Here is a 69,105-nt window from a genome sequence, read left to right as displayed (position 1 = left end):
TTAAATTTAAATTTGATTTCTTTCAAAAAAAAAATTAAATTTGATTTCACGTGATATGGTTTGGACTGGTTTTTACTTATTAATTTTTGTTTTATTCAGAGATATTTACGGAGAAATAAAATTTAGTAAATATATCGATGATCCATTCTTTTCTGAAAGGGATTATCCATGCTAGAGAAAATATTGAAGTGAATTATATTTAATGAAGAGTTTAGTTATTATGCACCAATAGTTAAAAATATTTTATACAATTATCCAATTATAATTCATTAATTTTATGCACGTGTAAAACTTTTTATACTGTCAATTCGTATAAATTAAATTCATGAATATATTACTATGGATTTTAGTTGAGTTTGTTTATACTATAAGTTATGTGTGTGATGAGCAATGATTTAAAATTTTGGTTTGTAGCCAATTATGTCGATGGCAATAGTCGATGTCATGTTGGCTCCTTCACCTTCACGTATTTATTTGACTAAATCTGTGTACGATTTGATCTTGTCCCTAGATGTTTTGCATCTTTTGCACAATTGTAGAATCCCTCATTTGGGGGCTGGGATCCTCTCCAGTGAAATCCTCTCAAGTTTTCTCCAGTGGACATTTGTGACGGTTTTGGACTGCCACAAAATGTTTACGGCTGCCAAAATTGACCAAATTCTAGCTGGATAGGTTCTTCACTACAGTATCTTTATGATTGGGTTTGCTAAGCCTTACAGGTGGTGGAACCGCAAAGGATCCCACACTGGCCTTTCTTTTTCAATATTGTTTTATGTAGTATTTGGAGGATACAAAATGAAATTGTGTTCCAGCAAAGCTAAGTGGGATGTTGCCATGTTGGGAAGGTCTGAGTGAGATGTTGGGAAGGTCTTACGGTATGCTAAGTTCATGGATAGCATTGATCCTATGGGAAGCTTGATGTTGGGTTGAGTAGCACTAAGAGTGTGTGCCCTACTGCTTAGAGTTGCTCGGATCCTACCTAGCTCAAACATAACATAGATTGTTTAGTTTGGGCCAAGCAAGATCCGAGCAACTCCAAGCAGTAGGGCACACGCCCTTAGTGCTACTCAACGCATTGAAAAACATTTATCTCACTGGCAGCCACTACAAGAGCAGAATGTCACACTCCTCATGCAGCTTTTCTATAACGAAGGTGATGAGCAAAGAGAAGAGGATCACTTCACCCACTTTTGAACTACTTGACTACCTTGCCTCCTTGTCGCACAGTCATCCTATTCCTCTCTGCTTAAGTGGTATTGCAGACGAGATTTCCACCAACAGGAAGAGGAGCCTCAATCACAAATTCAGAATTACGATACTTTAAATATGGACCTACAATGTTGAAGCAGAACCTATTCAGTAAGGTATTCAGCAATCAATCAAAACCTTTGAAATAAATATCAATATATCTAACTAACGTTACAACTGAATATTTGATGTATAAATTTATAACGAGTCAAGAAAGAAAAATTGAGCTAAAATTTCTATCTTAAAAACTTTATTTTACAAAAGAAAAGGTTTAATGAATGGATTCTACGTTTTATTTTGTTACACGGAAGATTTAGTAAAAGGAAAAAAGATATATGTAAACTTGAGCACTATCAACAAGGTGTCAGAGATTCAATCACTTCATAATTCATATCCTCTGGCGGGAAGAGCTTTGGGGCTTCCTATCTGCAGCAGCACTAAGCAGTGACTCCCGTCGATTCGTGGCACACGCTATATATTCTTCCAGAGGAGGAAGCTTCGCTTGTTCGCCATCTTTAGATATTTGCCCTCGAATAATCTGGTCCAACCATGAATAAATAATAACCTAGGATGCCAGAATAATATAACAGACAGGTAATGAAAAGAAGAAAAAAAACATTAAAAAAACCAACCTTTGAAGCCCAGGATCGTTCTGCTTGCAGACAAACATCTCTAATATCTCTTCCAGACATACTGAAACAAATAAGAAAGTGAAGAAACGTTCAACACGAACTAAACGAAAGAATAATTTAGACATGGCTGTACCTTATTTGTAGCATGTTGAGGTTAGGAAAAAGGGCCTAGGTCTGGTTAGTAATATTCAATATTAAGATTAAGAGTGTGCGATGGTTGCTAGAGTCAAAATGAGAATGTAAATAAGTCTATACATTTGCCTCATCTTCTACAGGATACTAGCAGACAATTAAGGGAATAAATAGGGGGTAGGAGGAGCAGTAGGCAAGTGTTTTGTGAAAGAATTTGCCTAGAGGCAGAGTCCAGGTCTCTAGAGCACATCCGTGGAAGATCATCTTTTTCTTTATTTTTAAACTTCATACCAGTTTCTGTTTTCATTTCAGTACACGTATTTCATTATTATAGAGTTAGAGATCTAGGATGTCTTCAACAAAAATTCAATTTCTATTTAGTATATCAGATCCAGTTCTATCACAACTCTGGAGGTGAACTAAAAAGTTAGACCAACTTACTCTTCCGTAATGCTTGCAAGATCATTAAGTTCGCCTTTGGACAGGTGCTTTGCAAATTTGGATGCTATTTCTTGACGATTTTGATGATCAGGTAAGCCAAAAGCAATCATAGTATCAAACCGACTACAATAAGAAAGAAGTAACAGTTAGGATAATATTCCTGCAATATTGACTGCATAGACTTCGCAAGCTTTAAGGCATGTATAAAGTTCACCTGATTAATGCTGGATCAAGGTCTTCCTTTCTATTTGTGGCAGCAATAACAACCACTTTCTTATCCTGCTCAAAGCCATCTATCTGCGAGATTTGTTCCATTCGTTAGTCAACTGACAAATTTCATAAAACATTAAACATTAAGCAGCTTCAATATAGTTTAGATGAGCTGTTGACATGGCTTATATAACAAGGATTTATTAAATACTTCTTATAACTTATCAAGCTTATTATTTTATTAAGAAATTATGTGAATGATATATTAAATACTATCATAAATTAATCCAAACAACATCAATAAAAATTTATCCAACTAAATGGAGTTGGATTCTAAATCAATCAACATTTCTGAGCCCTATAAAAAACAAAATCATCACATATTAAGCTAATACAAACAAGTAAATAATCTGGAAGAGTACTTATGATTTATTAGGAACTAACAAGCTGAAACAACTCTATCAGCTCCCACTATAAAATAAAGCTCTTGAAACTCTAATATAATCTTAATAGCTAAAAACATAGAATATTATATAAACATGCCACGCTGTGAATCAAAAAGCAGTAAGCAACAAGATTAACCTGTCGCAACAATACTGACAATATTCTACGTGTAGCTTCATGCATTTCACTATCACGAGCAGCAGCAAAAGAATCAATCTGTATTCCATAAAGAACACAAACAATATTTTAAAAATAAATGGGAAATCAAAAGAGGCCCATGAAAACTCCTCGTCAACATTTTCTGTTTCATTACCTCATCCAGAAATATAATAGCACCATTAGGAAGATCATTTGCCAGCGAAAACACTTTTCCTAGAAGGCGTTCACTTTTACCGTAGAATTCAGACATTACTACCTCAAGTGGCACATATAGCAAAGGAACACCCTGCGAAGTAAAGTCATGTGTTGATTTGAGTTCACTAAGCTGAAGCGCAAAATACAATATTCTACATAATTCGCCCCACATGCTAGAGACAGTCGTCAAGCATGACATGCTAAATTTTACATAATTTACCTCACATAATTTCTACTTTACAGAAGGCATACTAGGAACGCCACATTGAACCAAAAAAAATAATAAGCATTATTATTCAAACTAGCAAGGTGATAGTCACTGTTTACATGACAATCGAGTGGTACTTTATGTGCTTGTGAACTTCAGCTCAAGTGTGTGTTCCCCACCCCACAAAAGAAGGAAGTATGGCAGAAATAGAAAACATTTATGTGTAGCCAAGAGTAAAATACATGATCCAGTTTTACGACAAGAAACAGAAAAACCGTACTTCCTGGTAGATAAGTGACAGCTAAGCAACAAACACATTCATGAACTAGGAGCTTATCTAGTGTGCCAAACAACTTCAGCCTTCAAATCATGAATAAGTCCCTTGAATAAATGTCTCAAGGATACATTTAATTTATTTTTTCTCTTCCTCAGTTAAAAACAGGGCACGATATTCACAAAGCATGCAACATTTAAGCTGGGTACAGCCGTAAAAAACATAAAAGCAGCATACCGCTTGATTAGCAATAACACGAGCACAGGAAGTTTTCCCTGTACCTGAAACCATAAAAATGAGCTGTTCAAACATCATGTACAACTTGAAGAATGAAAAGCTAAATATTGTTCTATCATCACAGCAACTTTCTTCTCACTAAATGGAGATTCTACATTTTAGCAGAAAAACAGTTCAATAGATGCATTTTCATGAAGAAGTGTCAGTCTTCTACCCTATGTCCGTAATCCACTACAAGAAATAATAGGTACACTTCATGTGCAAAAATGTACATAAATAAAATAGATATTTTTATGAAAAGTTCAGTTTTATATAATATAGTCAAGTTAAATTAAAATACAAAATGAATATTTTTTCCTAACTAAGCATGCCCTGAAAATGCTTCAAAACACTATTTATCTGGAAAACATATAAATGAAGCTATAATAAACCTGGTGGGCCTTCAAACAGCACAGCTCGTGGTCTGTTCGATTCGAACTTATGGCGAGTCCCTCGAGCAATATCATCATATACTTCAGGACTGTGCAAAGCCAATAGTATGGTATCTTCTATAATTCTACAACATGAGCAATTAAAGATTAAGTCAATCAAAGCAATTCCGTGCATATTAATAAATGAAATCCATAGAAGAGCACACAACACAACGGATAATACAAAGGTGTTATGAGTGAACACAATACAGAAAGGAAAAGAAAAAAAAAAGTGGAGCAATTCTCTAGATATAGAGAGCACACTAAGCATATATATATATATATATATATATATATATATCTATATATATATATATATAAACAAATTTGTTGAGAACAACTGGAAATTTTCTCTGTTAAAGTACTAGTATCTCATTACAGACAGGGCACCAACAGTGCCCCAGTCAACAAAAAAATTATGTTGTGACCTAACAAGGTTTGCTTGAAATATGACAGACAACAACAGCCTACGACAAATCAAGCTATACAATTTCCACAAGTGATCAATAAATGATGAGATACGTGTCTATTTTACTTTGGTCCACTTGCAACTCAGGTATCAAAACCAAAATGGGAAATCTTCGTAAGAACAAGAACAATTTCCTTTCCAAATGGAATAGAACATTCAGCTAGTCAGAACATACTGAATTTTCAGACTTACATACCTTTTTTGTTGCTCATACCCAGCAATGTTGTCCCATGATATCTCATTCTCACCAGTTGACATGCCTATGGGCTCATTGAGTCCATAAATTCTTACTCCCATGGCCTCAAGACTCGAAACAGATTTATCTGCAGATGGCGCCGATTCAGACTCTTCCCTCGGCTTTCTTTCCAGAGTGTTTCTTTGTCCCAACTTGGTACCAGCTAATTGTAAAACAGAGATGAAAGCATCAAGCTCTTCAGCACTCAAGTTCCCTTCTTTAAGAAATTCAATTTCCTACAACATTGGCAAAAAGGAGACAAATTACCAATGAGTGATGCCCACTTTCTTCCAATGCACAAAAGCACAATAATGTGAAGATCAAATCAAGAAAAATGCCGAAATTAAAGGCTTACAGCTTTATCTGGACCAATAAGAGAATGAAATATAAGCACACATAGATCACTCTCTTGAGCATTTATATCTACCGAAGCCGGATCATTCTCTTCAACTTTTTTTTGCTTTGATGGATGAGTAAGGGTAAGTTGCCACGCGATATTGCTGCTGATAGGTCACAAGAAACATTGTGGATTTTAACTAACAAGTTGAGTACATTCCTATTGGAAATAACAAAACTCTATGTATCATAAGGCATATGCTGGCACACTAACACTCCCTAAATCACAGAAATTGAGAATGAAGTACCTGTCCCAAGCACGCAATACCATATCCGAACCCCCGACATTGCCTTGAGCTTTGAGTCCAAGATGTGAAGTAAGATTTGCAATAAGTTGTGCAACTTCACAACCAGGGGGGATTAGAACCTTAATACTCACCTGTAATTGCAATTTCATAATCAATCAGAATTCAGGAACATGCTGTAGGTGATATTAAATTTGAACTATGACACACATGGAGATAAAACCTAATACATGAAGAAGAAGAATTAGGCAAATGAAAAATGGAGTAACCTTTTGGCCTTTAACAGCAACAGTGAAGCCAGGATAAGAGCCACTACGAATTCCCCTACTTCTGAGCAACTCGTCAATTCGATGACGTTCTTTTCTTGCAGTTTCTTGCACGTCCTCGTTAGCATTATCCGCATATGCAGTTTCCACCAATCCGATTCCGAAAATGCCAGCCAACGCAGCTGGAAGCAACGAATACGGTTCGGCACCATCGCGCAACACTCTGTGACTCGAAACGTCGGAGGAAGCGGACCAAGCAGGTGCAGATTCTGCAGAAAATGAACAAAATCGTTGGTAAGGAAAATTCGCGGGAAGAAAGAGGAAAGTGAGAGAAAGCGAAGCAGGTGAAAGAAGAAGGTACTGTGATAGAGAGAAGGGTGAAGGCGGTGAGAAGTTAGGGTTCGAGGAGAAGTAAATGAACGGAGGCGCAAACGCCACGCTCGCGCCGACCTAGCTAGCCGCTCCATCAGGAAGACGGTCAGAATCCGCCGTGACACCGCGGCACCGCCTAACAATGGGTTTGGTTTTTCCTTTCTCCAACTTCCCTCGCTTGCCTCTTGGACGGGAGTTGGGTTTGGGGCCCCCCCTATGGGGCTCCGCGCCCCACCTCTTTTTTTTTAACTCATAAATGCCCTACGGAACTTAAACTTCCGTATTCTATAAAATAGAATACGGAAGTTAAAATTCCGTATTATAACTCTGACAGTCATCACCTTTTCCACCATTACTCCTCCCTCCACCAACCCCTCCACCATTACTCCTCCGTCACCAACCCCTCACCAGCCCCCTTAACCCCCTCAATGCCTCCAGACCACCCTCTCTCTCACCCTCTCCTACCTCACTTTCATCCTCACTTCCATTCTTCCTACCACCACCACCAACTCCTTCATTGGCAAGCTCTCCACCATTGGATGCAAAAAGATAGCATTTGAGGTAAGTGTTGTTAGTTGTTTGTTGTATGTTGTTAGTTTAAGTAGTTGAAGTTGTTAGATTAAGTAGTTAGATTAAGTAGATTAAGTAGTTAGAATGATGATTTTCTGAATTCTGAGATGTGTTAAAATACGGAATATAAAGTTTCGGAGTCTATACGAAAATTAATATACCGTATTCAATACGAATTATAAATTTCCGTATTAAATACGAATTATAAAGTTCCGTATGCAATATGGATAATAAAGTTCCGTATTCTCTTCCAGGGATGACAGAATCATTTTTATTTCATGAATCCCAATTGATTGAAGTTGGATTGAACAATGCTCAACCTGAAGAGGTGCCACCACCAGCATTTGTACCCCCGTGTATAAGTATAGATGTCTCGCATTTATTTACAACTGATCAGGTATTCTTTGAACAGATTTTTGCATTGTTTTGAAAGTGTAATATATCAATTCTTATTATGTCTTGATCACCCTTGTTTATGCCTTGTTTGTGTGTTGGGTATGCATCATTGAACAGATTTTCCCTACCCGTGATGATCTTATCAATTGGGTTCATGGAATTGCGATTGAAAATGGATATGTTGTGTTGATCACAAAGTCAGATAGCGGTGGGAATGGAAGCAGAAAAGCTTATGTCATGTTGGGGTGCGAGAAGCATGGTAAGTATGTTCCCTACAGAGACCCTGACCTTGTTGAAGGAACGAGAACACAAAAGACAGAATGTCCTTTTAGACTAAAAGGACGACCTATGAAAAATGGCATAGATAGAGATTGGCGGCTAAAGGTGATGGAAGGTACACACAACCATGAACCAGCTAGGTCACTACTTGGCCACAATTTTGTTGGTCGTCTAAATTCCGAAGAGAAGGAGCAAGTGGAAAAAATGTCAAAGAGTTGGGTTCCACCGAGAAAGATGCTGTTGACTTTGAAGGAAAACAATCCTTTAAACTTGACTACCATATCTCAGATTTATGGTGCTTGCAAGAGGTTAAGAAAATCCCTCCGCGGGTCATTGACAGAAATGCAACACTTGTTGAAGAAGTTGGACGGTGACAAGTACGTCCACTTTGAAAGACATGAGCCTGGATCGGAAGTCATTAGGGATGTATTTTGGGCTCATCCAAATGCTATCAAACTGTTCAACACATTTCCATATGTAGTGATTATGGATTGCACATACAAGACAAACAAATATAAAATTCCATTGCTTGAGATTGTTGGACTGACTTCCACAGATAAGACATACTCCATAGCCTTTTGCTACATTGTTAATGAGGGCACAGATGACTACGTTTGGGCACTGGAGTGTATGAAGTCTCTATTAGCTGATCAAGCCATGTTGCCTAAGGTGATTGTTACTGACAGGGATCTTGCCTTATTGAGTGCTGCTAAGCAAAGCCTTCCCAACACCAGCCATTTATTATGCTTGTGGCACATCAACAAGTGTGTTTTGGCAAAGTGCAAACTCTATGTTGGTACAGATGATTTTGCTGAATTGGTTATGGGGAAGTGGGGAGAGGTGGTGGATGCTGCAACAGTTGAAGAATTTGAAGTTCAATGGATGCAATTGTTTAATATGTGCAAGGACAAATACAGCAACTTTACCTCCTATTGTTCTACTACATGGTTGGTCCACAAGGAAAAATTTGCCAAGGCATGGACAAATCATGTGATGCACTTTGGAACAACAACAAGTAACAGGTACAAAAATTATATGAGCTTAATTTATGCCTTGTTATATGTTTTTCATTTGATAGATTGTTTACATTGGAGAGTTAATAAGATATCTGTTTGTTGTTTGCAGGGCTGAGGGTGCACATGCCAGTTTGAAGAAGATGTTGCGGGATTGCAAGGGTGACCTAGCCACTTCTTGGGATGCGTCGCATAGTTTGACATGTAATCGACATACTGAAATATTAGCATCGTTTGAGCGCAGTATTCACAGAATTGATCACATTTTCATGTTCCCATTTTACACAAATATTAGAGGATTTGTGTCAAACAAATGCCTGCAGCTCATCGACGATGAACATATAAGAATGAAGTCCTACGGCGGATGCGATTGCTTGTTGAGAGAGACTCATGGACTACCTTGCGGTTGTGAACTTGCAGGTCACCGGTCAACCACTCTCTTGTCAATTAATTCTATTTGTTATTGAAAGTGACACTTTTGTGAACTTGCAGGTTATGAAAGAATTCCATATGAGTCAATTCATCCATTCTGGAAGAGACTGAGTTGGGAGCATGTACCTGAACCTGTTGCAGATACTATCAGCAACCATATTTGTGGCATGAACCATGGAGATATGCAACCAGAAGTTGAGGCATTGACACATTATTTCAGTTCTTTGGATACTGGAGGGCAGAGTATGGTAAGGAGGAAGCTTCAAGCTATCTATTGTCCTGAAAGCAGTTCACTTTGTACTCCTGAGGTTCAGATAAGGTCCAAGCGCACTCTTAAGGCGAACGAAAGAAAACCACCCAAGGTTAAAGCAATAGGATCCTTGACTCGTGATCCTTCAGGTTTTGAGCATGTTGATAGGGAGATCAAAGAGGCAAAGAAGGCTTCGCAACCACCAAAGAAGAAGAAGCGTGTGAAGAAGTCTGATACAAGCTATTTCATGGGTCATTTTCCATCCTTTTTCCACCCATATATACACACAGTTCATAATGTTGAGGACGATGGTAACTGTGGCTATAGAGCCATTGCTGAATTACTGGGACTACCATCAGGTGAGGAAGGTTGGCCATGTGTTAGGGAAGCGTTGATAGACGAACTTGAACGACACAGAGGATTGTATGATGAAATGTGGTCCAGACATGTGGTTAATGCCTTACATTCTCGACTCACTCTTCCTCCTGGTCATCCGGCTACCGAGGATAAATGGATGCAACTGCCAGAGATGGGATACCTTGTAGCAACCAGGTTCCAAGTGGTTTTCATATCCATCTCTTCTCAGGGTTGTTGGTCATACCTTCCACTAAGAGGAGAAGGTCCACCTCCTGTACATCGTGTTATAGCTGTTGGTCATGTGATAAATCACTTTGTACAGGTATTTTTTTATTGCGTACACTAATATCCAGTTTGTGAATTAATTTGTTGTATTTGTAAGTTATCTAATTTTATTGTTATTCTCTATAATGTAGCTCCATCTAACTCCTGGACATTCTATGCCGCCAATTGCTCTCCAGTGGGAACGGTATGTTGATCCTATATCAGTAAGCTGGTGCGTCCCATATGTTACACGTTTACACAGGTTCACATCAGAATTAGAAGCTTGGTTTGTTACTTTTGGTGTTCCTCTTAGTCACCAAAGCTATGTAGACATCACCACAGACTGACGCCACACTTTGTGTAATATTCATTTGTAAACGCTCTGTAATATTAATCTGATGGGCCTTGCCCTTATGTTGTTCATTGCTGCTTTTAATAATAGTAATTTGATGGTCATTGGTATATTGATGGGCCTTATGTTACTTATCTTGCCTTTCATTATTCACGGTGTAGTTATACAGGTTATTTTTCATTATAAGAGTCTAAACATAATAGGTGGAAATAGAAAGCGTGGTTAATATAAAAAGAGTCCATACAATGTCGTCACATGTCATAATATAAAAGTACACAAAAAAATATATACAAATATACAGTCACTCGCCCCGACCCCTACCGCCACCCCTACCGCCACCCCTCCGACCTCTAGGTCCACGAGCTCTGCCTCCACGAGCGCCCTCTGCAGGTGCACCCTCTCCACGGGCTCTGCCTCCACGGGCTCTGCCTCCACGCGCTCTACCTCCACGACCTCTGCCTCCTGCAGCTCCAGCTCCTCGGACAGCAGCAAAGGCTACTCCCTGGGTACCGATGAATGCGCTGGATCTAATAAGATCCAGCGCCCTCTCAGTGAGGGATCGGGCATGCGTGCCAACTGCAAGAGCATCTGGCACCTCCAGTGACTGCTCCAACAAGTCCACGACCCGACGCACAACCGTCTGCAAAAATAATGTACATAAATGTGAGTGTACAAATAAAATATCATGAACAAAAAATCACAATTGCATGAAAAATAAAATTCAAACTTACCACAGCACTGAACTCCTCCCTCCTATCATCAGGGATGATGAACCGATGGGACACACCGCCATACCACCTCATGTACTCCTCCACAGCCTCTCCCGAATGAGTAACAGGGATCCCCTGAGGGCGCAGGTGCGGCACAAAATCAGCATAGGCAGCATCTGCGGTCTCAGCAAGGGACCCAGTCGTCTGGATCTCGGAGGGGTGTCGAGGGACATCCTGGATGTAGCCAAACTGGCGCAGAACCCTCTCTGGTAGATGTCGTCGAACAACACGGCCAAATGGCGTCCGGATGTAGCCAGAATACATGGCCCTCTGATCCCGTGGTCGATGAGCCCGATGGTCCTCAAATGGGGTCCATATAATGTCATCCACCGTCAGCTCATCGAGCATGACTCGCCTCTCATCGAGGCCTGCATGCCCGACCCGGGACATAACCCACCGCCGCGCCCTAGGCTGGTCCTGTGAGTACTCCGGATCCGCCCTCCGGATAATGACGCGATCAGAAAGGTACTCGTAGGCCCATCCTAGCAAGAGTGAGCTGAAACCTCCCATCTGGGCCGTCCCCCTCCTGGACGCTCGATCAAGCTGGTCGTACAACGTAGCGAGCGCAATTGCGCCCCACGCGTACTCGGACACTCGACCGAGATCCTGCAACATACCTATCCAGTAGACGGTCGTGTGGTATCCACCGCTCTTGCTAGCAAAGAGCGTCGCGCCTAGCTGGTTCACCAGCCAAATCCGTGCAGCGTCCTCATATCGGTGCTCTACAATGAAATGAATTCAGTTAACAGTTAATAACAATACAATAATAATAGATACTATTTAATCAAGTAATAATTAAGACATACCCTCCAACGCAGCATCATACAGGGTCTGCAAGACCCCAAAGCGAATAGTCTGGCTCCTGTTCTTATCAAACTCAGCATGATAACGAGCAACAGATCCTCCCATCAACTCAGCACATAGCGCTGCACACTCGTCCCTCTCCCCCCTCCCAGGCGTATAGAACCTCGACCCCATTGGGAGATGGAGAAGAGCCGACACGTCGTCCAGGGTGATGGTCATCTCCCCAAACGGCATGTGGAAGCTACTAGTCTCCTCATGCCATCGCTCCACAAGGGCCAAAATGAGGCCTGCATCTGTCTCCGAGTAGCTGCACCAGGGTAGCTGATGAAGACCCGTCTGCTCAATCAACTCTCGAACCCTCCTGTGACTGTCTGAATCACCATCACAAGCAAGGTTCCAAACCTTCCCCCCAGCTGTGGCCACCCTCAAGTGTCGACGGTCCACATACCGCTCGTCTGTGCGTAGGAGTGCATGCCACGTCCAGGGAGCCTTGTGATCAGCATAATGCGTGAGAAGCGACAGATCAACAGGCCCCCCCGGAAACGGCGGCAACCTCTGGATCAGGTCCTCCTCGCCACCCTGTGCCTCTGGCACGACATCAGCATCAACATCAGGAGGAGGAATACTATCCTCGTCATATGACCCCTCCTCGCCGGATGACTCCTCGTCGGATGACTCATCGCCGGATGACGACTCGCCTGATGACTCCTCGCCTGGTGACTCATGGCGAGGTACCTCAACCATGGGAGACGGCGGAGTAGGAACTCGATCAGTAGGCTCAACTGGAGCTGGAGCTGAAGCCTCTACCATGGGCGACTGCATAGAATCAACTGGAGCTGGAGCTGAAGCCTCAACCGCGTGAGAGGTCGCAGCATGATCGCCGCGCCGGCTAGAAGCATGTAATAGCCGGTGTCTATCCTCTGTAGGCCCCGCATCCTCACTAGCTCGAGACCTCTTTCTGTTCTTCATTCTCACTATATATTCAGAGCAAACATTTTCTAAATAAATTCACTGAATAAATTATACTCGCTCAATTACTAAATTTCTCAATTAAATCTCTAAATAAAATCACTAAATAATTCACGATGTTTATAACTAAATTAAAAACATTTTATAAATTAACTAAGCTAATTAGATTAGGTTTTATAAATAAACTAAGCTAATTATATTAAGTTTTATAAAAACATTTTATAAATTAAGTTTATAACTCTAAACAGACACCAAATACGGAACATTAAGTTTCATATCCAATACGGAACATTAAGTTTCATATCCAATACGGAACATTAAGTTTCATATCCAATACGGAACATTAAGTTTCATATTGAATACGGAATATTATGTTCCGTATCGAACCAGAACTCCATTAACGACATTGCATGATTGGAACTCGCCCCAAAGACCAATTTATACAATTTCAGCCAACCTAACATCTACTTAAGCATAAATCGACTATCCTAGGGTTGAAAGATTCCATAATTTCAAGTTAAATGGTGATTTCAAGTTGAAATCCAAACTTACTTACCTCTAGGTTCAATGCAATGAATGGGGAGAATGGGGTTGATGATGGAGACGATGGTACCCTGTCCAGATGATGATTGAAGCAAGGAGAGCGTCGGTCTCGAAGATTGCAGAGCAAGGGTTGGGAATGGTTTGGAGCGCTGAAATGGGTTTTGAAAAAACCCCTGTCGATTACATAGTAATATAATACGGAACTTTATATTCCGTATTTAATACGAAATTTAATATTCCGTATTCTTGTAAAGGGGGTTTTTCCGTAATTTCCCCACTTTAAGTGGGGCGCGGAGCCCCATAGGGGGGGCCCCAAACCCAACTCCCCTCTTGGACTGGTGTTACTCACAGTAAAATCTGATATTAATATTATAAAAAATTAAAATGATTAAAAAATAAATTTAATATTATTCTTTAAATCATTATTATTATAACTACATAAAAATAGTATAAGCTTTAATTCTATTTTGGTTACGAGAGGAACACTAAAAGGAACACGGCGGATGATAGCGGGGGTGGAGAATGCCAAACACGCCTAGGGGACCTCTCATGCGAAGCTTGCTTCGCCATGTAGTTTGTTGCAGTATTCCTATCCCTGAGAATAAGATCAATCTTGATTGTCCAGCTCCAAGTGAGCATGCGCCTTATTCGCAGGATTGTTTCCTTTGCCCAATAGTTGTTAACATCAACCTTGGAGCGGAACATGTCCACAACGTTTGAGCAATCCGAAAAATAAACTACCTCCCGATAACCAAGATCCTAAGCCTGATGGAACCCCAACTCAAGTGCCAGGACCTCTGCAAGGTATGCACTGTCGTGACCAAAGCTCGTGCTTACGCCATAGACCCATGTACCACTCGCATCACGAATTACAACAGCACACCCCATCGTTTGTTGCATCGAAACCCAGTTGTCGTCAACATTGACAACCATGGTGGAAGCACTCGCTAGGGAGGGAGTACTATTTTGTGAGATGGAGTGATCAAATGTCTAGAAAGAAATTACAAAACACTAAGAGTACTAGAGGCTATAGCCTCACTATGATCATGGTCTAAAAGGTTCTAAAACTCATTTAAAGGTAGTCAAGAACTTGGGTCTCCCTACGGTACATAAGGAAAAAATTGTGTAAATGTGCATGAGGGGGATTTGACCCCTTATAGTGGGTTTCAATAAAAAAAAACTTAAAACATAGCGAACCATCAATGCTAGTCTGGGTAATCCTCCAAACTCGATAAGTAAAGTCATCACACGAAGCTTCCCTAACCAAGGTCCAAGAAGTCGCCAACAATATTTATATCCTTTGGAACCAACTCAATTCGAACATTCCAAATCTTAATCAAGCAATAATCTAATCCTGGTGACGATATCACGAGCGTAACCACTTCAACGTTCTTATGGAACACCTCTACAATATTAGCACAATCCAAACGACACAAGATATCTTTGATAACCTTCCCCATCATTTATTTTATTTTTATTAAAAAATAAACCAACTGTTTTTTCCTCCTAAAAAAATGGACCATACATAGGCCACACCATGGTTTGATGGCCCATTCCATCCACCAATAGAAGCCCAAAAGTGACTACTTTTCAGAGAATTGCGCTTCCAGCTTCCCCAAAATTGTAATTCATGTGTAGATAGCTCGACAGTAAAGTTTAATATGTCACTCTTTCTTTCAACAAAAAAAAAAAAGTTTAATATGTCACGCTCATATAATTCAGTTGTTAAAGTTAGGGGAACATAATCCTTAAATGCAGGTCAAATGCTACAGTATGGAAAAAATATTGTGCGATTTTCCTCTATCCAAAACGTTGGGAAAACGGATAGTATTTATCAAAAATTCACTTTCGGCACATGAATAAGGATCACTGCTTCAAGACAGGATCGCTGCTTGAGTGCTTGAAGTGAAGACCAAGCAATGTTAATAAAATATGATCAGGCACAAGTAGTTTAGAGTACAAACAATAGGGATGAAAGTAACAATTGAAAAGTATATAAATTCTGAAACTAATTGTATAATGATTTTCAAATTGGACAACTGATTTTTGTCATAATGGATCTAGAGGGTGCTTGGAATTTTTTGAGAGACACTATTTCTAAGTGTTTACTGTTTAGACCGAAGCTACTAGTTGTAATGTACCAAAAAATCAACTAGTTGTAGCTTATGGATCATCATGCCTCATGTGACTGATGTTTTCAAAAGCCTTACCACATTATTCGGGTTAAGTGTTCCTTGTGCTTTTGATTTGAATGCATTTTGGCAAAAACATCACCCTATTTGGACTAGTTACTAAGTTCTGCTTCAGGAACAATGTCAAAAGCACTTAAATGGCACTTCAAATTCAATTTATACCTGAGTTCAAAAAAAATTCAATTTATTCCTAACCATATGAGTATATGACAGCAAATAAGCTGAAGTAGCCTCTGTAAAAGAGCATTCATTTATCTGAACAATCAATAACTATGCCCTAAAAGTAAAAAAAAAAATCTAAACAAACACATCCCTTTCCTTGCAATCCAATTAAAGGTTACAAGCAAATCAATAAATTGGTTGATTATGAAAAAAGTTGATTAACCACGAGGCCTTTTAAATTAACAGATAACACTTTCTCCCCTTTCCGCTCCCAATATCCAATAGCTAACCTTCTGTGATGTGCTTCTGTTCCAATGACATAAAACTTATATAAAAATGGCAAAGAAAGAATGAACAGTGAAAAAGCCCAGTTGCAGAAAGCAAGTTATGAGAAAGTCCAAAACAAACTCAAATAATTTAATTTAATGTAAATACATTCTGATAAAGCATTTCAGATTACACGAGGAATACTGGCACATCATGAAAGACAACATTCAAACCAGCTATGATGACATTAACCTAGTTATAGCTCCTAATCTGTATGTCAGAATGAGATACTTTTCCAGTTATATCATCATTATTATTAATTATTAATATTATAGCTTTCTCAGTATAAGAAGATCAAAACAAATCAAAAAAACCCAAAAAGGTTAAAAACTAGTGGTAAATAATTACATAAGCACGGTTAAAAAAAAAACACTAGTGAGATGTTACTATGCTTTTTTTGGTGAAGAGGTTGCGCAGGTTAAAAAGATTAACCCCACCGCCCCCATCATTACTACACTCACCACCGCTATTATGACGGCCACTAGCGCCACCGTCAGAGGTGGCGCTACTCACACCGACGGCACTATTCTCGTCGCTTCTGCAGCTCAAGTGGTGTCTATAGCCTATACACATCGGGACATTCAGACTCAAAACCTTCGCTTTCGGGGCTAACTTGCTCCGGCGAGGCGCCGGAGTTTCTCTCTTTGACACTTTCTCGGCGTTGGGCTCTGAGTTCTTGGAGGAGCCTCCAGTTCCTCCACGGCGAACCTGCCATACCGGGCTGCTCCGACCCACTTGGATACCGGGCCGACCCGGACTACTGGGCCACTTCCTGGACTTTGACTCGCCGGCAGAGTTGCTCCGGGAGCACGGCGCGCTGTTTACCTTCCTGGCCACCGGAGCTCCGGCGAACAACTTGGGCCGGGTGCCTGTATTCCCCGCCGACCTGCTCCGTGAAAATGGCCAGATGTTTATGTTCAACTCCGCCGCTGAACTTGCACCACCGCTTCCACTTTTTCTCTCTTTCTTCTTCCTCTTCTCCTTCTCTTTCTCTTCTGGGTTGCTGTTGTTGTTGCTTTCAGTGTTTTTCTTCTCAGTCTTTCTGAAAATGTCTTTCCACCGCTTTGACGTGGAGAGCGTGGAGGAAGCAGGTTCAGTTATAGCCGGTGACGACGACTCAGGTTCCGGATCCGGGTCATGAACATGTGGGTGAGGATCATGCGATTCTCCTTCATGGGTCGGGTCGGGTTTGTTAGTCGGTGCAGGGAGGAGGTGGAGAGGAAGGAGGACACCGTCGACGAAGAGTTCATCGGCGGAGAGGAGGTTGGGTTGTGGGAATGAAGGGTTCCTGAGCATCCAGAATTCGAACTCAGGTGAATTACAGTCTGTGCTGATTCTTCGAGTTTGAGGGTCTTCCATGGAAATTGATAGTTGAGAGAAAAGAGAGAAATTAATGGAAGTGGTGAATGGATTTTATTGCGTTTTGTAGAAGTGGGTTGGGTGGGTGAGTAAGTGGGAGAAACTAGAAAGAGAAGGAGAAGCTTCTGTGTGTTGGAGGGATAGTGACCCTACGAAGTATTAAAGAAAGGGAGATGAAGAATGAATGAATAAACGAAAAGTGAAAGGGATGGCATGGATTTTAAGGGATGGTATTGGGGTCCATTACAGAGGGTATAGATAATGGAGGAGGAAGCATGTGCCATACAAATTAATATAAAGATAATTTGTGAAGATTATTTGGTATGTGTATGTATGTGTGTGTAATCACTTGATGATGATATTGATGCAGCTTTATACGTGGCTCTGTTCACCAATAACACCACAGATAATGGTGGATATCTGTGGGGGTGCACATGCTGCTCAGGGAGATTTGAAATTCTGAATTAATTAAGAGGATTAGGTACTGTGTCCTAGAAATGTTTAAAGTGATGTAATGTACGTGCAAATATAATATAAAAAAAGCTGTCATCAAGGACTGAAAAAAATGGCATAGATCAGTCAAATTTCGTTGGAATTATTAGGATGAGAATACTTTACATCAGCAGTCAGACTAGTTTTACTAAACGATGGTACTCTATGGAATATTTATATGTAATTCTGGTCCAAAACGGTGAATGGAATTCTTAATGGTTGTTGAATATACATGATTGACAACACTCATCCGACATATACAAACGACTACGATCAGCTGTGTATTTTTAAAAAATTCTGATAGTTTGAAAATATTTTGAATTTGGTCACAAATTTTATGTGTTTATTAACACAAGATGTGAAGTGTGTATGTCAAACGCACATCACATACTAAACATGCACTTGGTACCACTAAGTTCATATATTAGTTGGTGTATGGTTGTTCACTTGTTCTAATTTAAGGAGATCTTCCATTGTCAATGTCAAATATGATTATTTCATTAGAAAATGTATGTTGTTTAAACTACACATACACTTGGTATGCATCTAAAGTTTCTTTGAATTAAATTAAAAGTGCTTTTTTCATTTCATTATCAAACATAATTTAATGAAAATCAAATCAAACCAAACCCTTATCAATAATTATTCTAGACATTAAAGAAAGAAACTTAATATATATATATATATATATATATTAATATGTATATAATAGAAATTTATTGGAGGTATCCATACCCTACCTCATTCATGGTATTGTAGCGCTGACCTTAACAAAAACGTCATGACCACCGCCTTCAGGCCGCCACTTGAAAATTATGAATGAATGCAGTGGGAACTAGAAAGGGTGACACATACCCACTATTGCGTAAGATAATTAGTTTTCCAATCAGTACAAAATAAGTAATAAATGATTAAATAATTTAATTCAATTATGACAAAATTATTAGTCAACTCTTCTAGTCAATGGTATAAGGAATAAATGATTTTGTTTGGTTGGTTTTTTTATAAGGTATATGAATTATATTGAAGTAAACTACAATGGGTACTTAAAAAACAAGAGGTATTTCAAAAGAACTTAACCCGTTAATGCATTTTTATTAATATGTTTACAAATAAGTTTAAGTTGCTTAGATATGTAAAAATCTTTATATGAAATATGTTTTTAAACAGACTATCAGATTATCATATCATGTTAGGCAATTTAGGCTAGATTTGAAGAGAAAAAAATTATAGCAAGAAAATAGGTTAGACTTAAGCCTTAACATTTTTAAGTAGGTCAAACATATTTATACATGTCTAGTTCCGTCCAGTTTACTAAAAAATAATTAATAGCAAGTACTAAAACCGAAAAAATAGAATTTTAAGATATGAAAAACAATTTTTTTCACAAGAACGAAAAAATGAAAATTGTGTATATTATAATATGGACAAAAACTTATTTAAATCAAAACTTTTTATTCCCTTTGTATATTTGTTCTAGACTTGCACATGCAAATTAACGGAGTATTTTGCCCAAAAGTATGGTGTGTTTGCATGATTATTCATTTGTCACGGTACAAATAAACTTTATCATGCACCACAAAACAAAATTCTATTTATAAATTAAATTGAAAGTCCTCTATATTTGCATCAACCTAAACACAACACACAAACTTATTTTATTTTTGTAACCAAAATAAAACCTAAACGCAAATTAAATTTAAATAATTGAGAGAATCGAATTACACAATAATTTTCCACACAATAATTTGCAAGCATGTCAGATCATAGATATACCATACTTATAATTATGGTACAATGGAAAATTGGAACCGACTATTGATTTTGTGGGTGTTGACTTTCACCTCTATTATTACACATGATTTTCTTCTCAAAAGCTTCATTTCCATTTTCTATCTTAATCACATGGCATCAAGCTTTTTTGGGTTTGAGGCTCTCTCCAAGTTCCCTCATCATTAACCTTTTTAAATATCTTAATCACATTTTAATCATTAATTAACAACTAGCTAGCCTAGTTCAATGCCACAAAAATTAATCTTACAATTCAAACATATCTAACTTAAAAATTGGAAAATCATAGAGTAATTAAAAGTAGGAGCACAATCAAAGTATAAGAATATTATGTTAAATAATCTACGGTTCTCCTCACCCTAACACTGTGATACTTTCATCGTGAGTCGCAACCTACAACTTTTATTGTGACAACTGTCACATATCCCGACCACGATCTCTCTTTCTCCCTCTCTTAATCTTGTTTGCCTCCATCCACAATTTGGGGTTGTGTGTTTAGGCGGGTTTTGGGTTGGTTTGACGTGAGGACGGGGTTTGGAGTTGTTTGGGATACGGTGTTGGGAGAGACGGATTATGTTCGTGGAGGTTGTGAGTACTGAGGATGGTGGTTGGTCGGAGAAGAGAAGGTATTGTGACGGTGGGAAAAGGGGCGAAGAAGGAGATTGGTCGGATAAGAAGAGTATGTGAGGTTGGAGGTTAGTCAGCGAATAAGGAGATTGTGAACTAGGGAAAATGAGGGAGCGCAACATGGATTAAAAATGACGCATAGGATGCCATGTAGTAAAAATTCTTGAAGTGTCATCCTTTAAGCAAGTGGTTGGGGGTTCGAATCCCAACTCTTGCGAATAGAAAAAAAACTCATTGGCCAGCCCCCTACCGCTTAGTGCGCTGACCGTGGGGCGAGAGATTAGTCTCATGGCTGTCGACTGTAGGGATACCTTGGTCAAGACAAAAAAAAATTGCTGAAGTGCTAAGTGATTATGTAAAGCTTCATTTGTCAATTCATTTTTTTAACAAATGCTTACATTCGAGATTAAAGTTGCACTATTTTAGAAAGTTTAGGAGTTAACTGTGAAGTTTAAAAATGGAGGGACTAAAACCAAAGGATACATATTTTATAGAACCTGAAAACATATTTAATCTTTTTTTTTTTACTAATTCAAATCAAATATTAAGCATTTCCATGTAAAATATTGGTTAATTACATTACTTACAAAAATCAAATGCAAAATCATTGATAGATAGATGTCAACAAGAGTGGGCCCCAACAAAAGGACACAAGGTTAACGTAGCAGTGTCTGAATGCTAGTGTAGCCTGTGGGGACCTAGAACGGAGTTGAGCTGAGTTGAGTGGTGTTTATGGCGTTTGTGGAGGTTCGGTGGCAAAATGCTAACGGCATGTGTTAGCAAAACCAAACATTGTCTCATCAATGAATCTGGTCCTACACCTCTTTTCAATTTTTTGTTCACCACTTGTCTCTGTAGCTGATCAACAATTCATATTACAATACAAGCTTGCTTTATTAGCTCTTTACTAAATTCATTCACGTTAGCCTAATCCACCAAATTTTATGAGACAAAATAGTTCTGTTGAAACCCTTCGATAACACTAGTTTTGTCTGCATTTCATTTGCTTTGATCGACCTGATTTGACCAATTTCATTGGTTCTGAAATCTAGTGATTTTCCTCTTTAAATGAACGGCTCACTTAATTGATTCTTTTTCAACTGATCGGACCGGTCAGTTCGACCTGATCTTCATAACAACACTAATTAACAAATTAACGACATGATTGTGTTAAATGAAAAGGATCCTTTTTGTGCTTGGTGAAAAACATCACACAACATGATTGTATTATTGATTATACCTACTCCAGACATGAAAAAGGCAAAATATATTACAATCTAGTTCCTGATACAAAGTAAATAGATCTTACGGATTTTTTCATTAAAAAATTATAATCGGACAACATAATAAGACGATAAAAATACACAAATGTAAATTGAATTCTCAATTGTCAGCAACTTGTCAGTGACCTTAGATGATTATTGTTGGTACTGGTCGACCACCAAGAGAGTTAAGCTTTAATCTTTAATTAAGTTAAGATTGATTTTAGATGCAATCATGTGGAACAGAAGTTCTAATCACTTTCCTTTGTCTCCCTCCCTCCCCACAATTAGGTAGTCACATAGGAAAAGGAGAACAAGGAAAGCTTCAAGAATTTCTCATCTATATAGATCTTGTAATTTATTAGGATATGATCCTAACATTTGTGAGTGGGTTGTAAAGGTATTAGGTGTGCAAATTAGGATAATCTGTGTCTAAACTTTCGGTTCCCTACTAATTGAACCAATTTCACAAATAATTTCAAGTCCAACCAATTTCAGTGACAAGTATTTTTTTCCTTGGATTACGCTTCTCCTGTGGCAGTTGCCACTTGCCATATGAAGGCTAGGTTTGTCAATATATTGAACCTCTTTGGCTACCCTAGTGGTATATTCAGACTGTCTTTCCAGATCCTCTCTAGTGAATTTCTCTCAAGTTTTCTCCACTGGACATTTGTGGCGGTTAAAATTTTGATAGTTGCCACAAAATGCTGCAAAAAAATTTGACATAATTTATGGCAGCTGATAACATTTTGTGGCCGTTCAAAACCGCCACAAATGTCCACTAGAGAAAACTTAAGAGAATTCCACTCGAGAGGATCCCATCCCTATCTTTCTTGGAAGCTTACAAGTATTTATATGTATAGTTGTATACTATGGTAGGGGTTTCTTCCTATTGGTTGTGTCTCAATTATGAAGACTCAAACTATACTTTGCACTTTAGAATTTGACGGAACCAAATAGTGTCTCAAATTGTCTTCAAGCGGGACGCACTTGATCTGCAAATCCTTGCAGTCATGTTAGGTAATAATAACACAACAAACTTGGATACTCAGAGATCAGATTCAGTAGAAAGACAAATTCAGGATGTTGTATAAGTAGAGAAAGTACAAGATGGTAAAATAATGAGAACATATAGCATTACTGGGCAAATTTGGATACCGGAGATAGGATCCAGTACAAAGACTAATCTTAAATGTCATGTTAAGAGAACACCATCAGCCAGTTTGAATCTAGTTAAAAGACATTTACATTATTATTTGAGTATGGATAAAAGTAATTGTTTGAATCTAGTTGGAAACGGTCAACATGTTTCCAAACACGTCTTCAATCTTTGTATTTTTAACATTATATTTGTATATCTTAAAAGAAACTATCATTATAGCATTAATCTTATTTTCAACTGCCAAATTTTTAGGTTTGATAGAAACAGTCTTAAAAGTTCTCCTGACTAGGAGAGCGATATATTTTCGTGTTGTCATGGGAAGTTCCATAACGTGGTAAGTGGAGCAGTCCAGAAAGGGCAAATAAGCACATCATGTGAAACAGCTAGCTTTGCATTTTCATATAAAAAGCACCCCTCAAAGCCAAAAGATAAACCCGGGCATGTTGTGCCTTCTAGAGATGAAGTGGAAGTCGTTTTCAGTAGCATATTCATAGCAAGATTAACAGAACAACATCACTCAATAACTCAATTTGGAAAGAAAAATAAGCCAAGCAGAAAAGCAGAGTGAAAAACTGAATGCTTGTGCTTTTTTTTACAAGCTTCCCAATTATCACAATTAGCCATCATATAGTACATGCACCCTTCCCTAAGAAGCTCACAGTTATGGACCCAATTATCTAACGTCATATTGGTGAGACATCAATTAGGTCATGTGCCACATTCAATAAAGTTCACTGCACATTTGTATGAATCACAAACCTTTAGAGTTACATGACTTGACACATGCTTACTGAGCCATGATACTGAACCAGCATTGTCTATAGTCCTTCGTGTCTATATCTGTATGGATGAATGTGCACAACAGTAAAAAAAGTGAGAAATGTGTTTATTTTTCAAGTACATCTGCTACGAACCAAACTCATAAAGCGTCTGGTTGATTTATCATAGACAGAGCCAACAGCAAAATATCCTTTCCCTTTATCCAATCCTAAGCCTCACAATCACAGTCTTACACTCTTACGAGTTATAGTTACTCTAGAAAGTAGAAAACTCAATGATCATCGCTTTGAATGTATATAATAATATAATAATTCGGTAAAGATCATAATTCGTTTTTGAAGCTATAATTCCCACTTACATATATAATCCAATTGATAATCATTTCTGCAAGATTTTCACTTCACATATCAGAGTACGCCACTTGGGCACATAAGCATATATCAAAATGAAGTTAAAATTGAGTTAAGCTTTTGAGTTCAAATTGTTATGACAGATACACTTCTGAAATATTTATAAGAGTAGGAGGTCAGTTTGCGGATTGCAAGAGGTCAGTAAATGTTTATAGGAGTATATAATTTAAATGGAGGCTCGATTTCTTCTGTAGTAGTATTTTATCTTAGAAATATTTACTTCAATGACTTGGCTCATGCTTACAAAAAACCAACCTTAGCGGGCACATTTTATTCACTGGCGTATGAAGTTGTTTTAGATTGATAGAGAAAAACGTGGGCTATAACCCAAAAAGGAGAAAAACTTTGGAATTTATATGTTACAAAAGGGCAAAGAGATTTGGCAAAATATTTTAAGAGAATGAAGATTTGTTCAATTGTTGGTGAAATTGAATAATTTAATTGGTAAGTTATGAATAAAGGAATACCTAAAAAAATTAATTAACTAAAATTGAATTTGCTTAGAAAAAATAAAAACGGAGGGATTTGATTGTAACAAAAAAGTCCAACCAAAAAAAGGTTGTAACAGAAAAATTTCACTAGTTTACTCAACAAATTACTGAATGACCAAAACCAAATTTCAACTAAAACAAAGGTTGAAAGTGTAAATAAACCTCTTTAACTTGTAAAAGTACAAATGCGCACTCTAGGAGAGTAACAATACACAGAACTTACAAGGGAAAAAAAACAATACACAGCTATTTAATTCGAAGAATGAAGAAAATATGTCCATAGCTATTATTGATTTTGACGGGATATGGATTTTTCTGAAATACTTCTTAGTTAAATACTGGTATTGAGCTTGTGCAGACATGTGATTACCTCAATAATTGGCATTAGGCAAATAGGACTTCAAAAACTAGCAATTATTGTGAAGAACTTAAATTGCCGATGTATAATGCAAAAACAGTTTACGTATTAATGCACTCAATGCACTCATGAACCATTCGCTGATAAATTTAAATGAACACAAAAACCCTAGCTAGTCTCAGATCAAGCACATTTGCAAGATCACAAAAAATCATGCATTGCTAGCGGCAAAAGGGCCTCAATATGCACCTAAGCTTCTGCTCCAGACTCCAAGAGCAAAGTGTGACTAACTGCATCAGATCCTGGGCCAGTGAATTGAATTGGACCTACAATGAAAATCATCATCATGAGAACCAAACATAAGACACAGTGTAGGTGAACTCTGGTTCAACTTGAAAGCGATTTAAACATATATCACTTCTTTTGTAGTCAACTTAAATGTCAAATATAAACAGAGCAAAGAACATGACTTTTCTTGAGTGAAGACAGAGGACAATAGGTGAAATAATAGTCAGTACAGACCTGGACTGATGTAGCAATTCTTCAGAGCCCATTCTTCCCGCAATGAGGCAAACTTTTTGAAGGGTGCTCCTGAAATGATCGAACATGAAATATTCAGTATGTGTGAAAACTGTAGTTCACTTACTACTTCAGTGGAGTATTAAGCCCGAATCGCTTAAGTATTTATGCTTATGCATATGTACCTTCAAGCTCCACCATTGCCTTCTTGATCACAGGCTTGAATTTACCTGTAAAAAAAGTGACATATTCATGAACAGTTGAACAATGGAGAAAGTAGTCATATAAATGCAACATAAAAAAAGTTTTTTTTATTAATGAATGGCCATAAATTATCAAAACAAACACCATGCGAATGTTGATTAGTCCAACATAACTACATATCTAGGTTTTGCTACATGAAAGTTAAATCAGTAAATAAGGACTGGGGCAAAGGAAAAGCTCCCATAGACCAAAAAGTATACCATGTCTCCTCTCCACATCCATCAGTGAGGTGAGTGCTGTTCCACCAACAGTCCATTCTTTTACTGGGGCAGTTAGATTCCCGACCTGATCAAAATATCATGGCAAATTCAATCAAGTTGATGAGTTTAATATTAAAAAACAAACATGATATGAAATGATAATTAATGATAATTAATCATAAACATCAATCTAGAAGAAAAAAATAAGTTGATAATCAAAAGATAAAGGCATAGATAGAAGCACAAACTGATGATATAAGTCCAGTCTTCCCACTATGAACAAGGGCTCCAGCACCATAACCCAAAGCATAGCAATAAGTAGCATCAAAATTAGTTGGCAAGCCACATCTCCCTTCATAACTGCATATTTTAATCAAGTGTGGGTGACTACAAACTCTAGCAAATAAAGTCAAACTAGCAAAGTTCATACTTCACATATATATGAAGGAAAATTTCACCTAGTAAAGTATGTACCCAGAACCTCTTTTTGTATGGTAGCAAATTTTTTGGAACTTAAAACTTGAAATACAATAAGATCGAAATTAGATAAAATACCCGAAAAAGTGAGACTGCCCTTTAAATCCTCCTTTATATTTTCCTTCCTGCTTTCTCTTCTCCAATTCAGTTTCAACCATCTGAATAAGCATTTTCTCTGTTTCTATCTTGGCAACCTAAATGGGAATATACAAATGTCAATATTGATGCTGATTTAAATTGTTGCATATAGGCACCAAAAAAACACAACAATACAGCACTTTAACATTAGGTACCTGAACATTTCCATGAGGGTCTCTTTCAAGCATCAGTTGTTCTTGAATTGCTTCAGGTAAGAAATCAAAAAGCTTCAATGACTGGTCAGTCAATTTCTTCTTCCACAAACCGCCTTCATCCACAGTTTCATGGGCCAGAATTTCATTGAGTTCTGCAATCAGATGCTGGACCTGTAAATAGCACAATAGCACGTACAAACAAGTATCATAATCAAGTATGAGCTTTCAAACTGACCATACATAAAGAGCACCAACACCTAATCACAAGTTCATGAAGTCGTAAAGAGAAATACTGATGAAAAAAAATCTTAATAAGCAGAATTATAATACCTCAGGAATAAAATCAATAAGTCCTTCAGGGATAAGAATGACCCCATAGTTGTAATTAGCTTCAGCTCGTTTACAGATAACATCTACAATATAGTCTGTGACGTTTTTCAGGGTCAGCTTCTTTGCAGCAACCTGTAATGCGTATTTACAGATCAAATCAAATTCTGATAACGAGATACTGACCAAAATCAGGAAACTTTAATTCGAAAATCAACATGGAAGCATTCTGTATTGATTTCATCAACCCCTAAAATGTACAGACACTGGATAAATAAATAATCAATCAAATTTATGACAAACCTCTTCTCCAATAATAGTAATGTTTGGATGAGTTTGTAGAGCACATTCTAGCGTAATGTGTGAAGCTGCACGGCCCATAAGTCGCACAACTGCAGACATATGATCATCATGTCATCTTGTTTGAAATCCAGTGGATGATTAACAAAAATATTGATAGATGATAAGTGGGTAGTTTAGTGTGTGTGTGCGCGTGTGTGTGGAGAGAGAGAGAGAGAGAGAGAGAGAGCTATTGACTGGACAAAAAAAAACCATACATAATATCCGGCAGAAGAATTGAAGCATCATTTTTCAGGACATATCACATACATGGGTATTAAATAAAGGAACCTCCAAGAAGTACAGGACAATTTTTTATCTAATCTAATTTTGAGGACATGGTCAAGGCATATGTTGCTCATAAGTAGAATGGGTGATATAACACAAAACAAAGGGCTGAAAACAAGAATTGGTAAAAGGATAACTAAAAAAATATTGCCGATATTTTACTTGAATATAAGCAGAGGGGTGAAAACAATTATAAATATCAGTAATTTGTGATAGAAGGAGATAGCATATGCCTAATATAGGCATTGAAAAATGGATTTGATATCTTGACGGCTGCACTTGCAATCTCAGACAATACGATAGCAGCAGTTCTAAAGTATAAAATGTTTAAGAAGTTAAACAGTCCATGCTGCAAGAAGTGGGACGCAATAGAAGCAGTATAGGAAGGCAAAAGCAATCGATGTCCAAGGAGTCGTATTAAACATCAGTATGTGCAACTATTGAGTATAGATCTAAAGAGTTTATCAACTTCATATACTTACAATGGTAATATTTTCCAGTTGATCGGGCATCAATCATAACATTTCCAATCATTTCCGCATATATCTGCATTAAATTAAAAAAAAAATACAATGAAAAAATAGTCAGGTTCTGTCATTGTTCATTGGTGTCTACTATCGAACAACACTTTGCAATTTCAAAAAATAGCGTTGGTATTTGAAAGTATACAAGGCGAAAAAGTTTATAAATATCATAACGCTGTTGCACAAAAATATATACAAAGCAGAAGTAGGTGGTAGAAAAAAATCACACCACATGACCCAAAAGGAAAAGAAAAAAAAGATAGCAAGGGATTATGGAACACACAAAAGTGGACCAAAAACAGGTAAGGGGTGATGATGGGAGAAAGAAATATTTTATGCAATGTTGACTGTTGTATTGTTGGAGAAACTGCAATGCATCTGGTGCTCTCAAAAGTATCCTAATATACTCGATATTCCCATTCCAACACACAAAATGAACAGCTGGTTCATAAATATTTTCTTGGTGATTTACAGGTGATCAAAGGCCAAAATTACATATTTGAAATGTTTTACAAAGTACAATACAAAATTACAAATGCACAGTGACTGAAACGTGCATCTCAATACCTTGCATGCAGTATCAAACCCAAAACTTGTGGGGACTTCTTTGCATTTCAAATCACCATCGATGGTTTTGGGGCATCCAATCACAAGTGTTTTCATATTTTTGCTCCTGCAAGGATCCAAATTAAATTTTAATAAAAAAGATATGAGTTAACATTTGTTGTATTTATAAACAGGAATTGTTTCTCTTCAAATGTAAATATATAAATTAATTACATGATAGACGAATGGGTAAAAGGAACTTGAAGGTAAAGCATGAACCCACATGAAAACATCAATTCAATATTAACAAAGTTTCCAGAAACAAAATTCCGTTGCGACAAACCTGAAGTTCTCAGCAAGGAGGCATGCATTGGTGTTCGAGTCATCTCCACCAATAACAACAAGCCCATCCAAGTCCAGCTTCTTAGCTGTTTCTTCAGCTTGTTTAAACTACACCAATACCATGTCATAAATAAACTAAAACCACTCTTCATTCATAAACAAAACACGTACATAAGAGCTAAACCAATTCATCATAAAGTAAATATGTAGCCTCATTGCTCTCACCTGCTCTGGAGTTTCAATCTTGTCCCTTCCACTGCAAATCATGTCAAACCCACCCTGCCAACAAGATTAATAACATCAGTATTAGAAGTCAAAACCCCATGATCCTTAATCTATCTAAATCAACAAAAGTTACAAAACTCAGCAAAACAAGTACAAAATAAAAACTGGTGAGAACCTGATTCCTGTAAGGATAAATAAATTCAGCGGTGAGGTCAACGTATTTTCCCTTCATGATTCCGGCAGGACCACCCCTGAAACCATACAATGTGCTTCCGGTGGCGCGTTGCTGCAGGTAATCTAAGCCGAAAGCAACAAAAATAGTTAAATAATGATAACAACAATGATAATGGATTGGTTGGAACAAGAGCGTTGTTACCGTAGATTCCAGAGATGACATTGTGACCACCAGGGGCTTGACCTCCAGAGAGAACGACGCCAATCTTCAACTCGCGATCTGACTGCAGAGCGTGTGAATCGCTCGGGGCTAACGAAGCAGAGGGTTGTCCGAACACATGGGGGAAAAGCTTGGCGATCTCATCTGCATGGAAACAAACAAACATTGAGCGTGAGAGGGAGGTAGAGGAAGAGATGAGAGTGGAGGTGAAGGGAGGGAAGGAACCTGGATTGCCGGCGGCGGAGCTAGGAGGACCGTCGAGGATGGTGAAGGGGCCGTTGAGGACGGAAGGGAGAGGGAGGTCGTGGTCGACGCGGCTGGTTTGGACTTGGCTGTAGACGGAAGCGAATCGGCCGCCGGAGACGGAGCCGTTAGAGAGGGCGGAAGGCGGTGGTGCCATATTGAGTGAGTTAGAGAGAGAGATCTAGAGAGAGAAAGAGTGAGTAGAGTGGGACAGTGAGAGTAAGAAGAAAGAAAGAAAATAAGGATTAGAGAGAAGAAGAGTTAGAGAAGGGTGAAATCAATGTAGTTGAAAAAAGTAGGTTTGAATTGAAAGGAAAAGAAAAGGGTACCTAACACTAACAACAATAACAGGTCATCCAAACCCGAATATCCCGATCCGCCGCTTTGGTGGTGTCGCCCCAAAGACAACAACATCTCAAAAGCTTTCTTTCAAGATTTTTCAATAATTTTTTAATTTTTTTGAAAACAAAGATTTTTCAATTATGACATAAAACCAACCGTTTAAATCAGAGAGAGATACATATATAAAATTATAAATAAATTTGGTTTTAATATTCATCAAATTTGCATGTATTTTTTTTATGGGAAATTTGTATGCATGATAATATATTCAATCAGACCTAATTTCCTTTTATACTTCTCTATTTTCTATTTTCATATAGATGTACCTTGATATCTATGATAGTCAAATACAAATAAAAATTCTCTTATAACTTTTATTCCAGACTATTATAAATTGGGATGCCTATACTCAACCACAAAAGTTAGCTCAAGAGTTGAGGTTTGCACTACCCTTATAAAGCTTATCTTGGCTCTATCTCTAGCCAATGTTGGACTTCTAACACACCCCCTCATGTCCAGGATTGAACAGACTGGAACGTGGGATTAACAACGGGTGGCCCAATAATGGGAGGTCTCCACAACAAATGGATATAGAATAGGCTCTGATACCATATTAGAAATTGGGATGCCTATACTCAACCACAAAAGCTAGCTCAAGAGTTGAGGTTTGCACTACCCTTATAAAACTTATCTTAGCTCTATCTCTAGCCAATGTGTGACTTCTAACACAGACGGAAATGAGCCCAGATGTATGATGGATTGGGCTTTTTGACTCAATATTTAACACTTATCCATCATTGTCAATTCACTGTCATTTTATTTTTTTTATCAAACTCCTAACATTTTGCTTGTGTTATTATTAGTAAAATAATTAGAGAAAATTTTGACTACATATTAGGCATAGTATTTTTTTATGGAAATGTGGAAATTGCATTTAGAAAGTTTTTGGTAAAATATTCAAAAGAGTACAAAATTGGATATAAGGCAGTACCCTATTAAGTAAACAAGACTCATTAGCATTTGCGAGAAAGAACTTTACCAAAAAAAAAGAGCAATATTATTGGCCTTCTTATCTTATAAACATGATTAAAAGATACTCCCGCACCCTCCAACTAATCGAAAAAAGACATTGCAGCAAAATTAGAAGTTTCTTCACTTCCAAACTTTGCTTTAAATTAAAATACACTAATTAATCATATCACAAGCTGTTAAACAAGGGATCTGGATCCTCTCCAACGGCTGGACCCTCCAGCAGTGTATACCACACTTAAAAAAAATTTAGTGTTTAAATTATTTTTTTCACCTCAACACATCTCATCCATTAATTATTTTGATTTATGCCTATAAATGAGTCGTAAAGGTTGGAGAGAATTTTGGGCTGAAGAGGATCTCAGTCCTTAAACAAGTGGATTAACGTAAGTACTTCAACACTATGTTTATTAAATGAGTAGTTGGAGGGTCCAACCGTGAATGGAAAGAATATTTTTATCATTTTTTACTATTTTGTGCTCTGATGATGAGATGAATGATTAGTCTAACTTCACTTAACTATGAATATAGTTAAAAAAATTTACCATAGTCAATCACACGGTTGCAGTAGTATTGTTTTCCCTTATTGGTAAGCAGCACACTTTCACCCAATTCAATACCGCACCTAACTTTCATGATCGGCTAATTGGAACGTTTCACACCATTTGCACGGGGATTAGGTGTAGAGAATTGAGATCCTATGGAATTAGATATATTTTGGAAATTGATATTAATGTTACTGTTCATTTTCTCGTCAACCAATTTTCTCGCATTTATAAGTGTGGAAATTAATTACGCATCGCAATTATAAATAATAGGCTTAAATACTCTGAGGTCCTTGAAATTGTCTCCCGTATAAAAATAAGTCCCTGAATTTTTTTTTCCAATTTCGAATCCCTGAAATTTTTTTTAGTCAGAATAGGTCCATACTCGTGTTTCCAGCCTATGTGACTTAAGTTTTGCTGAATCAATTATTTCACGTGGCTTTTATATATTTTCTAAATACACATGGATTAAAATGACATTAAACATTTTAAAAAATAAAATTTTAATGTAATTAACCTAAATCCCTAAATCTAATTAAACTTAAATGTTTAATTTTATTTTTTTAATCCATGTGTATTTTGGAGCAAGTTGTGGGTCAAGTTTTGGATCATGTTGAAAATACGCCTAAAATGTGGCTTTTGTGTGCTCTAGGAGAAATAAGAAAGCGGTCCATGATTAGTAGAAGGACAATTATGTAATAGTTATTTAATTATTATTGTGTTATATAGGGAAATTTGTAGTAGTTATTTAATTGTATAAGAGGAGAGTTGTGACTTGTGAATTGTGATCAGGGTAGCGTATTTTAGTTGTATGTGGTGTAGTTATGTGTAGGGGTGCACATGGGTCGGTCAACCTAATGAATTCATCCAACCCAATCTGATCCAATGGTAAAAATACGGGTTGGATTGGGCAAACAGGTCCATCAGATGGACTTTATTACGATCCAATCATCTTTAGATCGGATATCGAATTCCATAATACTCCATCCAACCCAACCCGAAATCCAATCATATAATAATAATATATTATTTAATATATATTTTTAAATATTTTAATTTTTACCTAAGCTACTAGTAGGGTATGTAATTTATGGAGAGTTGGAGAATGGAGTCTTACTATTTTAGTGATTTTTAGGAGACTTTGAGACTAATTTATTTGTAATTACTGGTCATATTTAAAGACTTGAAGTACTAGTTTAGTTATGTGTTGTTGTATAGATGTGAGTACATGTACACGGTAGTTATGAACTTATATGTAATTGCATGTTAGAGACTTGAAGTACTTGTTTTTTAATATTTTCATTATTTCAGATTTATTTTTATTTTAATATAGCGATCCAATCAGTCCATCTAAACCAACCCGAAGATTGTCGGATTGGGTTGGTTCGAGATCGTAGGTGAAAATTCACGAAATCCAACCGAATCCAACCCAAACAGTTTTGATCGATTCAGGTCCTGATTAATCTGAAAATTCATCCAACCCAATCTATGTGCAACCCTAGTTATATGAGAAAGTGAGAATAGTTAATTTCTGTGTATATTGTTTTATTGTGTGTAAGGTTGAGAATTATTGTCTCAGAGGAGAGCCTTGCCTCTAAGGCTGGTAGATACATTTCTATACCAGATTTGTGTACTTAATTATGTTAATCGAGTAAATTTTTGTTTCAAAACCCATAAATATTGATTATCACTTTGTTGGGGACTTGATGTTCGAGAATAAAGAAAATAGCTTACTGGCTCTCATTCTCATATACCAACAAGTCATCAATTGGTTGATTTCTTTACCAATCTTCTTTTATCATCGCACCACAACTTTTATCAAAGACAAGATTGAAGTTAGAGAAATTGCCTCTATCTTACGGGATTGTGTAAAGTGTAAGCATAAATAGAAATTCATATATGATTATAGAACACCAAATAGAATGAGATAAATTGTGTACCTGACAAATCACAAACGGAACACGTATTCTTATTTGATCACCGGATCTTATGACAGTCAAGTGACTCAAAGTGACTAGGGTTTCCTCTGTATCTCACACTCCCTTTCACAGCTATCAATGGGGCAAGCTGTGGAGCCGGATTAGATCAGTGATTACAGAGGGGACCTAGCCAACATATATTTAACCCTAGTCCCTTCCCATCATGGGCCTATAGGTTAAGGCCTACACTGTAGTCCACACTAATCAATACAGATATTCAAGCCCAAATAAATAGATCACTTAAATGATTAAGTTGGCTTGCATATGCACTTCTCTGGATCATGAATTAGCCTGTTTTTATTAAAAACAAAAACTGTTCAATTGATTGAAGCCCACAAGAATTAATAAATAATTCTTACATAAAGTACTAACTTAAGTTTGAGTTTTAAATTTGAATTTTGTTGATAGGTGATAGTATATATTTTGTCGATAGGTTTGTTAAATTAAGATTTATTATTTTTTAAATTTTGGTTATTTTTGTATATATAAATCAATAATTATTTATTCACACCTCAACATGAGGTGGAATGGGGTGGAGGAAGAGAGAGATAGGAAAAAAAGAAAAAGTAAGAGTGAGAAAGTATAAGATGTGATAGATGATAAGAGGAGAGAGATAGAAATAAAAATAGGTGGAAATGATGTGTATAAAAAAAAGGTGTGTATATATCATTACCCTATATAAATGACAACCCTTATAATACTCTAAGTTTTGAAATACAAGGTTATTATTTTTTTTTTTGGAACTTAAATACAAGGTTATTCAAACTTCTACAATTTGATTTCTTTATGTGTATCTAAACAGCAGCGCTTGGCTCTCTCAATTTGGCTCGCGGTCATTTGGTCGATGTGGGTTGCAAGAAATGAGGTGGTTTTCCGTATTGATTTGAGCAGATGAAAATATGTTTGATAAAATTGTTTTTGTTGTTTTTGAATATAAATGAAAGCAGTAAAAGAAAGTTTACATAGGTAACAAAGAAGAACACATATTCAGATTGCATTTTAACCTAATCCTCTAATTGTTTCCACTCAATCACTTCTGTAAAGGTACATTTCACTTATGATACCGAGAGTTATCCACCTAACTATCCCTAGTCTAGATGAATCTATCAGTTGGAATTCCTAGACGTAATCCCTTACCATCTAGAAAACCCAAAAAGAACACTAAAGCTCAAATTCTCTCTCAAAGACATTCCCAATGACTGATTCATCCTAAGACAAGGTACCCTAGGTTTGCGAATCTCCGTTGTCACTTCGGAAACTCCTGTTAGAACTCAGAACCACACCTGTCACGTGGAAGTCCACTATTGTTCCTACCCAAGATATTCTAACCTTAAGACAACTAGTTCATTGAGTGGTTTCTCTCTTGAACCGGACCCGCAATTATCTCCCGATCTCATGCTAGTCCTTGGAAATCTAACGCAAAGCAATTGATACTTGAAGCGAAGAAAGTAAAACTTTAACACAGTGTTGTGACCTAAGACATAGGCGCTCTACTTTCATTTATCTAAGCATTCACTTACTCATATCAACCTCTCGATCTATTTACAAATTAGTGAAGCTCATTTGACTATCAATTGATTGGTTAGAAGCATGAAGCATAGAAAGAAACACCATACATGAAATATTATCATTTACATTCATGAGAAGAGCTTACAACAATCAAAGCATCAAGTTATAACATCCTAAATACAAAAATAGAAACAAAAAGTACAAGGGATAAGGAAGAAGAGATGAAACCTAGAAGAACGACGAAGCACCCACGGCGATAGAAGCTTTCCCAAGCTTTCCATTGCCTTCGAGAGGTTGTCACGGTCCTTCGGCGGTTGCCGCCACGCTCCGGAGCTTCAATCTGTCAATCCTAGACCCAGGGACCCTTCCCCCATGAAGCCCAGCCTCCTCTGAATGTTTTAGGGAGGAAAAATGGTGAAGAATGGAAGAGATCCTGAAAATTTCGTGGTCTGGCCTTTTATAGAGTTTCTGGCCGACCTTAGTTGGCTCAAGCCAAGCTAAGTTGGCTCAAGCGAACCTTTTCTTCATGCTGAAGTAGTTAAAACCGCCTTCAGTTGGCTCAAGCTAACTCGAGTTGGCTCAAGCGAACTATGCTGAAAATCTACTGTAAAGTGGTGGCTTGAGCCAACTTTTGAGCGAACTCTTTCCTTTGCTTATTTTTTAGTTATGTTTCCAGTCCGCTCAAGCTAAATTTGAGCCAACTTTCCTCACTTGGTTTTCTTGCTCAAATCTTCATGAAACTCTAACCTACATAAAAGAACAAAAGATGAAACATAAAACTCACAATATTTACACGATTTCTACATCAAAATTAAGTATTTACTAAATCCACTACTCTGGGGACTAAAATGATGAATAAATGAAGCACACACGTGAGATAAGTGCCTAAAAAGATAACCAAATATGCGTAAAAATGACACTTATCAGCCGCTCATGGCAATGGATTAAGGCGAATGTGAAGGGTTTCAGTTATTCTTCCTCTGATTGGTTTTCAAATCCTCTTCTATGCATTCTTGGCACCTAGAGGTTGTTTCCGGCTGGTTCATGTGGGACTTGAAGATTCTGTCTTAGTTGGCAACTGGTTTCACTTGTTTTTCGAGTTGGATTTTTCTTTACTGATTTTTTGCCTTAACAAGTAGCAGACTTTAGCTTTCATGTCTTTGTTTTGTTTTTAACTATCTTCTATTGTATTTTGGGTTGAGTACCTCTTGTACTCACTTTTAATACAAATTTGGCTTACCTAAAAAAAAATCTAAACATGCACTAACTAATTAATAAATAATGAGTATTTGTTTAACTTCATCCACACTTAGACCAAGATAGAGAAAAATAAGAGATATGATAGGAATGCAACATAGAATGAAGAGAGAGATAAATAGATAAAATGAATGAAAATAAGATGGAAGAGAAAAAAGTTATGTGACAACCCTTTTTTCGCTCAACATCAATGATATTTTCTTTTCTTAGACTTCACGATCAGCTTGAGCAAGCGGCGTGGAACTAACTTCTTAAGTCTCTTCAAAAAATGCACCAGTCTGTCTTTGATTGCCATATAAAACGGGAACTGCAACAATCCAAATACAGAGACGGGAAAAAATGCCGCACTGTAAATCAAACTAGAACTCCATTTGTCCGACTCCAACCGAATTGTGAGCAAAATTGTGGCACTAAACGACAACATCGTGGTGGTCAAGGAGAAGAACAACAAAAAGAAACCCAACGTGAGTTTTCGTGGTAGTGACTTATAGAACTCCCACATTTCAAACGGAGAAGTCAGGATCGAGAGAAACATCACCACAGAAGCAAGCGAGCTCGCGAGGGCCACGACATCCATGATGGTGAAGAAGAGGAACATCGGTGAATGGAGGAATAAAGGGAAGCCTCTTGCGTCAGTTCCTCCTGGGATAGTGTAGGCCGCCGCGAAGACTACGGTGGCCACCAAAACCGCAACGGCGGAGCATGATTGGGCTGTTTCTTTTATCCAATTTTGTGCTTCTTCATGCATTTGTGCATGCTCTATCTCGAATAGCTCCTTGGCTGTCAGGTTATCCTCCCCGCAATGCATCACAAAGTGAGGAGGAATTATCTTCTTTACTCGCTACATATAAATTACAGGAGAATGTTAAATACAATTCATAACACTTCAAACCGCCACAAACATGTTTATATATATTTTTTCATGTTGTAAATTGTGGCGTCCATGAACATCCAGTACTTGCAGGTGTCACTTAAATGTTGGTCATCAGCATGTTCAAGACTCGCGACTGATAAATGATTCAGATTGATTTGTAAAAAGTTGAATTGGCCAAAATTTTGAATTTGACAAATGTAAAGACTGTAGTGTGAGAATCCAAATTCCATAAATTCGCAAGGGTATAAGGAAAAATTTATGTTGGAACCCATATCTACTCCTATCGAGAGTGAAAAAAGATATTATGTCTCCAAATAACTCATTTTCTTTTCTACCAACATATTTATTGATGGATTGAGAAATAAGTCATTCTTTACTAAGATAAGATCTTAATCATGTCCTAGAGAGATATGAGTATAATAGAAATAAACGAAAAATGTTCGATTGACATTTGAATTTGGATGACATTGAATATACATATACATTAGACATTACTGCCACTAATATGTATGTATACTAAATGATACCCAAAATTGAATGTCTTGACATCAACACTCAAAGATAAATGAGTGATACTATGTTGATGTGTGGATGATCAAGGCCAGTTTGAGAAATTAACCCTACAATGATATGTTGATAGTTAAAAAGGTGAGTGCTTACTTCGAACCAACGCAACTCATCTTGCAATTCATAAGCAATGCCAGCTTGTTGACCTCCTCTGTAATACTCTATCCTTCCCACCTGGTGCAACAAAGTGCGACCTTTCTTGCTTATCAGTTGACCCAACGACCTCAACAAACCTTGCCTCTTAAATATCTGGTAAACATTCATCTGACGGTTTGCCACAACCACATGAAGCACGTTCAGCTCGTCCTCGCTCACATGATGTACAGCTTCTGGATACATCTCAATTATTTTATCCACAATTTCCACAATCCCCTTGCGCGCCGCCAAGAGCAATGGAGTGTACGCACTGTAAGTTTTCTGGCTTTGTTGTCCAGGTTGTTCCTTCCCTTGGTAAGTTAGTTTACTTGCAGCCACGTTTGACGGATTAATAACTGGCAATACCACCACTGTTTTCCCACTGTCAATATAGGTGCTGTGCCATGATTCATCTTTCTGTACTAACAAGTCTGTTAGACGCTCTGCTAACATGTTCTGCTTCTTTTTCTTCCAAAATTGATCAACCACATCCCATTCTGCTATGTACGTGATGAATGAAACTTATTAGTAATAGCATGTTTGAATATTCACTTACCATTTATTTGAAAGTTAAAATCAATTTCAAAGAGAAACTTATAAGATTGTGGCCTTTGAATGCTCGCACAAAGTGCTGACACAAAAAAAAAAACGCCCACTTTTGTTGACGTTTCTAAATGCCGCAAAGGTGGAAATATGTTTTTTTATTTTATTTTTAAATTAACCACCTTTATGGCTGTTGTCAACTTCGACAAAATAGGTACTTTTTGGTGTATGCACTGTTGGTGAATTGACAAAATTAAGTTATTCATGTTATAGTTGTATCTGGGAAAGGATTGGTAGACTGCAACTTTGTCCAAATGCCACAAAAGTGGAAAAATGTTTTTTTGTTAAATTGTCTTCTTTGCAGGTGTTTTAAAGCGCCACAAAATGGGTGTTTTTGGGTTTCTCACAATGTTGTGCAGTACGTTGAATTGTATAAGAACTCTTAACCAAACACACAATCCAAATATAATAAAACAAATAGTAATAGGTTGTACCTTGTGAGAGAAATTTCCAAAATGCGTAGTTGGTCCTTGAAATCACTGCAATTTTGTGATATTTGTATTCAGTGTTAGTACTTAGTAGTGTTTAAATATGTGGTATAGCATAAACAAAAAAGTGAAAAACTGTGTTGTAGTTTGTCCTACAGTACCTGAGATTGGTGGCTGCTTTGCATGTTCTTTCCCATGTTCTAAATCTATCCCTCCTCTGATGACCTTAATGCTTTCATCATAATTTTCATACTCATAATCGCGTTCGGGAAGCACTGTGAATGATTACATTAGAATCAATGGACTAAACAAATTTTGACCATGCATATGATTGGATATTATAAGCTTATAATATGAAATCTCACTTGATCATAAGAAATTTAGAGGAGGATAGTTTAGAGCTGTAAGTATAAATATAATGACAATCAATTATAATTAATCAAAATTAATATGAATTGTATATATGTGGAGGAAGAAAAATACTAGAGTATATGAGAGTCTTTGCGATTCCAAGCTTGGCATGGCTCAGGAAAACAGAGGGCATATTGGATAGCAGTTGAAGACCAGTTAATCCATTTGAGTCCTTTTCATAAGCTAGTTTCCCATGCACTTTCATTAACCAAACAGCTACATCTGCTCCACAAAGTAAAAATTAATTATAACATTTTTTAATTCACTTTAATCCGTATCAGAATCACTTCTTCATCCACAAAAGAAGTTTCTTCTTAGAATCACTTTTTTTTTCCAAACATGAAAACATACCCAGTTTTAAAGTATACAGTTTTGTTCAATAATTATCAATTTGAAAGTGCATAACACAAGTATTGCAAATCATTTGCATTTCCCGCATTTAGAGAAATTCCATAGTGAAATATATCGAACGATTCACATATATTAAGTTGTAATAAGAAATTTGAAACAGTAACTCAGAATTGAGTCATCCAATTTTAGTGTAACAACACTAAAAATGCTTGAATGTGTGAATGGAATCTTCCTGTGGGATTAGTGTATAATACAAAGGTAGGAAAACATGATTTTCCTCTTATTTATTAATTTTAAAAAAATCAAATTGGCATATTAGAGGCATATATACCCAAAAAAGAGGCATATATACAACTGAGTCTCGAGTCTCGATAGGTAGATACTCAATTCTAACATGACGTAAATCCGACATACGATTTAGCGGCTATTTTAACAGTTACCAACCAGGGGCGGAGGCATGAATTTTATAAGGGGGTGACGAAGATTTAAAGGAAGAGAAAAAGTTTGATGCACCGACGGTGTAAAGTTTTTTTACACCGTCAACCAATCAGATTTCAAGGATATGCCACATCAATTAATGAAATTAAATAAAAAGAGAGATTTTCTCACATCCTTGAAATTTGATTGGTTGAATGTGTAAAAAAACTTTACACCGTCGGTGCATCAAAATTAAACTCAGGAAGGAATGTAATTTATGAGAAAATTTTAATTTTTCTCACAAAGCATGTGCAAAAAATCATATATAACTAGCAATTTTTTATAAGCATGAGAAATATATAATTAGTTTGAGTACAATACATACTAACCAGCTCATAAGGATTTTAACAAGAACAAAAAATGAGACTTGACAAAAAGACATTAGACCATATACAATGGATGGTTGAAACCATTGTTTAAGTTTGTTGAATTTTGTTGAAATGGTTTAATGGTTGTTGAAGTTTGTTGAAAGGGGGGAGAGAGAAAAAATTTGTTGAAGATTTTCAACAACTTTAAAGAGCCTGCGGTGTGCCACGTGGCGCGAGGTCAGTGGCCACCGCAGGCGCGTGTGCCACACGCGCAGACCAGGAAAGAGAAATTATTTTTTTTGGCTCCTAACACGTGGCTCGTTCTGATTGGTTGCTCCAGATTTCGTTTTTCCTTATCTTTTAAACTCGATTATTTCATCAAAAAAAATATTTTCTGAAAAAAAAAATTATACCAAAATTCATGATTTTTTTTCTCTATAAATAGAGACTTGGTTCGTTTGATTTGGACACAGAAAAAAAACCAAGTTTTTTCACTCTCTTTATCTCTCTCACCATCTTATTTATCTATATATATTAGTATTTGTATTGAAATGGATCCCAACAATCACCATTTCAACACCCAGAATTATAGTCTATATTTAAAAAAAAAATTGTTAAGTGTTTATTGTTTTAATTTAATTTAAATCGATAATTGTAATTTTATGTAATTATAAAAACAAAAATATAAAATTAAATAAAAATGTGAAATAAAAAAGTGGTGGGGTAGGGTGAGTGGTGGGGTAGGGTGTTGAGAGTTAAGTAAAACCATTGGAGTGAGTAATTGTTGAGAGTTTGTTGAATTAGAGAGAGAAGATGATGTGGAGTGTTAGGAAGAGAAAAAGTGGGGTAGAAAATGGTTAAACAAAACATTTTTTGTTTAACCATTGTATATGGTCTTTAGTTGGGTATACCCTCTCAAAAGGTAGTAGAAAAAGTAGCCCACAGTAAGTTCATAACATAAAATCGCAGAGAAATAAGCTATTTCAAAGAATATTTTTTTCTCATTATCATGTAGAAAATCATAGTTCAGTTTTAGTATATTTAGCACCACATTACTTCAATTTCTTTTGAGTACATCAGAGTGGAGAAGGCACAAGCAATACCTTAACACTGAAACACATCAATTAATCGATCACCACATTAACTGCAATTTATAAGTGTGACTAGCAAAAGTGATTGGACTATAAATTTAGAACTTATCAATCATGCATCAGCCATCAGGAATTTATGCCATGGAAATGTATTCTCTACTTCACCTATTGGATAAATTAAAAGTGAGGGGTGCAAAAAAATATTTTTTCACTAAGTATTGGTTAGAAAAATTTCCAACTTGGGGGTGACTGGAGCATGAGCCAGTCACCCCACTCCCTCCGTCCCTGACCAACATTAGCGACGATTAAAAACCATCATTTAAGTAGTATGTTAGATAAATGTGGCGCCAAAACCATTTGTGTATCTTTTGGACTCTATACCATTGCAAATTATAAGTAGTTTGATTTAGTTATCAAAAAATGGAACAGGGGCGTGACAGAGAAGAGAGTTACCTAAGTGTTGGGTGATTATAGCAATGTGAAGAATTGGAGCCTTGTCTGAATCTCTGATGAAATGCAATTGCAAGTCCGGCACAAGTTTGGCCAAGTGCTGGAGCATCCTCAGGTTCCCCACCTTAGCTGCTCTGTAAACTGGAGTCTCACCTAAGTAGTTTTTCATCTCCAGCAGGGGAACCTGCTTTTCTTCTTCTTGTTCACCAGTTTCTCCATCTGCAGCCGGCACCACCACATCGTACCTGAGCAACATGTCCACAATTTCAACATTCTTCCTGCAGTAAGAGACGGCTTCATGGAGAATAGTGCTTTTGTAAGCAGTCCCCTGCCTCAGCGCGAGCCGCCGGTCAGTGACAGGCAGCATGTCTAGCAACTCTGCCAGTAGTTGTTGCGGTTTGTTGGAGCGGGTAGCAACATGAAGGGCAGTGCTTTGGTTCAGGTCCATGGGCTCAAGCAAAGCTTTCTTGTCTTGCTGGAAGAATTCCTTGAAGGCTTTCCAATCTTCGTTCATAGCAGCCCATTGAGGAATTTCCATTTTTCTATCAAATGTGTAGAACCTACTATCTGATGATGTCTCTATCTCAGCCTTCATATTTGTAAATATATGATGTGATATTGTGATGTGATAAGTTGGATCCAACACTCAGGTTAATGCTATGTGTGGATTTTGATGAATTTTAGTGAGACCTAGCTAGTACATATATATACATGGATTCTTCATTCTTTCACTATTAGATGTTTGGCTCATCTAACAGTACTATATCTATCTGTGAAACCACTTTGTTCTCAATGTTTTTATTCTTTGCTTAAAAGATGCTAGAATATCAAAAAGAAAAACGTGGAACCTGGCTTCGATCATAACATGAAACATGATATTGAACAAAGATTTTAAGAAAATATCTAATTTAATTACAAGTAAGTATGCTGACTTTCGACATTTCAAGAAAAAAAAGTATGCTAACGTTCGCTGAGCGAGTGACATTCAGCCAACAAACACTTTAGCAGCAACTTTTAATCACGGCTATCATTTGAGGGAGTTAGAAATTGCCGCTAAAATGTGTACCAATTGGATGCCGACAAATGTCTAGTTATAATTAGTGTTAAATTAGAAAGACAAATTTTATGTAGGTCGGTAGTTCAATAAATAGATTTAGAATACAATGTCATCTTAAAGTTTGGGTATCAAATTCTACGCAAGTTCAGGGCCGGTTCCGACATTTTGGAGGCCCTTGACAAATAATAAAAATGGACCCCAAATAATTTTAACGTTCAAAATTTCATCAGTACCATTATGTTGGTTCGTTTGGCAATTGGTCTCTTTCAACCCGTGGGATTCGAACCCGCTACATAAAAGTAACATCCACAGTTACTAACCACTAGACTAGCTTAAGTCATTAATAACATCTTGAACATTAATTATTATAACTAAATTTTATTTTAGAGGAAAGTTTAATGGAAATTTTTTTGGAGCCCCTTCTTTTTGGAGGCTTTGGGCTGTGGGCCTGCTTGCACAAGCCCAGGGCCGGCCCTGCGCAAGTTCTATTCTATATGGGAGGATTATTTTGTTCATATATCTCGTCAAAAAGATGTAACCTTTAACAATATGTTAAATACATATAGATATCTAATTTAATTGATAATTGAAATCTTAATTTTTTTTTAAATCTACCTGCAATTTATTTAAATTGGAACTGGCCTTGAAGCTACAATGTTTGCAGTTACAAAATGAAACGCTTTAGGAGGAACCTCTCAATTTATAGCAAACCGGTAAAGGAGGAGACATTCATGGCTAAAAAGTTTGCAACCATATTGCCAGAATGACAAACAAAACACAAGTCAACAGAAACAAATGAATTACAAAGTAAAAATCAATCATTAAGAACAGAGGATATATAATAACCCCATCTGGAGGCTTTTTTCCAGATAATTGGAACCTTATTAGATTCTCAACTAATAACTTTTTATCCTTAGCTAAGTTTACAAGGAAAGAAAATAATATACAAGTGTTTTCAGCATCCTTTTTGTTCTATGCATGAGTTGTTTTTTTTTTTTCACTTTTTAAAAATCATACGAGATTACACTTCACTTTCCTAGGAGTAATTCTCACTCAAAGTATAGAAACTCTCATGTATTAAGCTTGAATTCACATACTATTTGCATCAACACTAGTAGAATAATAGGATGCAACTCTAATTTTTAAACACCCCAACAATAACCACACTCTACATACACTCAATTTTTCTCTGCCTATATCTTTCTTCACATGTTAGATCTATCAATATTTCTCTCTATATTTTTCTTCACATATTAGATCTATCGCATCATATATTAGAGAAGATTTACGATCTTTAATCTCTTAGTATAGATGTGAAACAAAGCGTAAACCACTTCTTCAATAGTGAGTAAACACAACACAATTAGCTTTGTTGTCATTCACACCGCTACAATGGTGCAATGATAAGGGAGTTGAAGTTTGGTGGGCAACAACCGTAGAGCGGTAATGAGAGATAAATGTTAATTTTATAATTGAAGTAGTAGACAGATAAATTGAAAGCCAAAAAGTATTTTCTAGGGTAGCGTTTGGAAGCTGAACAGAACGGGACGGAACGGAACAGGACGGGACGGAACAGGACAGAACAGGACAAAAATGTTATGAGCACTATGTTTGGTATATACCCCGTAGATGGAACAGGACCATAAGATTGATTACATAAATACCCCCATCATGTTTAACATTTAACCCTAAAAGAACTTTCCCCCAATTTGAAGGTTTAAAGATTCAGACAAAAAAGTGAAGCTTACAATCACCAAATCCCAGTACAATATTCATTCAGCGAAAAGTCTAGATATACAAATTCGTTTACTAATAATAAGCCTTACTATTGTTGATTTAAAAGAAAAAAGCTTTGCTATTGTTAAGAGGATTGAGTTTGGAAAATCCAGATAAGTTTAGAAGTAAAATATTAAAAATGGTATATATGTATGAAATTGGTGTAGATCTGATGTTGGAGAAGACGATCGATCCATGTATATGTATACATCGGTAAGGGCTTTGACTGTGGAAACCAAGACGGGGGTATATGGATGATGAAAGTTGAGATGGGGAAGACGGCTCTACAAAAAGACAAGGAGAGTTGAGAAAATAGACTCAGGGTAATTTCGTCACAATAAAATATTTTAATTGTGTCTCGTTCCGTTATCTTCCGTTCCACCCTTTTCAACGGAACCAAAATGTCCTGTTCTAAAAGTTTTTTGTCCTGTTCTGTTCCATCTTAAAAGCATGACAAACACAGAACGGAACGTGTGTTCTGTTCTCTTCCCACCTGTCTACCAAACGCTATCTAGATCTACAAATTTAAAATATACGGAGTTGTTTAAATCACTCATATTCTTAAAATATCATTTATATTAAATGAGATTTGGACCAAAACAAGACAACATAGCAGTAGCAGAAATTAACCTGTCTTTCAACTATATAATTCATAATCTTACTTGTCTTCCTAAGATAGTCTAACTAGAAAACTTGATATATATGATGTTGTAAATTTAGAGCCTTCTGTTGATAAAATAACAAATTTAACCGTCATCAACAATTTGACATGTCAAACGCAGAACAGAATTAATACTGTCCTCCTATACATGCATCTATAGCATAATTGTATACAATCTGACTTGTGTCTTATTTTATAGACATAACAACAAATTATTATATAATAATATGCCCAAAAACTAAAACAACAATTTGTTTAGTTTGTCAGAAGAGAGCTGCCTTCCTTGATAAGAACAAACACACTACCACCATCGCCCCTTGAGATGCGGAGTTCTTCATCAAGGTATGTAGTGAGCAGCCACGACTGAGCATTGCTGCCGGAAATTGGGATCTTCAATGGAGGCTGATTCGAAATTGTTCTCACAACCGATGAGGCGGTGTCCTGGACAGAGGTAAGTATGCCTTTGAAGGGTGTGAGGTCTATATTTTGCCCAAGAAATTCCACATTTTCTGGTATCACTAATGAGTCTGTTAGCTGAGGAGTGCCAATGATACCTTCCTCAAACTTGATCTGAATAACATGCAAGTTGAGAAAATGTCACTTCTGGGAGCTAAATCAGGATTCAAGATCTTAGACTAACAAAACTAAGTGCTTATTTGAGTTTGTCTCATGACAGAAGTGCTCAGACAAGTATTTGAGTGAGCTCATGCAAATGCTCCTGTCAAAATCCAATGTTACCCTAGAGATCATTGATTTGTGCGTTTGAGAAAACAACTTAATTAAGCGCTTTTGACAATAAGCGATTATTCATCAGCTAATTTTGTTATAGATAAGCATAAACTCTTATCCATAAGCAAATTTAAACAACTAATGAAATTATGCTCAAAACAAATTATAAGTAGGCCATAAGCTATTTACATAAGCTCTCAAACACTTGCATAAATGTTTATGCTATAACATAAGCACAAATAAGCTCTTCCAAATGTATGTAGTGTGTGAAAGTGCTTATTTGAGTTTGACTACATAAGCGCTTAGACAAGTATACGAGTGAGCTAGTGAAAATAACTTATAATCTATCTATAAATTAGCTTATGTATGTATATGCATATATCGATGCTTATCTATATGCTTTGTTTGAGTTTATTTCAATAGTTTCTTCAAATAAGAGGGTATGAATAAGCACTTATGTGAAAAACATGTTTACTTAAACTGTTTGCCCAAACACACACAACCTTAGCATGATCAATGCAATATTCAGACTAGAACCAAACCTGCACTCGTTTTGGGCTTCGAATTTCGAATTTGGCATTGGTGCTAATTGAAGTTGTAGTCAATGGACCAGCAAAGCGAACAGAGTTTTCAACTGCAAAATTCTCTGAATCAATTGTCTGAGATATTTCCTCTACCTTGACCAAAGAGAATGTTCCCCTTGACAACAATGGGTATAAACCTGCAAACGATGTATACCTGAAGCAGAACCACACATTCAAATTCACCCAGAAATTCAACTAATTAACATCGCTAGAATTGAAAAAAAACTGCTAACTTACGCCAGAATCCATTTTCCGTTGAGCAGAGTCAAAGCATCGGTGGGAGCAGCGGTGGGGTTCTTGGCCTCAAGCTGGGTGATAAGCTCAACGATCTCAGCCCTTGTATCACTGGTAGCTTTGAGTCCACGATCTGTTCCGTAAAAGGAATCCACCAGAGCCTTCTTCAGCGTCTCTGTCTCTGTCTCCACCGGTTTCTCCTCCACCTCCGTAACCGCCGCTAAAGAGGAAGGCTCCGGACCCCATTCATCGTCGCTTGTTTTCGCTCGGGCGATCACCACTGGTCTCGGAATGTGTGCGGAGATCCTCGGAGTTCCCACCGGTTTGCTCCGAATTCCGACGGTGCTCGGCGGGAAAATTGAGGCCGTGGAGATGAGCGGTGTGGCCGGAAGGGTCCTGCTGGTGAGTTGGTTGAGGTGAGAGATTGAAGTCATTGTTGAGTCAGAGAAGTTTGCGATGGCAGAAGAGAAGAGAGAGCAAACCAGAGACGGAGAAGAGAAGGGAAGGGAAACGGTGGATTTATAACATCCAACGATTGGTGTTAGAGAATTAAGAGGTGTCCTAAAACTTTGTCGATGTTGCAAAATGAAAATTGCGTGTCCTTTATGTCAAAAGACTATATTGTCCTTGCATTTATACCAATTAAAACAATTTTAATACATCATTTAAAAATAATTATTAGTATAATACTTGGCTACTTGCAATTCATCATAAAATTTTAGTACTCATAACTAGCACATTATGATATTAATGATGATGACATGATTGCCTTCGTGAAGAGGGTGCATAGGACAATGAAGAAAACTCCTCAAGATTCACTGTATTGGAGTTCGTTATTCTGCTTGTTCATGTTTATTTCAACTATCGTGAAAATGGAAGGAAGGCTAAGAGAGGAGAGAAACAACACAAAGACGAGCAAGGCAAGACGACAAAGAAGGATATGGAGAAAGAAGATAACACAAATGCACAACCCCACACGTTTGGACTAGGGGAGGGAAACCCAATAATCTGGTTTCTTCCTCGTGTTTTCGAGCATGAATCTTTGCTCTCTGGTGAGCTAGAGAAGGATGGCAGGGAAGTCGGTGGGGGTGAAGAATAGTCATCGTCCATGTGGGAGCATACGAAATTCTACGGGTTGAGACGATTTAAAAAAAAATATATTAGTGTACATTACTGAATTGACCTTGATTTACAAGTATAAGTATAACCACCCTTTGATTGTAACCTTATCCTGCAATGATGAGTTAACCGTATTAATTTAAATGTTGGATACTTTAATAGCTCAAGCAGATTCAGAAGTGTGTACAAAAACACAATAATATTACCATGGTGAGCTAGCATCACATGGGGATTATATAGTTAGTTATTTCAATTTTCATTTGATTTAGAAGAAGGGCAATACGGGGTTTTGAGTAATAAATGGCAATAGAATCGTGTTTTTTTTTTTGTCAATGATATCAGATTCAATTAAAAAGGCAAGAAGCCAAGTCCCAAAGGATACAGAACGGGCCACAACAAAGGCCCATGGCAAAAGGAAGTTGGCTACCAAAAAGTGGGGGACCATGGCACTAACAAGTAACAAAGACACATGCACGCACAGCTCTAAACATGGTTGTTGCTGCATTCAAGGCGGTTTTAGCGGTCATATTAAATGGGCCAGTGACAGAAGTCAGAATATATGAGTTCTGGGACTAGTCTTTGCCAAACAAATTAAAAGGTGTGTGTCGACAAACTACTTGAGTACACAAACCACATGCTTTGATAACCATCAATCTCGTGCAACAATCACAAGTTCTAATAAAGGGGATCTCCCATCATCCTCTTCATCAGATTCATTTTACCATAATGAAGGTTATTGCTTTGGAATCAATCTACAGATGAAGACTATTGACAATGTTGTTCTGATTGCTTTTTTGTCTGTGTGGAACAGGCCCAATTAGAAATTAAAAACTAAAACTCCCCTAAATCAAGAATGGGCTCACAGGCCCATCCTTCACCTCTAGATCCTTCCTGGGTCACATCAATACATTTTTTGGACATATATATATGCAAGCAAGCCAACGATTCCACAAAGTTATTCTTGCTATTTGTTTCCTTTGGCACATGTGCAGATGCCAGATGTTCTCTGGGTTCTTATTTATAATTATTCATTATCAGGCTAGTTTATTTGTATTTTAATTGTTTTTCTCATTGCATTTGCATGGTTAAAATATTAGTTTACAGCAATAATAAAGTTCAGTATATCTAGTAGATAGCTGAGTTCTATAATTAAGAATTTTTTTTTAGAAAACCTACATACTTAATTAATTTATAAGATTTGAAAGAATTAATCTCATGACTACCGACAATACTTGAAAAAAAAATCTACTACTAGTTTACTATTTTAATTTTAATTACCAAACAAATTTACTAAATAAATCAATCAATTCATTACTCAAGCGAGTTTGGAGGCTTCAGAACAAATGGTGTCCATTATCGCCACATGTTGATTAGTTGGACTCCATTGACCAAACAATGCCAATCATTGATTAAAAGGACTCTATGAAGAATATAATGCTTTTAGCTAAAATCAAATTCTAATTTTTATATTCTTACTTGTGTCTAATATTATTTTTAATTTTCAATAAACTATTTGTGCTTTAATCACGGAGGGAAGATTATGATCATGATGACCATAACGTGGCTACTTTGATTTATGAGTCCCACTCATACCAAACCACAGTTCTCGTTTGTCATTTTGTTCCTTCCCATTTTTCTCTTGTATTTTTATTATTATCTTCTTCCCGTTCCTCATATTTTTCATTATTTGTTTCGCAGGCTATGCCTAACAGACTAATAATGTTTTATTGTTTAATTTTCTCCACAACAACAATAATAATGGAAAAATATTTTCCATTTAACAATCAAAAGTGAGACATTAAATGAAAATATATAAACGAACTGGGGACCATGCATGGATTGAAAGAACAAGGTTCTTTCGAAATTCAAAGCACTAATTTAAATATTTTTTTCTTGGTGAAGAAATAATTTAATAAAACATTGAACTGTGTCAGTAAAAATAAAAAATAAAAATGAGAGGCAGAGAGAACTTTTCTGTTTGTAAATGCACATCATTACGTGATGTATATCATATATAAATAACTTTGGTGCAACTAATTAACGAAGAAGGGGGTTGTAGCATCTTTCAAACCTAAACTTTGTTTAGCTAACATAATTAGGTGCTGTCATGCTGCCTAATATTGGACAAGAATAAATAACTTCAACTTTTCCGCTCTCTTAAGTCTTAACCATTGCTTAAAGAAAATCAAAGTACTACCACTTAAACCAATTGTTTCCTATACTTTGCTTATAAAAAAAAAGTTTCTATACTATATAGCTTTGTACTAATTGCTTTTACAAGTCCCAGATCCAATGAAGCAGTGGCACTTAAGATAATATTGATTATAATGCAACTAAAGTGTGTGTTCAATAGAAACTAGTCCCAATTATTCCTTTGCCGCAAGAGCTATTTGGTTGAGTGCCGGCGGCTTCAACGGCTTTAGTCTTTGCCAATGCCGGCCAAACAGAACAACAACAGCAAGTGTACAAATAAACAATAAATCAACTAAAATGAACCTTATATTATATATAGATTCCAATTATTATCACATATGTAGCATGTTTCAACCCTCATTAATCTTTTTGAGTAAGGTAATTGTAAATCTTCCATAAGTCATTTTGAGTTCTGCGGTTAAAATATAATATAAAACTATTCAGATGACTTTTATTCAATAATTTAAGAAAATAAATCATACGGTAGTAAGCTAGTTTGTGAGTTTTGTTTCGTATTGAGTATCATTTTCCATCTTCAGCCCTCGTTTTTATATGTAAGTCATTAAGCTAAGAACAAAACAAAAGTTCCTTAGAGCACATGTGGTCGTACAAGCTCACACATTGTTAAAAATTGAAAATTAAGAACCTTAGAATGCAAATGCTCTAAATGATCTAGAGTTCGAATCCTACCGTCTCAATACTTGAGAATTTGTACATTGTCCACGTCCATGGTTAGCTTTCCTAGCCCCAAGAAAGAGATTGATCAGTTTACTAATTTGAAGAGTATAAAAAGAAGAGTCACACACACTCTGTAAAGAAACCTCATTTTCATTTCTTGTGCTATTTGTTCTATTTTGTCCTTATTTCTTTGCTTTCATTTCACACACAAAAGACAAGTAACGGAGCTTGCAATGCGTGCAGAGTGTCACTATTAAATAAACATAAACCCCCACTCTGCATTTCGCAACAATTCCAATTCCTTTTCCCCTGTTATTCACTTTCACGAGATCTCTGTGCCACCACCGTCGCTAGTTACCATCATCATCATCATCCCTTCTTCAATGTCTCCCTCAACCTTCTTCTAACTCGCTAGCTAGCTCCACAGATGAGTCAACTCGGTCTCATATTGCAGGAACCGCAGAGGGAGCAGAGAACCATTCTGGGCTTGCTAAGGGAGCAAATGGACGGCGTAGATGGAGGCGCTCGGAGAAGGCGGAGCTTCAAGGAACGGTTAGGATTCATCGGCTTGGGTTGCTGTGGGGCCAATTGGGGATTGCGTTCAACCTCGGTAACCGTCAGGCCTGAAGAACAACCGCAACGCTCTCCGGAACCGTTGCCGGGGCACGACTGCGTGGGTCCGAGCTCGTCAGGAATGAATCTGGCGGCGGCGTTGGCGGCGGAACGACAGCTCCGGGGGCCACAGGGAGAACGGGAACGGGTTATGGGCGGGGGTAGGGCGCCGGGGACACCATGGAGGGTGTCGTTGATGAGGCTGCTGGAGGAGACGGAGGTTGGGGACTCGGCGGCTGTGACGACGGAGAAAAGAGGAGGAGAAGAGGGGAATGATTCGGTGTGTTGCGTGTGCATGGGAAGGAATAAAGGTGCGGCGTTCATACCATGCGGGCACACTTTTTGCAGGGTGTGTTCCCGGGAGCTGTGGCTGAATCGAGGGTCTTGCCCACTTTGCAATCGTAGCATCATCGAGATTCTTGACATTTTCTAGAAATGAAATGAAAAATTCTTGGAATCAGAATGAGTGTGGTCTTTGTCTTCCCTTTTTCCTCCCTCTATTTCTATGAATGAGAGTATGCATGTATTTGTTAACCCTCCAAATTTTGTTACCTCTCCAAATGTTTTTACTTTCTTTGTGTATTGTATATATATGCTATGAAATATTGAAATGATACAGAATGTTTATGGGTTGAGTTGATTCATGTTTTGATTTAAATAGAATCTCAACTTATCAAATTTAATTAGTTTAATTTGTTAATGTAAATATTTCTCATCAAATATGAATCAACTGAACCAATTAAAATTGGGTTGGTTTGATTCACGTAATTTAATTTGTTTCGCTATAGAACCGGGGGTAAGCTTAGGGTCAGCGATGATGAGTAGTATTAGAGATTTGGAGTGAAGTTAGTGCAGAGGGGAGAAAATGCATTCCTCATAGCTTTTTGGTCGCTTTTATAGATTTTTTTTTTCTGTCTCTTGGATGGCTAGAGGTTTCTCTCTGCCATTGCGTATATTATTGCCTTATAAATGTCATTGTAGTGGGTCTAATGACTTCAAGGGTTATTGACGATCATTTATTGCTAGAATCAAAATATGAGACATTGTCCATTAAAGAGGGTTAACTCCTGAAGAATCCTAATGACAACAACTATCAAATGTTTTAGGGAAAGATTTTTTGATTATTTTATCAGGCGAGGATTATAGCCCTCCAAACTCCTAAGCGCGTGAACTTATTAGACTTTAAGGTCCAAATTCACTAAGAGATGAAATTTCTATTTTAAAAAGAAAACATTGTTTTTAAAAATTCATACAAAAACACAATCCTTAATTAAAAGTTATTTTTCATGATTGGAGCAGCATACTTGAATTTATGGTACATGCATCTTGATCATTATACTATTAATGAATAAATGTTTCATTAACACTTTAATACACACACTTCCACCTTTGAAATATAGGTAGAGAGAATGAAAATAAAAAATATGATAGATGATTTTGATATGAATTAAATAGAGATAAAAAGTGAAGACGAGTGAAAATGAGATAGAAGAGTTTTTTTGGTCTAGTGAGAATTGAGAAGTATGTTTCTGTAGGGTGAAAAAATGATTTTTCTCTCAAAAAAAAGATATGATCTTTGCTAGTTGTGTTTCTTGGGCTTGGGTTGGTAGTTAAGTGCTGGTGAAAAGCTATTGGGTCAGTTGCAGATTTGGGTTCTATGCATTTCATGGCTTTGTGAGAATAGTCCTTCAAAAAGACAAAAGTTTATTTTAAAGTCATTGGGCCATCGACCAAAAATAAAGTCATTGGGCCAGTTCTAGAATGTAGAAGTCAACAATTTTTGTGTATCTACATAACCTATTTGTAACTGGCACAAAGAACCCTAGCAGAGTGAACCTGGCCTCACAGAGAACCCTAGCAGCGGTGGAGAGAACCCAGCAGTTGAATTAATAACAATGGTTGACATGATTAGCACGTTACCAGATGAAGTTCTATGTCACATTCTCTCTTTTCTTCCAACTCAAATCTCTGCATCCACAAGCATTCTTTCAAAGCGGTGGACACCACTGTGGCTCTCAGTTCCTACCCTCTACTTCGACGACAAAACCTACCTCCTCAAATACAAACCCTATCACTGCTTTCGCAATTTCATAAATTTAACCTTTCTCACCAGAAATCTGCACCTACCCATTACAACGTTTCATCTCCAATGTGAGGATTCCAACTTCGACGTCTCTGATCACGATCTCAAGATATGGCTCAACGCTGCCATGCAACGTGGTGGACTTGAGAATCTCCATATCCAGCTACCCGATACAGTTGCTATACTGAGGTTGAAGAGCTGCATTTTCACCTGCAAAACCCTTGTTGTTCTCAAGTTTTTTGGTTTGGAGGTTGATGAGTTTTCTTTTGTTGACCTTCCTTCTCTCAAAACATTGCAGTTGAATGATATTGCTTTTCCAGAACCACAATATCTCGTGAAACTTCTTAGTGGGTGTCCAAATCTTGAGGATATGCAAGTGTGGGATATATACCATCATAGCCATGTTGATTCTAATGCAAGTAATAAAAACGTTAAAAGCTTATCTAAGTTGGTCAGGGCAGATATATCTGCCATTGGCTTAGATATTCCTCTGAAAGCTATTTGTAATGTAGAATTTCTTTGCATTGACAAGTACCTGAATGACATTCCAGTTTTTCTCAATTTAACTCATTTGGAGCTTGTTTGGTGGCGTGGTATGAACTGGCATTTGGCACTTGCAATGCTCAAGCAGTGCTCTATGCTTCAAAGTTTTTTCCTTGATATGATCACAAGTACTGCTGATTTGATTTGGATTTCTCCCTGTTTTGTTCCTGAATGTCTTTCCTCACAGCTTAGGAAATGTTGTATTACATATTACGAAGGCAAGGAAAGTGAGCTGCAATTTGTAAAATATATTTTGGAGAATTCAAGAGTTTTACGGACGATGGCAATATGCACTCTGTCTTCCTTACCATTAAAAGTTGACAAGCTTAAACTGCTGAAAGAATTGTCCTTATGTCCAAGGAGTTCTCCGATTTGTGAACTTTCATTTAAATGAAATTGAATGACTGGTGAGTAGCTGCAAATTGTGTTTAGAGGATTGCGTTTGTACTTAATGTATGCACATGCATATAGTACAACATCAAGTGTTTTGGAGGACATGGAAATTTGTTCTTGTTAATGATACTGCTTAAATGTTTCAACAATGTTACTAGCTCCTTTGAAGTTATATATCTTGTGTAAAAAAAGTTAATAAATTATTATCCATGTCATTTTTTTCTTCTTTCATTTATATATTATGGTACTTAACTATAACAGCTATTAAATTATTTTATTTAATTATTTGAATACTCAGTTTCAATAATCTAAGTAATTATTAATAATGCAAAATGTGATCAAACTGGAATGAATTCCCTTAATGTAAAACCTACTTAAATAGTATTTTCTGTTTTCTGTAGTTAGAACTTTTTGTTGAACAAACTGAAGTTGGAAGCTGGGCTTTGAAGTTAATTGGAGACAGGGCATTGAATAGGTATACAAAGTAACTGGCCAATTTCAGCCCATTGTTGTTTTTGAAAAATATTTTTGTACTGTCATATTCATATATGTCTTACACTTTAAAAAAAAATTCATATATGTCTTAATTTATAGAGCAATGGAACTTTTTGTGCTCCATCAAAGCCAGTGTTTTGAGAATTTTCAAGCACTATTCTGCTGATGAAATTAAGATTGATATTATAAACTTGGACCTGAGGATTTGAGTATAAAACAAAGGTACCAGGAGAATGAAATAAAGCTTGATGTTTAATGAAATTGAGGTTCTGTAAACCTCTGTTGTATATCAACTTGGATGTAATCTTTTATGTACAAATGCCATATAGATTGTGGCTTTAAAATGACGCTGAAACACTCAAGAAGTTGTATTTATGTACAAATGCCATATAGATTATCTGGGCAAATTTAGATAAAATCTTGGAACCAGTTTAATCGTGATTCGTTTGGCCTCTAAGTGGATAACACTGCTGTGGATGAAGTGGGCTCAGTGGATAATCACAATTTGAGTTTAATTGTGATTTATTTGGGCCTTCTGATAGTAAAAGTAAAAACAATTTTGCGACGGATAGAAAAATGCTTTTACCAAATCGATTTACCCAAAACTGATTTTGCGACGGAAGTTGAATCCGTCACAAAATCCTTATCAGCGAGGTAGAAATAGCGACGTAATTCTGGGAGGGATTATGCCCGTAACAAAATCCGTTACACCTTTTTCAATGATTTTTTGCGACGGAAATGAATCCGTCCCAAAATCCTTGTCAGAGAGGTCGAATTAGCGACGGAAAATTAGTGAGCGATTCTTCCGTCACAAGTTTCGTGATCATCCATGTTCCACCAAACAGGTTCATTGTGACGGATATTGCGACGGAATATTTCCCTCACAACTGATCCGCCGCTTCCTTATCCATGTTTCAGCAAACTACCCCATGTTGATGTAATTTTTTTTTTTTTGATTCGGACGGACAATCCACAGATATATCATTGATCGATTAGGAAAAGAGAGGAAAGATTGATAATTGGACATTCCTCAATCCATATATTATTAAAAAAAGAACTCATCTGAGTTTACTATATACTATCTTTTAATTCTCTCAACATCTCACACTTTCAGAATTTTTCTATCTCCACATCTCTTTTTTAGTTCTCAATAATAGTTCATTTTGATTCATTTTCGTAATGATCTGAAATTTCCCTACTCCTAAACGCCTTACTACTAATATATGAGATAATACCTGTACAAACGTGATTACAAAATTATTAAAGGGTATTGCACTTATGCACCATAATTGGATAAACATTAAAGTGTGCAGAAGTATGTGATTCCCCCTGTTTTCAAAAGTAGACGTTTTCCCATCTGATGCAAAGAATGCACATATTATTGAACATGAAAAAACCTTTCAGTATTTTGGTTATATTGTTTTATAAGTTAGTGGGACATGATATCCTCTCATGTAGTTTGCAAGCTTAATTGAGAAAGATTTAAAGCATATTGGCTTTATTAGTATGTCCAGATCAACTTTTCTTTCACCGGAATCAATTCTAACTACTAGAAGCTACTCACATAATTAGCTCCTCCTCATAATTGATTTGAACTCCAGAATCAATTGTAAACGTGAAGGTCTCTTTCTCATTTCTGGCTCATGTCGATTCACCAGGTTATATCTGGAATCTTAATCTGCATCTTTCGCATCAAATTTATTGTGTCCTGAGATTTCAAGATATTGTTCTTGTTTTTCCTGAGAAGAGCACTCCAAAACTTTTGGTACTCAGCAGAGCATTATTGGTTCTTTATAGATATAGTGAGTGACACTCTTGCAGTATTCAGTAGGCTCCTCATGAGCTTTCAGCACTACATGAAGATTTTTTTGCCAAAAATGGACATTCTTTGTATGTAACCATGTTGTTGACATTAGCTTCAAATTGGATTCTCAAACCGCAAAGACTCTAGTTATTGGATGCAATGATTCGATGTCTGCCTTCCTTTGAAAAAACTAGCCAAACTACATGCATCCATAAGGATAAGGATGAGGTTTTCAACATAATTCTTTCTTGTTCACGAAATTGTGACAGACTTTTCTAATAGATGACTTTTCAAAAATTTGGACGTATGTTCTTATCCTTATAATTAACGAGCCTAAATTGCCTACAATTAGATTAACACCTTATTGGTATTGTTTTCGATAGAATGAGGCTAGTATTGTGTTTTGCTAATTAGAGTGTTACACGCGTTTAATAAAATTTTGTTGGGAAGTTAAACCACATGCTACCCCTAAACTGATTAAACATGTAACTAACTCTGAGAGGGCTATTGTAACAGAAAGTTGGGAACTAGCTATATATAGAATAACAAGATAGGAGGGGTTATCTGAATTGTGATTGGAGGATTATTAATTGACGTGCTCAAATTAATAATCTAAGTTAGGATTCTTAATTTGTAATAAACGCTAACTTTCTTTAGAAGTTCTGATGGAAATCTCTTTTGCATCTTGTTTGCAAGTCGTTTGGTTCTTGAGTGCAATGTTGATATATTTTGATCTCAAAAGTGAAAAATATAAAACTTCCTGTAAATATTCCAAAAGAATAACCTTTTTCCTCATTGTGTGTTTCTATACTTGATTATATTCCCTAATGGCCACTGTTTGATGGAAGCAAATCAAATTGCGCATGTTAACTATACTGATTCCTAACGGGACTGTTCAAAACAACATAATGAATGATTTGATTCTCATATATTGATTTGACAAACTATAATATTGTCATATTTTTTAAGGCCGGAGATCTTGGTACAAATTTGAATGCCTGTCACACTTTAAAAGTGTGAACATATATTCCTGTAATTAGTTGGAACGCATGGTTTTAACTTAACAGAGTAGAAACTTAGATTCCAAAAGAGATGATATATGACTAAATGCACAAGTTTTCGTTTGGAATGTAATAACAATGACAGAATGTCTAATTGACAGTCATACACATATCTCTTTCAACTTTCAAGCAAAGCCTTTAAAACTGACACATCTTTATCAGCTTCATTTATATAATTACAGCTTAAAAAATACCATAAATTAATTACCTCTTCATAATTTTTCCCAAGAAATTAGTGATATTGTTACAAGTTCAAGTTATGGAAATAGCCTTGTTCGCGTTGTGACACTACAACACTTTTGTTTTTTGTAACATTTTAAAAAGTGCAGCTATAGACACGAAAAATATTTCAAGTACTTTATTTCGCAGTTTTTCCAACAGTGTCATGTCTCACCATTATCTATTCGCTTTGCTAATAGTTTCTCATATTCTATGACAACACTAAGGGCCTGTTTGGATTGGCGTTGGAGAGGCCAAACGTGCGTTGCGTTGCCGTAAACGCCGTTTTGTCGTTTCGCCAAGCCATTTGGATCTGCGTTTTTCTTAACGCGTTAACGCTTTTTTTGCATCAAAATCACGTTTTTTTGGAATCTAAAAATTTGAGCGTTGGCGTTGGGCGTTCAGCGTTGATGGGTGAAAATACTCACGTTTGTTAAAATCATCCAAACGGTATTCATTATTTTAAAATCACGTTTGTTACAAATCATCCAAACATAAATCACGTTTACTCGAACACAATTTTACTCAAAATCATTTTAACAAAATCACGTTAATTCAAACACCAGTTTCTAACGGGATGCCAAACAGGCACTAAGAAAATGTAACCAATTGTGTGCAACATGCAACAATTATCACGTAATAACTGATTTCTATCACATAATTAATGATTTGTTCTGTTACCTAAAATGAAACATTTACAACGACAAGCACAAACTAGTTCCAAATACATTTTCAAACAATTTTTACCTGTTGCATAAACTAGTGTGCTCAAAGTAAAAAATGTTGCAGTGTAAACCTAGACCAAATTCAAAGCTCCCACTAGAGGAACAGGAACCCTAAGTCTAGCCGTTTTACTATCATGATGAACATGAGCATTACAATATTTACCTTTTAAGGGGATAAGGGTGTAACCATAGTTGTAAATCTCCCTAAAGTATAGACCCATGTCAAAATGGGCATAAAACATACATAAATCGTTAATAAGTCATGAGGTCAGAAAAACTCTCAATAATACATGAATTTCCTAAGAAGTGGCTAATATACATAAACAAGGCAGGATCACGACACAAGAAAGAGATTGGCTGAATGATGAGGAGGTCGCGGCTAATGGCTTGCCAGATGTGAAATCGCTCGCTAGATATGGGAGCCACTCGTTAGATAGTGGAGTCACACACCAGATAATGGCTCATAGGAATGAAGGAGTCACCAAGGAGTGGTCGCTCGCCAAATAATGAAGTCCCTAGTCGCCCGAATATCTCGATGCATCTTTCACCCACTATGACCCAATAAAGGCATCAACTAGAAGAGAGGATAGGTCACTCATGTCCACTCCACAATTCCATGACACTAAGCCTAAAGCACGAAGACATAGTGTATCTTCACCAAGCGCTCGCCATATGGCACCATACTATGTAAAAAACAAGGCAACACTACCTACAATCAACAAACTTTTCTTACACTAGTCATCATATATATATATATATATATATATACATATTTAGCATGTTCCTACTTCCCCATCAGGCTCTGATACCAAGAGGGGGTCGGAAGCAGAAGGAGGGGGATGAGAAGAGGATTAAGAGAAGTAGGACGCCACCACGGAGGGGCTTCTTGCAGAAAAATAGATTGCAGAAACTAAACAAAATAAAACTTGAACAATTAAAACAGGAGGCTCAGCCTTCCATAAACAGAAAAATAAAACTTGAACAAGATATATATTACATAAACATAGATTACAAAATTGAAACTTAAAAACTGAAAAACTGAAACTTAAAAACAGAAAAGATTGAAAGAAAGGAAAACTGAAGGAGAACTTACAGAAGGAATTCTCTCAGTGTTTCTCTCTCTAAACTCTCTATCTAAGCTCTACCAAACTCTGATTAACAAGGTTCAGAATGAGCCTATTTAAAGAAAAGATTGGACACTGTTTGAATAGTTCCGGTTGAATAGTTCCGGTAGACGGTACTATTTGACTGGCACTATTTGCTACAGTAAAAAGTCAATTTTACTGTTGCTACAGTACAAAAATTGAATTATTACAGAACAAAATGATTACAAGACGACAAACTTAGCAGAAGTCATCATCATCTGATTCTGTGGTTTGGACAAAATCTGACGACCCAAGAGAGGATGGCTCGGAGACTTTGTGTTGAGGGGCCTTTTGTTCAACTCCTTTGGACCTACAGCTGAAATTTTCCCCTCTGATGTTCTTGAGGGATACAATCACTTCATTAAACACTGGAACAAAGAGTTGAACAATTATCTAGATTGTTTAAACTTTTTTACAATCTTTTCCCTCTCTTGGGTGTTCTCTTGGCGTTATGGTCTTAAGACCAAAACCCAACCAATCCTTTACAAACAGGCTCTCATCAAATGGTGGAAAATCTTTGATGCGACAAAAGCCCACAAAGAAAATGTGAGCCAATGGTTCAAAACCAATCAGAAATAACTCAAGCATGCAAGTCCGCAAACCAGCCTCTTGCTAAATCAAAAGGCCCACATCACAGCGGCCCTTGCAGGAGCTTCAACAGAAGAAGACTTGCTAAGAAATCTTCAATCTGCTCTTCAATTATTGAAGGAGCCAATTGAGCAGGCCTCATCTTCAAAGGCCCCTCAACACAAAGTCTCCGAGCCATCCTCTCTTGGGTCGTCAGATTTTGTCCAAACCACAGAATCAGATGATGATGACTTCTGCTAAGTTTGTCGTCTTGTAATCATTTTGTTCTGTAATAATTCAATTTTTGTACTGTAGCAACAGTAAAATTGACTTTTTACTGTAGCAAATAGTGCTAGTCAAATAGTACCGTCTACCGGAACTATTCAACCGGAACTATTCAAACAGTGTCCAATCTTTTCTTTAAATAGGCTCATTCTGAACCTTGTTAATCAGAGTTTGGTAGAGCTTAGATAGAGAGTTTAGAGAGAGAAACACTGAGAGAATTCCTTCTGTAAGTTCTCCTTCAGTTTTCCTTTCTTTCAATCTTTTCTGTTTTTAAGTTTCAGTTTTTCAGTTTTTAAGTTTCAATTTTGTAATCTATGTTTATGTAATATATATCTTGTTCAAGTTTTATTTTTCTGTTTATGGAAGGCTGAGCCTCCTGTTTTAATTGTTCAAGTTTTATTTTGTTTAGTTTCTGCAATCTATTTTTCTGCAAGAAGCCCCTCCGTGGTGGCGTCCTACTTCTCTTAATCCTCTTCTCATCCCCCTCCTTCTGCTTCCGACCCCCTCTTGGTATCAGAGCCTGATGGGGAAGTAGGAACATGCTAAATATGTTAGATATAAGTTATTTCTCTGTTCTGTTCTTATATAATTAAGCACTATGGTCGGGATCTGGACTGGTAGTACACTTTGAACTAAACTAAAATGAAAGCTCTTTTGAAAACCTTCTAGGATTATTACTATTCAGACTTATGATCATCTCTGCAGCGGAGGCGTTGAAGGCAGTAAGTCCCTGTGTGGCAGTAAGTCTATATTGGCCATACTACAGACATGTTACTAAGTTCTGAATATTTTTAATGTCCTAGTGCTAGTTTCTTTTGTGGTGGCTTAAGTCTGATCCAGATCTATACTGCTCAACTATTAAGAACAACGCAAAACCTAACTTATATTTCTAATTTATTTATCTGTTTCTATAGAACCAGGTGATGGCGATGATACTTACGGGTGAGGAAGATCTATCTTTCTTAATGCTTCGCTCTTTCTCTTCTAAGCTTTCTTTCAGATCTTCCCAACCCTCTTCTTCTTCTATCGATCATCCTCATCAATCCAATCAATTATCCAAATCTGTCTTCAAAGAAGAAATTCATTTTGAAGATATCAATCAAGATCTTGACAACTGGGAAATTCCAAAAATTTCTCATGCTGAGATCTACAAACCAAACGGATCCTTTTTCAAACGATCAGATTTCATTATCAAAACCGTTGAGCAAACCTACAAGCTCAGATCTGATGATGAAGAAATCCATCTGCTTTCCGAGAAAAGCATCAAAGAACATATCAGCAAGAACTTCAACTATCTTCATATAGGTAGTGTTCAAGTTGGTCTTTAACCCCTAACCAGGAAATCTCTTGACATCGCTGTACTCCTTTGTCTTAGGGATGTTAGACATAATCAATTCCATGACTCCCTCTTAGGAACGGTTGAAACCAGCCTGAGTAATGGACCAATCTTTTTCAATTGCTTCCCAGATCTAACTGTTAGTCTGGAAGATAAAAACATCCTTGATGTCCTCTTCCTAAATATCAAGCTTCACGGCCTTGATATGAAAGAAGATTCCATTCCAATCTCTTTAATCTACAGGGTTCAATACAAGGTAATGAACTCCATCAAATCTTATTTCTTGCGAACCAATTGTGAGAAATCCGGGGAAACAACTCTTTTCCTTACAGATTATGATAAGGCAAACGTTATTGTTCCCAAAACCATCCAATGGAGTGATATCACCCTTCCAGAAAAATGGTCTTTAGAAAAGGCTACTCCAGCCCAACCTGTTGAAACTCCTGAGTTTCGTGAAATCATCCAACACCAATCCGGCCAAGTAGATCTCATATTTGATAGGAGAAATTCCTTCTCTATCCCTAGATCTATTAGGACATCCTCAAATGATTTCCAATCCGCCATGTCTAGAAGATCTTTTTCTAGGACTAGAAGGAACCAGCCTGAGTCTAGTGCTCGACCTTCCCTCTCTCATGACGGATCTACTATCCATTTGGCTGGATATGTCAATACCACTCCTGTCAAGACTACCTATGACAAGGGTGATGAAGAACATCAATTCACCTTATCTCCAACGTATTCTTCTCTAGAAACCCCTGGAGAAACTTCTGATTTCATTGGAGCAATCACTACTGAATTCGTCATCGACAAAGAAAGTATCAAGGCAGATTTCTACTATGACCGATGGACTCAGCAAAGAAAATGGTTCTTTGCAAAGTTTCAGGGTTAAAAGAGAAAGAAGATCCAAGAAAAATTCTATGGGTTCCTTGAGAAAACCCAGCAAAACATCTTCTTTTTTGAATGGTTTCAAGATTATGCCAACAAGAATTGGAAATCTTACCCCTTCCAAATTGACATGGTTAAATGGCAGCATAAGGATGGAAAAGAAACCCTTTCTAACCTGCCGCCTAAAACTCCTTTCCTTCTTAAAGGATCTCAATCTACACCTGTCCTAGCTTCTCCCTTCAAGACTAGGAAAGAAGAAGGTGATGTCACTGGTAAAGACATCAAAGACCTCATGGAACAATCCAATTATACCAATAAGTATCTTCAAATTCTTGGAGAATCCCAAGTGCAGGATTCCTCTTCCAAGAAAGGAAAAGAAAAGGTCAAGATTGAACCTTCCTCTTCTAATCTTGATATCCCTAAAGGATGTCAACTTGAAAAACCTATTTTCAAACCTTTTCAAATCAGTAGCCGTTCCAGACACTCGGCTCAAACTCTTCGAGCAAAAAAGGAATCTGACAATGAGCTCCTCCAAAAGGTGGTAGAGCAACTTCAGCTTCTCAAACAAGTTATTCCTGAGACACCGGAACCTCCTGAGACTCCGGAACCTACTCCGGAAGCAGTTTCTAATCCCACTATTACTGCTCCTCCTCCTCCAAAGACTCGTACTTCTACTCGTAATACCTCTACTTCTTTAAATAATATTGAAGATGGTAAGGTTGAGTCTGATTCTGATATTCAATCTATGAAGTCTGACGTTCAATCTATCAAAAGTATTCCGGTCAATACTGTCATTCACAATTCTAAGAATCAGTGGAGAAAAGAAACCAAGCTCTACTATCCTAGAGCTACTGCTCCTGATCTTCTTTTAGAAGAATCTTCAAACTTCAAAAGCTTCAGTGCCAACAATGTCTATGAATGGAATATTGATGGTGAAAACGAGTATGGCATCACCAAAATCCTCCAAAATATGACTATGGTAGCCACTGCCTATGTTACCGCCAACAATTGTCCTGAATCTCTTATCGTTGAAGTCTTAATTGCTGGTTTCTGTGGCCAGCTCAAAGGTTGGTGGGATAATTATCTCACTCAAGAAGAGAAGGATCAGATCTTGACCGCTGTCAAGACTGATGAAGAAGGTAATCCTATCATGGAAGATGGCAAATTCATCTATGATGCTGTCAACTCCTTAATCTTTACCATAGCCCAACATTTTGTTGGAGATCCTTCCCTCATCAAGGACAGATCTGGTGATCTTTTGCAGTCCACACGGACTAAGAATTTTTGATTAATCAAATCAGATTGAAATTTTGAAATAGATAAACCGATTGCTAAAACTTCTTTTTTGACAGTAGAATAATTCTGCTGAGCAGGATTCCAATGTTTTGAAGTAAAAGCAATAATTTGTTCCTTGTCAAAAACCTTTTGTTTCAAAATACCACCAAAACCAATATCAGAGGCATCAGTTTCAATAATTTTGAAAGCTTGAGGATTAGGGAGATAAAGACAAGGGAGATTCTTGACACGAAGTTTGATTTGTTTGACCACATTGGTATGAATATCGGACCAAGGTGGAGGATCCTTCTTGAGTCTATCATGAAGAGGTTTGATTATGGTACTGAGTTGAGGACAGAAGTCCGCAACATAATTGAGACAACCCAGGAATCTTTGTAGTTGGGTTTTGTCAATGATTTGATCAGGGAATTTATCCGTGAACTCGATGGCTCTATTGATAGGAATGATGGTTCCTTGGTGGATGTTGTGACCAAGGAATCTGATTTTGGTTTGGAACAAACTGACCTTTGTCTTGGATACAGCCAAGCCATTCCTTTTGATTACAGAGATGAACGTATTGAGATGTTTGAAATGTTGATCTAAAGTTTGGGAAAAGATTAGAACATCGTCAATGTAGACAATAGTGAATTTGGAATAAGGATTGAAGATTTCGTTCATAATCCTTTGGAATTCAGATGGGGCGTTCTTTAGCCCAAAAGGCATAACGTTCCACTCATACTGCCCAAAAGGAACAGTAAAAGCAGTTTTATACCTATCCTTCTCTTGCAATTGGATTTGCCAGAATCCAGATTTCATGTCGAATTTTGAAAAGACCTTAGCATCATGCAGTCTGGCTAAGAGATCTTTCTTGTTGGGGATAGGATATCTAATCCAACAAAGGGCTTGATTGAGAGGTTTGTAGTTAATAACCAGCCTAGGGGTTCCCCGTTCTATCTCAGCTTGTTTGTTGACATAGAAGGCTGCACAGGACCAAGGGCTCTTACTCCTGCGAATAAGTTTCTTTTCAAGGAGATCATTGATTTCCTTTTGGCAGAAATGAAGAAGTTCTTCATTCATTTGAATAGGCCTAGCCTTGGTTGGAATCTGTTTGTCTGAAAAATCTTTTTCATAAGGAAGTTCCACCATATGGCTCCTCCTTTCCCAAAAAGCGTTAGGTAGATCAGAACAGATGCTGGATTGAATATTTTCCAGAATATTCTCAATCCTTGATTTAACAGAAGGTTGTTGCAATTGATCCTCAATGGTTCTGTAAGAGATTTCTTCCTTGAGGAAGTTGATCTGCTTCTCCTTGTAGGATATGACGTTCAAAGTCTTATCTATGGGAGGTTCAGAGAATTTGAACAAGATAGGCTGTCCAAGATGCTGAACAGTGATGCCGTTTTCGTCAGTATTATAGGGGAAGAGCTTCTTAATGAAAGGGGTCCCTATAATGATTTTTTGACTCAAATTTCTGACTAACAGAAATGGAGTTTCGATTTCAAGACTACCATTTTTGATGATAGCTGAGGGGATTTTATACTTGATCTTTAGTCTAGATCCTTCAGCAGCGCTGAGCTTCTCAGTAGTTTTCTCAAAATATCTGGTGGGAATGAGTCCCTCCGAGATACAACTGGAATCTGCCCCTGTGTCAAAGAGGGCAGGGATTTCAAGAATAAAATCTCCTATGAGGATTTTGACATGGATGAAGAATTTCTGAATGGTGACCTGGTTAATATTTTCCAGAAAGTCTTCGCAATTGTTGTTAGGAGCAGGATTGGAATCAGGTACAAAAGAATCATCTTCCTCATAATTTCTAGTCAGTTTTTCCAAGATAAGCTGCTGACTATTTTGGATTTGTTTGAGACTTTTAACCTCAGTCTTGAGGGAATTGACTTCAGATTGAAGGTCTTGGATAGTGACGGGTTTGACCGTAGATTTCTCAAGACGCTTGAAAGTATCTCTAAGATTGAATTTATTGGTGGTTATAGGACTTTTGGGAGGCCTCTCTTCAAGAGTAGATCTGAGGCGTTCCAAATAGATTTTCTTTTCCTCAGGATCAGGGATAGAATTAATGGCCCTGAAGAGAAGATCTTGTTCATTGGTCAAAGTGTTGATGGACAAGGTATTGACGGAGGATGATGATTGAGAATCATCATTCTGAATTTGATTTAGGTCTTCAGAGACCTCAGAATCCGAAGGATTAGATTCTTCTTCATCAGAAGTTTGAATGAGGAGATTGTTGATCTTATCCTCGATCTCAGGTTCAAGATGAAGCTCAGAGATTCTCCTTTTGAGTATGCAATACCTGCTAATATGGCTCGGCTTGCCGCAGTTGTAGCAGGTAACATCTTTTCCTTGAGAGGGTCTAGTCTCAGGAGGGTTCTTTGGAATTTGCGAAGATTGGGGTTTTGATCTAGGCTTGGGTTTCCTATGATCATTCCTGCTAGATCTCTTTCTCCATTGTTGTTTGGGAGGAGGATCATGCTTTCTGGGTTTAGGTTTCTTGGGACAACCTTGAATTCCGAATTGTTCGCAGAAAGTACCCAAATCCCTGCGATTCTGAGACTTCTCCTTAGTGAGTTGCTGTTGGATTTTGTCATCCTGACAGATTTTGAGAGCAACTCTTTGAATGATAGCTATGAGCTGTCCATAACTAAGGGTGTGATATGGGATTTCTCCCCCCGGATTTTGGCTTCTAAGTTTCTCACGAACTTTGTCGCCAAAAGATTTAGGAAGACCGGCCAGGAATTTCTCTTTCCAGAAGGCTTGTTGGCTGTCTTCACGGGTGTAAACCCTGGTCAGGAAGGTATCCTTATACCATCTGAAATCACCCAAAGATTTACACTTAAGATTGGACAAAAGATCACCAGATCTGTCCTTGATGAGGGAAGGATCTCCAACAAAATGTTGGGCTATGGTAAAGATTAAGGAGTTGACAGCATCAGAGATGAATTTGCCATCTTCCATGATAGGATTACCTTCTTCATCAGTCTTGACAGCGGTCAAGATCTGATCCTTCTCGTCTTGAGTGAGATAATTATCCCACCAACCTTTGAGCTGGCCACAGAAACCAGCAACTAAGACTTCAACGATAAGAGATTCAGGACAATTGTTGGCGGTAACATAGGCAGTGGCTACCATAGTCATATTTTGGAGGATTTTGGTGATGCCATACTCGTTTTCACCATCAATATTCCATTCATAGACATTGTTGGCACTGAAGCTTTTGAAGTTTGAAGATTCTTCTAAAAGAAGATCAGGAGCAGTAGCTCTAGGATAGTAGAGCTTGGTTTCTTTTCTCCACTGATTCTTAGAATTGTGAATGACAGTATTGACCGGAATACTTTTGATAGATTGAACGTCAGACTTCATAGATTGAATATCAGAATCAGACTCAACCTTACCATCTTCAATATTATTTAAAGAAGTAGAGGTATTACGAGTAGAAGTACGAGTCTTTGGAGGAGGAGGAGCAGTAATAGTGGGATTAGAAACTGCTTCCGGAGTAGGTTCCGGAGTCTCAGGAGGTTCCGGTGTCTCAGGAATAACTTGTTTGAGAAGCTGAAGTTGCTCTACCACCTTTTGGAGGAGCTCATTGTCAGATTCCTTTTTTGCTCGAAGAGTTTGAGCCGAGTGTCTGGAACGGCTACTGATTTGAAAAGGTTTGAAAAGAGGTTTTTCAAGTTGACATCCTTTAGGGATATCAAGATTAGAAGAGGAAGGTTCAACTATATATATTTAGAAAAGTTATCTAAAATGAAAGAAAAATAGTGCATGCTATATATATGGAATCGGCAAGGAATTTTTTTTCAACACTCCTTATCCTTTTTGGAATAGACCCACATTATGAGAATTCCTCGGAGGTCAAATGACCGGTAATTTGTGGATGTCGTGATTGTCATCAATGTCTATGTTGCAAGAGATGCCTTTGTTTTTGTTGGATTTTGTGGCTTGTTCTTCATCTCAGTCCCCAACAACTGCCTCTTCTCATCTTAGTTTGTTAGGTGATGTCGTGATTGTCATCAATGTCTATGTTGCAAGATGTCTTTGTTTTTGTTGGATTTTGTGGCTTGTTCTTCGTCTCAGCTCCCAACAACTGCCTCTTCTCATCTTAGTTTGTTAGGTGATTGATCCAAGTTAGGATCATCGTCGGTTGCTTGAGGTTTATCCTGCATTTTGTACAGGTGTTTTTAGGTGCTGTATTTTAAAAGTTTTACTTATAGGTGCACCAAAGCAATTTAATTCCAAGGTCTGTTTAGGTTTT

The 69,105-nt window shown here is 37.2% G+C and overlaps 11 protein-coding genes across 13 annotated transcripts; 5 read left to right on the top strand and 6 right to left on the bottom strand.

Moving 5' to 3' along the window:
* Nucleotides 1–1,019: 1,019 nt before the first annotated feature.
* LOC130724341 (cell division control protein 48) lies at nt 1,020–6,841 on the bottom strand. Of its 3 annotated transcripts, XM_057575545.1 has the most exons (14): nt 6,623–6,841; nt 6,265–6,530; nt 5,999–6,129; nt 5,710–5,857; nt 5,316–5,590; nt 4,612–4,736; nt 4,181–4,224; nt 3,421–3,552; nt 3,246–3,323; nt 2,668–2,750; nt 2,454–2,576; nt 1,881–1,941; nt 1,629–1,786; nt 1,020–1,332 (listed from the first exon to the last, which is right to left on the bottom strand). In XM_057575545.1, exons 1-13 carry the CDS (start codon nt 6,726–6,728, stop codon nt 1,637–1,639), a joined length of 1,722 nt encoding a protein of 573 aa, XP_057431528.1. In that variant the 5' UTR covers nt 6,729–6,841; the 3' UTR covers nt 1,020–1,332; nt 1,629–1,636. The 3 variants fall into 3 exon arrangements, with proteins under 3 accessions (XP_057431528.1, XP_057431526.1, XP_057431529.1); XM_057575543.1 differs by lacking the exon at nt 1,020–1,332 and having other exon boundaries at nt 1,461–1,786; XM_057575546.1 differs by lacking the exon at nt 1,020–1,332 and having other exon boundaries at nt 1,461–1,786; nt 5,710–5,854.
* A 73-nt stretch (nt 6,842–6,914) lies between these two features.
* On the top strand, nt 6,915–9,365 carry LOC130724342 (protein FAR-RED IMPAIRED RESPONSE 1-like). Its single transcript, XM_057575547.1, has 4 exons — nt 6,915–7,194; nt 7,458–7,600; nt 7,717–8,900; nt 9,004–9,365. Exons 2-4 carry the CDS (start codon nt 7,460–7,462, stop codon nt 9,356–9,358), a joined length of 1,680 nt encoding a protein of 559 aa, XP_057431530.1. The 5' UTR covers nt 6,915–7,194; nt 7,458–7,459; the 3' UTR covers nt 9,359–9,365.
* A 9-nt stretch (nt 9,366–9,374) lies between these two features.
* On the top strand, nt 9,375–10,658 carry LOC130724343 (uncharacterized). The gene is made up of 2 exons (XM_057575548.1): nt 9,375–10,252; nt 10,347–10,658. The coding sequence occupies exons 1-2, from the start codon at nt 9,491–9,493 to the stop codon at nt 10,539–10,541; spliced, it is 957 nt and encodes a 318-aa protein (XP_057431531.1). The 5' UTR covers nt 9,375–9,490; the 3' UTR covers nt 10,542–10,658.
* Nucleotides 10,659–10,748: 90 nt separating this feature from the next.
* Nucleotides 10,749–13,838, bottom strand: LOC130724340 (protein MAIN-LIKE 1-like). The gene is made up of 4 exons (XM_057575542.1): nt 13,646–13,838; nt 12,123–13,094; nt 11,278–12,038; nt 10,749–11,186 (listed from the first exon to the last, which is right to left on the bottom strand). Exons 2-4 carry the CDS (start codon nt 13,087–13,089, stop codon nt 10,848–10,850), a joined length of 2,067 nt encoding a protein of 688 aa, XP_057431525.1. The 5' UTR covers nt 13,090–13,094; nt 13,646–13,838; the 3' UTR covers nt 10,749–10,847.
* Nucleotides 13,839–16,544: 2,706 nt separating this feature from the next.
* On the bottom strand, nt 16,545–17,940 carry LOC130724485 (uncharacterized). Its single transcript, XM_057575716.1, has one exon. The coding sequence runs from the start codon at nt 17,670–17,672 to the stop codon at nt 16,686–16,688; it is 987 nt and encodes a 328-aa protein (XP_057431699.1). The 5' UTR covers nt 17,673–17,940; the 3' UTR covers nt 16,545–16,685.
* Nucleotides 17,941–25,086: 7,146 nt separating this feature from the next.
* On the bottom strand, nt 25,087–30,312 carry LOC130723491 (pyrophosphate--fructose 6-phosphate 1-phosphotransferase subunit beta). The gene is made up of 16 exons (XM_057574560.1): nt 30,009–30,312; nt 29,766–29,927; nt 29,565–29,686; nt 29,390–29,443; nt 29,166–29,272; nt 28,844–28,949; nt 28,235–28,298; nt 27,429–27,517; nt 27,129–27,260; nt 26,799–26,969; nt 26,584–26,699; nt 26,277–26,388; nt 26,029–26,113; nt 25,750–25,794; nt 25,568–25,636; nt 25,087–25,371 (listed from the first exon to the last, which is right to left on the bottom strand). Exons 1-16 carry the CDS (start codon nt 30,181–30,183, stop codon nt 25,295–25,297), a joined length of 1,686 nt encoding a protein of 561 aa, XP_057430543.1. The 5' UTR covers nt 30,184–30,312; the 3' UTR covers nt 25,087–25,294.
* A 5,978-nt stretch (nt 30,313–36,290) lies between these two features.
* On the bottom strand, nt 36,291–43,080 carry LOC130722028 (uncharacterized). The gene is made up of 6 exons (XM_057572615.1): nt 42,386–43,080; nt 39,778–39,927; nt 39,456–39,569; nt 39,301–39,345; nt 38,222–38,760; nt 36,291–37,528 (listed from the first exon to the last, which is right to left on the bottom strand). The coding sequence occupies exons 1-6, from the start codon at nt 42,975–42,977 to the stop codon at nt 36,875–36,877; spliced, it is 2,094 nt and encodes a 697-aa protein (XP_057428598.1). The 5' UTR covers nt 42,978–43,080; the 3' UTR covers nt 36,291–36,874.
* A 2,838-nt stretch (nt 43,081–45,918) lies between these two features.
* Nucleotides 45,919–47,957, bottom strand: LOC130723114 (plastid-lipid-associated protein, chloroplastic-like). Its single transcript, XM_057574067.1, has 3 exons — nt 47,427–47,957; nt 47,148–47,343; nt 45,919–46,446 (listed from the first exon to the last, which is right to left on the bottom strand). The coding sequence occupies exons 1-3, from the start codon at nt 47,855–47,857 to the stop codon at nt 46,132–46,134; spliced, it is 942 nt and encodes a 313-aa protein (XP_057430050.1). The 5' UTR covers nt 47,858–47,957; the 3' UTR covers nt 45,919–46,131.
* Nucleotides 47,958–51,481: 3,524 nt separating this feature from the next.
* On the top strand, nt 51,482–52,653 carry LOC130723722 (uncharacterized). The gene has a single exon (XM_057574846.1). The coding sequence runs from the start codon at nt 51,841–51,843 to the stop codon at nt 52,456–52,458; it is 618 nt and encodes a 205-aa protein (XP_057430829.1). The 5' UTR covers nt 51,482–51,840; the 3' UTR covers nt 52,459–52,653.
* A 1,267-nt stretch (nt 52,654–53,920) lies between these two features.
* Nucleotides 53,921–54,478, top strand: LOC130725701 (putative F-box/LRR-repeat protein At5g41840; the record flags this gene model as incomplete). The annotated part of the gene is made up of 1 exon (XM_057576906.1): nt 53,921–54,478. A coding segment is annotated over exon 1 (558 nt), but the record flags the coding sequence as incomplete, so codon positions are not given.
* LOC130722303 (putative FBD-associated F-box protein At5g56440) lies at nt 54,479–55,045 on the top strand. The gene has a single exon (XM_057572992.1). It carries the CDS (start codon nt 54,479–54,481, stop codon nt 55,043–55,045), a length of 567 nt encoding a protein of 188 aa, XP_057428975.1.
* Nucleotides 55,046–69,105: the final 14,060 nt, after the last annotated feature.

The sequence above is a fragment of the Lotus japonicus genome, chromosome 6 (assembly GCF_012489685.1).
Source record: "Lotus japonicus ecotype B-129 chromosome 6, LjGifu_v1.2".
NCBI classification, from domain to species: domain Eukaryota; kingdom Viridiplantae; phylum Streptophyta; class Magnoliopsida; order Fabales; family Fabaceae; genus Lotus; species Lotus japonicus.
This window is presented reverse-complemented; position numbering and strand designations above follow the sequence as displayed.

Bases quoted from the DNA above. Each gene is read 5' to 3' on its own strand.
- LOC130724341 (XM_057575545.1), bottom strand. From the start codon at position 6,728: ATGGAGCGGCTAGCTAGGTCGGCGCGAGCGTGGCGTTTGCGCCTCCGT. The intron at 6,531-6,622 runs GTACCTTCTTCT...CATTTTCTGCAG, and splicing joins TCACCCTTCTCTCTATCACA to AATCTGCACCTGCTTGGTCC. The intron at 2,751-3,245 runs GTTAATCTTGTT...CAAATCTCGCAG, and splicing joins TGTCAGTATTGTTGCGACAG to ATAGATGGCTTTGAGCAGGA.
- LOC130724342 (XM_057575547.1), top strand. From the start codon at position 7,460: ATGACAGAATCATTTTTATTTCATGAATCCCAATTGATTGAAGTTGGA. The intron at 7,601-7,716 runs GTATTCTTTGAA...ATCATTGAACAG, and splicing joins ATTTATTTACAACTGATCAG to ATTTTCCCTACCCGTGATGA. The intron at 8,901-9,003 runs GTACAAAAATTA...TGTTGTTTGCAG, and splicing joins GGAACAACAACAAGTAACAG to GGCTGAGGGTGCACATGCCA.
- LOC130722303 (XM_057572992.1), top strand. From the start codon at position 54,479: ATGCAAGTGTGGGATATATACCATCATAGCCATGTTGATTCTAATGCA.
- LOC130722028 (XM_057572615.1), bottom strand. From the start codon at position 42,977: ATGAAGGCTGAGATAGAGACATCATCAGATAGTAGGTTCTACACATTT. The intron at 39,928-42,385 runs GTAACTCTCTTC...TTTGTGGAGCAG, and splicing joins TATAATCACCCAACACTTAG to ATGTAGCTGTTTGGTTAATG. The intron at 37,529-38,221 runs GTAAGCACTCAC...ATTTATATGTAG, and splicing joins ATGAGTTGCGTTGGTTCGAA to CGAGTAAAGAAGATAATTCC.
- LOC130723114 (XM_057574067.1), bottom strand. From the start codon at position 47,857: ATGACTTCAATCTCTCACCTCAACCAACTCACCAGCAGGACCCTTCCG. The intron at 47,344-47,426 runs GTAAGTTAGCAG...GTTCTGCTTCAG, and splicing joins AACGGAAAATGGATTCTGGC to GTATACATCGTTTGCAGGTT. The intron at 46,447-47,147 runs GTTTGGTTCTAG...CATGTTATTCAG, and splicing joins GAAGCCCAAAACGAGTGCAG to ATCAAGTTTGAGGAAGGTAT.
- LOC130723491 (XM_057574560.1), bottom strand. From the start codon at position 30,183: ATGGCACCACCGCCTTCCGCCCTCTCTAACGGCTCCGTCTCCGGCGGC. The intron at 26,389-26,583 runs GTATTTTATCTA...TAAAATATGCAG, and splicing joins GGGCAGTCTCACTTTTTCGG to TTATGAAGGGAGATGTGGCT. The intron at 25,795-26,028 runs GTATACTTTTTG...CTTTTTTTACAG, and splicing joins GGATGTGGAGAGGAGACATG to GTAAATTCAAGCCTGTGATC.
- LOC130724340 (XM_057575542.1), bottom strand. From the start codon at position 13,089: ATGAAGAACAGAAAGAGGTCTCGAGCTAGTGAGGATGCGGGGCCTACA. The intron at 12,039-12,122 runs GTATGTCTTAAT...ATTTCATTGTAG, and splicing joins GTATGATGCTGCGTTGGAGG to AGCACCGATATGAGGACGCT. The intron at 11,187-11,277 runs GTAAGTTTGAAT...TTATTTTTGCAG, and splicing joins GGGAGGAGTTCAGTGCTGTG to ACGGTTGTGCGTCGGGTCGT.
- LOC130724485 (XM_057575716.1), bottom strand. From the start codon at position 17,672: ATGGAAGACCCTCAAACTCGAAGAATCAGCACAGACTGTAATTCACCT.
- LOC130724343 (XM_057575548.1), top strand. From the start codon at position 9,491: ATGAACCATGGAGATATGCAACCAGAAGTTGAGGCATTGACACATTAT. The intron at 10,253-10,346 runs GTATTTTTTTAT...TCTATAATGTAG, and splicing joins TGATAAATCACTTTGTACAG to CTCCATCTAACTCCTGGACA.
- LOC130723722 (XM_057574846.1), top strand. From the start codon at position 51,841: ATGAGTCAACTCGGTCTCATATTGCAGGAACCGCAGAGGGAGCAGAGA.